Below are 72,089 nucleotides of genomic sequence, written 5' to 3'. Positions count from 1 at the left end.
AAAAAAAAAAAAGGACTTACTGAGGAAATCATTTTTTACAACAATGAACTATTTCTCTGAGTATCAAAGATAAACAAAGCTGACTCTTCCCTCAAAGGAGAATCTTAAACCAGTAAGAACGGAACATTTTATGAAAGAAAAAGATGCATTCCGCCTTTCAGTTTAAGAGTACTCTCCAGTACTGTCAACATCGGCTTGGCTGGAATGTCCCCTTCATGGGAATGAACAGGAATCTTGACCCTTTCTGTTGTCTTTGACATGATCTAATTTCACTGAATGCTACTATAACTTGCTAGCTTTAATTACCACTTAGCACCTGAAAATTGATACTTTGAAGGCCACTAAGAAGAGCTTTCTAAGGGTGCTCTAAAGCGACACTATCTTTCTTGACAGGTCCATTGTGTGAAATAGACTCATCATTTCATTACTCCTGGACATCAGATTGTTGGGAGCCGAAGCTCATTCCGCTCTCAGCGTGTCCCAGCCTGACAGCTCCTTTACAATGTTTTTGAAATTCCATTATCTCCAGTAACCTCTCTGACCTGCCCTTTGCGTGGATGGCATCTTCCCTCGGGGCGGGGGATGGTGGCTACCTTCAACCTTTCCCTTTTAGGGGCTGCTGAAAGCTATTCTTTTAGAAGTCACATGAGAGTTGGAAGCCAACAAGTCATGTATGGAGAACTTCTTTTAACTTTCCCCTAAATTATCTTAGTAGACAAACCCAGCTGCCTCAGTAAATGATTCATTGAAAAGGTAGAGATTACAACCAAAGTGTTTTCCTTGACCCGGGAAGTGATCAGAATAGGATCGTAAGTGAAAATGCCAGATTTGCAGTGGACTCAGGCACATGCCAACCTCCTGGCATTGCAACAAATGCCAGGCCTTTCTTGCCAAAGTGAAGATGGGGGTTCGCATGTCCCTAGTTCACCAATGTGGGCCACAGCCCTTGTTTGATAACATCGTCAAAAGCACCAGCCATTCCAAGGAGACGACTGAGAGCCTTGGGTGATGAGGGCGCCTTTCAATTAGCACTTTGCTCTGCCGAGCCAGCCGGCCAGCCCGCCAGCTGGCACAGAGCGGATCGTCGGCAACCTCAGCCCGGGCAGCACAGCCAACTCTGTGAAAAAGAGACTGCAATTAACACTGGCAAGTAACAAAAACAAATCAGAGACGGGAACTGGGAGACAGGTGGTGTGGGGGGCCCTGGTGGGGCCAGCCATCCCTAAAACTCCTGCCTCCAAAGACAGGGGAATGTGGCAGGAGCATATGAGAAGTTCAGGAGTTCAGACCTGACCCTTCTATACCAGTTGGAAACTCACCGTCCTGTGTCTCCATCTTCGATACGGTTGTCTCAACCTTTCCTGTAAATCTATGTCTGAAATAATCATGTTGACTTTTTTGTAGTTTGGGATAGAAGACAAAATATATTTTAGACTAAAAGTGTAGGTGAGTTGTTTTTAAAAAAGAAAAAACCTCTAACAACTCTTGACATGATTCTTAGCAATCTTCCTTTCATGTGTTGCCTGGGAGACGCCACCTTGCGCTTCGAAAGCTCCCCCTTTCTTTAGAAAACTGCCGCCTGTGTGAATGGCACTTTTGTGGCTTTTTATTAACGCACAATGGAGGAGGCAGGTCATCCTCACAATTCCATAGAGAGAAACACCAGCTTCTTGCAGGTGTGTGGGCAAGAATCACAGGTGTTTCTGGAAATCTAATCTGGGCACAGGGATTTGTCCTCGTCAGCACATGAAAGACGTCGACGCCTTCCTTGAAATCTGCCTGCAAGGAACAGTTCGGCCCTTGCTTGGCACCAGCCATGGTGAGGGCAGGGCCACAACATGAGATTCCCTTGCTATCGAGAAATTACCTTGATAGCAACTGCTGCTGTTCATAACAGCATGGAAGCCGGCCCTGGCGTTGCACACACAGAGCTGGTGAAAGCCTCCATTACCTCTCCCAGTGACTACTGCAGACACACGGCACCCGGGGAGAGGGGAGGTGATGGGGTAATAATTGGGAGTGATAAGGAGCTGCTAGGAGGCATGGCGAGGGCTTGTCCTGTGTCGACTCTGACTGCAATCAAAGCCAGGCCTTGGCTCCTCAGCCCTCCATTTTACTAACAGTCTGAAGAATACAAAGCGAAAAGCAAAAGATGGCAAGAGCAGCATTGCTTTTGAAGGCGAAGGCGTGCTCGCCAACCTGTTTCTCTCGGTGAGTGAAGAGAGGAGCAGCAGCGTCTACGAACGAATAGGGATTTCTCTTCTCTTTTGGAAACCCTGAGCACGCCAAAAATAAATTTCAGTGTGTTGGTTGGTTTGACTTCTAGTTTTGTTTTGATCATTTGAAGGGAAGAGCAGGGAGATCATAGCTGGGCCTTGGGAGATACAGGGAAATTCCGAGAAGGTTCCAGGGGGAAAATGAAGTTCAATTTTGAAAAGTGCCTTTTATACCAGGCCTCCAGAATGACTAGGTGCTTTATTCGGGTCTAAATAAAATATTTTCGACTACAACAGCAGCAATAAAAAGAAACAGAAAATCCCCATGCTGTGTTACCCCGGGTAATGTTACTTATGTTTTTAGATTATTTAATCTCATAAGCATGAGAAAGAAAAGCGCTGAAATGCAGGGGGCACCGATTTGGTTTCTTCCTTACTCCGTTTTTTCTTTGTTTGTGTTTTTGTTTTTGTTCTGAGTCAGGGTCTGACTCTCACCCAGGCTGGAGTGCAGTGGCACAATCTCGGCTCACTGCAACTTCTGCTTCCCAGGTTGGAGCAATTCTCCTACCTCAGCCTACCTAGTAGCTGGGACCACAGGCGCATGCCACAATGCCTGGCTAATTTTTGTGTTTGTAGTAGAGACAAGGTTTCACCATGTTGGTCAGGCTAGTCTCGAACTCCTGACCTCAGGCGATCCTCCCGCCTCAGCCTCCCAGAGTGTGGGGATGGTTTATTCTCTATGCTTTATGCCCAATTTTTTTATTTGAAGAAACTTAAAACACTTTTGCTTTGAATATATCAAAGCGAAAAAGAAAAGAAATAATCAGTGCATTATCTTTACCAGCATCCTAATTCTGTTTCCTAATTCTAGAGAAAATATTTTTATGGAAAAGTAAAACTTCTATTCCAGTTATGGCAGTGCCATAACTATTCCAGTTATGGCAGTGAAACTTCATTTCGCCATGTGCTCTGGCCCCAAATGTTTCACCTCTCCTGGGATTCACAGCCAAGCCAGTCCCTACAAGGTCTCTAATATTTAGTGAGGTTCCTTTCCTGCTTTCCATTCCTTCTTGACCTGTATCTCCTGTTTCCTAAGGTCTGTGCTCACCCTAACTGATGCCCCTGGTTAGGGACAGTAACGTAGAGTGTGGTTAGGTCCATTTGTGGAAACACCCACACAAAAGTTTTTGAACAGATTAGGATCCCATTGGATTTCTGTTGCTCATTCAAGCCTGTGTATGTTGCATCTAAATAACATAAAATAAAACCGTTGAGACATATGGAGTACTCAGCATGTGCCAAGCACCTCGGAGCATGGTCTCATGTGTTCCTCACGACAGCTCTGTGAGTGGTACTCTTATGATCGAAGAGAAAACTGAGGCTCATGGAAGTAAAGGAACTCAGCTCTGGTTACAGAGCGGGCAGAGGGCAGAGCTAGGATGACAGCAGTCGGCCTGACTCCAGAGCCTCTTCTCTGAACCAAAACAATGCCTCCAAGCCATTTTTAATATCACAGCTCTTTTTTTGTTTTGTTTTTTTTTTTTGTTGTTGTTGTTTGTTTGTTTGTTTGGTGGAGTCTTGCTCTGTCATCCAAGCTGGAGTGCAATCGTGCAGCGGCATAATCTTGGCTCACTGCAACCTCTGTCTCCTGGGTTCAAGCAATTCTCCTGCCTCAGCCTCCTGAGTAGCTAGGATTACAGGCGCCCGCCACCACGCCTGGCTAATTTTGTATTTTTAGTAGAGATGGGGTTTCACCATGTTGACCAGTCTGGTCTTGAACTCCTGACCTCAAGTGATTCGCCCACCTTGGCCTCCCAAAGTGCTGGGATTACAGGCGTGAGCCGCCAGGCCCAGCCAGTATCACAGCTCTGAATTTGAAAAATGGAATGTTTGACTCCCGTAAGTCAACATCAATGAATGCTGCTTTCTAGCGAAACTCCCCCTGTAATCGTCACACTATTCCACAAGATGCAGGAGCCACACTGTTCTTTCTATAAAGGTATAACATGAATGCCCCTTGGTCACCAATAGGAAATGCAAATGTCCCCACAACACATTGCAGTTGTCACAAATGCCTTAAAATGTCATTGCCATGAGTACTATGGACTTCTGAATTGTACTAGATCTTGTTACTTAAAGAGTTAATCAAGAGGCACACATAGGACTAGATCACAATTCCTTCAATATTTTGATAACTGTATTTCAAGATATTTGGTTTCCTTTGATAGCTATTTCAATATAACTGGTTTCCTTGGTGCCCGATGTATTTATGTTATGGATTTTAAAATATTATTGTTAGAAGGGGCCCACAGGCTTCACCAGATTGCCGAAGAGGTTCTGGGCACAGAGGTTGTTTAAGAACTCCTTTTATGCTGCCTCTGTCGCATGCCTCCTCAACCGTGAAGCCATTTCCTTTAAAATGGGCATTTCTCCTTCACAAAGGAGAGTTGGTTTCACAGATGAGGCATACCCTTCACGCTGGGAGGGTGCGGCCCGCAGGATCTGGAGGCCCCAGCCGCCTTTCTAATCGGTTTGGTTTCACCTAGGAGGGCAGCCCCACCCAGTCTCTGAGTCAGCTGTGCACAAAGCAGTCGGAATTGACAGGGTAAAGAACGCCTGACTCCTCTTTACAAACCCCAGGCTCCATTTAAACTCTGGATTCCGAGTGCGTTTCTCCTTATCTAACTCCGCCCAGTGGGTTCTCAGGCACTGACTCCCTCATCCTGCAGTTTCAATCCCTGCCTTGACTCACCTTCCTGGGCCTGCCTCTCTCCTCCAGAGTGCCTGTTCCTGTCTGCTCCGTGACTAAGCTCATCTCTCTAGGAATGACCTGTGTGCTGATCAAGCCGACACATCTCTTTGCTTCCCGACGTCCTGATATGGCAGCAAAGGGTGGTAGAATGAAGTCATTCCTGCAGAAGAAGCTGCGAGATGAAATAAAGATGCAGTGGCTGATAGGAAAGTGCTTATGTTCCCAGTGGAGGAAAATGTTAAATCTCAATTAGAGATGGGAAGAAATAGCGATGTGGTCTTTTTACTTTTGTTCTTGCTTTTGTGTGTAGTTTTGCTTCTTTTTTTTTAAAATCTGTCTGGGTTTGCAAATCTCTGAATTATATCCACAGAGCCAACAGGGGTTCCAGGTTCCAAACCCTGCCATGTGTGATGGTAAAAGTGGCTCACATTTCCCAGGTCCTCCTAAGCTGCGGGTAAAACTCCTAGTTACACTCATGACTGGAATTTCCCTAACCGGTCTACCTCCCTTTTAAGCACCTTTAAATTCCCCTTAATCAGTGTAAAAGTTCTCCAGGAAGGTCTTACATGTGTTCAACAAATTCCTCTTGACTACAAGGAGGTGGCCACCACTTTCCACCTCTGCTGCTCCAGCTAACTGGGTATTGTCCAGCTTCCGGTCCGCAGGAGTGACCCAGTGTCCTCTGAGGTCCCCACCCTAGGGACATGCCTACCAAGGGCCAAGCCACTGTGGCTGTGGCCTGAAGTTAGCCCCCAGCATGGAAAGCTGGGCCGAGCCATGCTTTTTGAAGGACACAGGCCCGGCTTGTGGTAGCACGCTGAAATGTTTTCTGAATTGAAATCGTGTGCTCACACCGCACAACAGAGACTGCAGTGAGACTGCTCTTCAATGTGTACGTTTCCTCCATTTCAGTACCTTGCTCAGGCCTCTGATGGCTGCATGTGAGGGCTGAGGGCCAGGCCAGAGGGCGGAGTAGCCAGCAGCATGTGTGCCCTCATTCGTCAGGTCTGCCTGCTGATCCTGGCATCTGGCTGATAAGCCTTGTCTCTGTCTGGTTTTCCCACAATCCTTTCCCAGGAAGCCTCTTAGGAAAGTCTGCATTCACAGCCTCAGGCACTGGGACACTGGTTTGGGGCGGGCTGACCACCTGGTCCTCCAGCAGCCCTGGGCTGTCATGAATCCTGCGGGGCTGGAGTTGAGGCACACGCCCAGACCCCATCTCCCCCTCAGGGCTGAGAGAAGCTGCCCCATCCTGGAGTGAGTTTCCCGCGCCTTCTGCTAGAAGACCAGTCCAACAGAACGGAGCCGGCCAGAGCCTGTGTGAAGGTCTTCATGGCAGAAATGGAACTTGCAGTTTCTCTAAAATAAGTGTTTGCCAATATTATTTTTATTGGCATTTTGTACCCATAATAAATTATTTGGAACTGTTGTCAGTTGTAACTCAGTAAAGATTATTAAGACAAACCCCATGGGAGCTGCTAATTTGCTCTTACGCGTTGGAATGGCAATTTTTTATTTTATTTTCTTTGAGACGGAGTCTGGCTCTTGTGGCCCAGGTTGGAGTGCAGTGGTGTGATCTCGGCTCACTGCAACCTCCACCTCCTGGGAACAAGCAATTCTCCTGCCTTAGTCTCCTGAGTAGCTGGGATTACAGGCACCTGCCACCGCACCCAGGTAATTTTTGTATTTTTAGTAGAGACAGGGTTTCACCATGTTGGCCAGGCTGATCTCCAACTGGTGGCCTCAGGAGATCTGTCTGCCTCAGCCTCCCAAAGTGCTGGGATTACGGTGGCTCACGCCTGGCCTGGAATTGCAATTTTGATTCGCTACCCTGAACGGAGAAGTGAGAGGAAGCAAATGCTATCATCCTTGGTTATGACTTTTTAAAATTAAATAATTGTTAAAAAAACAAAACTATGTTTACCATTCACTGAATCTGCTGTATGTAAATGCATCAACAATAACAAATGTAACAAAAGCAAACAATCTTATTTCAGACGGTGCTGTTTTAAGCACTTTACTTATATACAACCATATAACTGTCATGATGGCACGAGGAGATTGATACTGTTAGTTTCTCCATTTTGCAGATGAGGAAATTGAGGCACAGACTTAGAAACTTGAACTCCTTCTGAGGCAAGATTTTAAGAACTATAATCCTATGGATACAAGAATGTCTTCTCGCTTGTTAACTGCGTCAATGGCCTTAACACCCATAGTACACTGAACTCCTTTTGAGGATCTTAAAATTCCGCTGCCAGTGTTATTCATTCACACTACGGATTTTGACCTATGGGAACTTGAGGAAAGTAGTGAAATAAATGTAATGAGGCAGGTTGTTTTTAAAACTGGACGAGAACAAAAAAGTATACAAAACATCAGATTACATCATGTATGATAATAGTACATTTTTCATGAGACTTTTGCTTTAGTTGGTGTGTGTGGTGTGTGTGTGTGTGTGTGTGCACGTAGGTGCATGCTAGGTAACCGTGTAACGTAGCTGGGTTGCAGTCTAAAGGATTTGACAAACACTGTCCCCAGCCTGTGCATGGTCCAGGGCAGGGCTGTGAGGGTTTGAGCACTTGCTGAGTTAACTGAGCCTCTCTGCAAATGTGGAAGTGGTTGCTTATCCTTATCTGAGCTAAGGTATCATACCACTTTGCCTCGGTGGCACAACAACAGCTGTGAGTTTCTTTCATGGTGAGAGGGAAAAAATGCATATTATCTTCATGGCATGAGTTAAGCACAGATCCCGAGAAGTGGAGCCCCCTCCCTCAGCATGACTCACTTGTGATGCTAATCGCAGAGGAGCCATGGCAAGGATTCCTTGTCCTCCCTCCCTCCGACTGCCCCTCCTGAGGGGACCTGCAGTGGCATTTCTTCTAGGGTAGCGACTTTCACCAGCCTGGCAACTTGCTAGAAGCTGGTGGATGTTATCCCAGGAGTGTCAGCCCTAGTGGAGGCCCCCCTCACCCGCCCTGGGTTCTAATTATGGCTATCCTTGCCTACCTCCTCTGAGACGTGAAAACCACTTCGTGATTGACTAAGCCATCTTCATTCTTGTATTTTTCATGCTTCTGGCTTAGTAGCCAGCATAGTCACAGCTCATTGCATATTTGTTGAATTTGTGGGGTTTTGCTTTTGATGTGTGCAAGCATTTTGAGACATAATCTGAATGAACCATTAAAAAAGCAAAATTATTAGCTGAACATGGTGGCATGCTCCTGTAATCCCAGCTACTCGGGAGGCTGAAGCAGGAGTATCCTTGAGTCCAGGAGTTTGAGGCTAGCCTGGGCAACATAGTGAGACCCCCATCCCTAAAACCAATGCGTAAATAAATAAAAGTATTTAACAACTTCTTCAGAGAAACGTACAAAAAGTAAGTACTGGACATATAACATGTTTTGAGATTCGCTGCATGTATAGATCTATGCTAGGAAAGATAAAGCAATCCTCAAGAAGACAGAACTCCTGGCCTGTTAGGCTGTGTTTTTTCAGCCTGATATTGTCATCTGACCCTTGTACTCAGAAACTTCTCAGGCTGTCTGGACCCAGCAGCAGCACAGCCTGTCTCCAATCCTAAACCTTTGTGGGAATAGCTTCATGACTGTGAGTCTTTGTTACTTATTTATCATAAAATTCAGAAATCTGAATCATTGGCAGAAAATGTTCAAGGAAATTGCTGGCTGTTCTTAGGCTGAGAGATATGAAAGAGTTAGAGAGTTATACTCTCAGTCATGGTTCCACTTACTGTTTACCGTTCTCTCTAAGAATGTAATGCTGCCACAGGACAAACTTAAGGATGGAGTGACATTTTTTTCTTTGCCATTTCACATATCCTCTCAAACTTTCTACATGTCCTTATTATTGCCTTCATCATAATAACTGCTTACGTTTAATTAGTCAACACATTACCGTGCTCTGAGAATGGGCTGTGGACTGTGAAAATCTTGCAGGTTTATGGTCTTCTTTGATTCCTAGGAGCCCTTGTGATGTATGTACTCCTCTCTCCATTTTGCAGCAAGAACATTTAGGACTGCAAAGTTTATGAGATATGCTCAAGGTCACAAACAATTAAATTACAGGTCTGAAATGCAAATCAAGTATCCTCTGCTATTCTAGGTGACCGCCCAAGTCCTGGGGAGGCACCCATCAGCCCAGGACACAGAAACGGCCCCGCCATTCTAGTTTGCATTCTCAGCCTCAGGCACTGGGACTGCTGCATTTTTGTACCACAATGTAGCTAATGTTTTGTTGTTTTGTTTATTTGTTTCTTTGATTTTTGAGATGGAGTCTCGCTCTGCTGCCCATGCTGGAATGCAGTGGTGTGACATTGGTTCACTGCAACCTCTGCCTCCCAGGTTCAAGCAATTCTTCTCTCTCCACCTCCTGAGTAGCTGGGATTACAAGTGTGCACAACCGTGCCCATCTAATTTTTTGTATTTTTAGCAGAGATGGGATTTCACTATGTTGGCCAGGCTGGTCTCAAACTCCTGGCCTCAAGTGATCTGCCTGCCTTGGTCTCCCAAAGTGCTGGGATTACAGGCATGAGCCACCGCACCTGGCCACAATACAGCTAATGTTTTAATCTGCCCAGATAACATAATCCCTTGATCCAGTGTGAGAGGAAAATGTTCCAAAAATAGATAGAATCGTGACTCTTGTACAGATATAACAATGAACACATAGTAAAGATTTTGCTTAACCCATTAACGAGAAAATGGTAAGATGCAACAACCATTTTCAAGAAGAATACAAAGGACAGACGCAATTTTGCATCAGGAATAAAAAACGAATGTGCAGAGGAAGGAAACCAAATTCCTCCCTGGTTGGGGAGACTAGTCCATTGAATGCTTGCGTCTACCAGGCAGAATTTATTTTTCATGTCTTCAGACAACATTTTGCATTGCTGTTGGTTATCTATAAATTATAGTCATAGAATAGTTCAAAGGCATGGAAAGCTGGGAGCCAGATAACCCAGAAAGGCGTGTTCTCCACCAGGTGTCTGCAAATCTGGCCCCCACCTGTTTCTGTGAGTAAAATTTTATTGGAACTCTCCCATCTGTTTACTTATGGTCCATGGCTGCCTCCTGTCACCACAGCAGAACCAAGTAGTCACAGCCGAGGACCACATGGCACACACGCCTAATATCTTTACTATCTGGCCCTTTTCAGGTGAAGTTTGCCAACTCCTGCTTTATATAATGAATGGTTTTCCACTGAAGCACACAGTTTTCCTTATACCACCTAAAACACATGGCTTTGTATGCTATGCAAAGCAGGTGGCAAGGATTCTAAGAATTTCTTTAAGAGCAATCATTGATTAAGGGAGATATTTAGTGTGTTTTGTTTTGCTGGGGCTGCCATAACAGCATCATCAACTGTGTGGTTTAAACAGTGGAAAGGTATGTTTTCACAGTACATGAGGCTAGAAGTCTAAGATCAAGGTGTCGGCAGGGTTGGGTTCATCCGAAGACTGTGAGGGAAGAAACTGTTCCAGGCCTCTCTCGTTGGCCTGTAGATGGCCGCCCTCTCCCTGTGCCTTCACACCATCTTTCCTCTATACGTGCCTACGCCCTGACCTCCTGTTCTCGTAAGAACATCAGTCATATTGGATTAGGATCCTCTCCAGTGACTTCATTTTCACTGATTACCTCGGTAAAGTCCCTCTCTCCAAATAGTCATTAGAGGTACTGGGGATCGGGACTTGAACACATGAACTTTGGGTGGCAGGTGCAGCCCCTCACATTTGGTGAGAGGGTAATCTGTGTGTCCACTAAAGACATGGTGAAGATGGTCAGATTCTCTTCCACCCCTGAGAACGACGCTACTGAGGCTCTGCCAGAAGCAGACTCAGCAACACCCCATTTTAATTCTGGAACTTCCCGATGGCTACGTGTGAATGCCTCCACTCTTGCCCTCCTCTGCATTTGGAAAAGTCCTGCTCTCCAGCAGCAACTGGCACATGTAGAATCCTGACACAGGGACGGGAGCCTTCGCAGGGATACATTCTGTGTATGCTTTTAATATAGCTACCATATATTTTGTCTTATTGTATAAACCAGGTATAAACCAGGAAAAACTTGATCTCCTTTTAGGCCTGAGTCAGTAGCATTTTAGTATGAAGTATATATTGGTGCTGACTGAAATAATAAAGGCAGGAAAGTCAGGTGCAAAGAATGTTCTGTTCTTACTCTGGGAAAAAAAATGCAGATGGATTTCCTCTTCCCTTAGAGACATCCAAAGATGCTGTACAATGTGGCTTCCTCTTACCCAGGGGAATACGTTCCAAGGCTCCCTGTGGATGCCTGAAACCACAGATAACGCTAGACCCTGTATACACTATGTTTTTTCTATATGTTCACACCTATGACAAAGTTTAATGTATAAATTAGGCACAGTAAGAGATAAACAAAATAATAAAATAGAATAATTATAACCATATACTGCCGTAAAAGTTAAGTGAATGTGGTCTCTCTCTCTGAACATATCTTGTTGTATGTTACTCACCCTTCTCCTTGTGATGGTGTGAGAATGATACGATGCCCGTGTGATTAGATGAAATGAGGTGAATGATGCAGGCAATGTGACATGAATAAACAATTCCAGAAATAAGCATGCATATGTTCTAAATGGCGCCGATCTCAGCAGCATGATGGAGGCTGGTGCTGTCTGCATTCAGCCTGTATTGCCATTAGCCACTCAGTAGCTGCCTTGGTTCTCAGATCAAGCATTGAGGTGTCATGGTGCTGTGTTCAAGTAACCTTTATTTTAGGTCGTAATGGCCCCAGAGCACATGAGTTAGTGAGGTAACTGTGGTTGACTGAGGGTAACTGAAACTGAGGAAAACAATAAGGAGGGACCACTGTATACATAATGTAATGTTGACATTAATGTTTGCATGCCTGTTAAAAGAGGTGTATTCAAAAAAAAAAAAAAAAATCAGCAACGTGGGATTATTTGTGGTCAAGAATAAAATCTAGGGCCGGGCACAGTGGCTCACCCCTCTAATCCCAGCAGTTTGGGAGGCCGAGGTAGGTGGATCACCCCAGATCAGGAGTTCAAGACCAGCCTAACCAATATGATGAAACCACGTCTCCACTAAAAATACAAAAATTAGCCCGGTGTGGTGGTGCGCGACTGTAGTCTCAGCTACTAGGGAGGCTGAGGCAGGAGAATCGCTTGAACCCAGGAGGTGGAGGTTGCAGTGAGCTGAGATCCAGCCATTGCACTCCAACCTGGGTGACAGAGCAAGACTCCATCTCAAAACAAAAACAAACAAACAACAAACAATAAAACCTATCACAAAACCAAGTCTTGAGGTCAGCTATTTGAAATACAGAGACACTATTCACAGATCGTTACTGAGTGCCTATTATCTTCTAGCCCCTTTTGCGCATGTTGTTCTCACTAATCTCAGGGCAGCTTTCAAGGTGAGTGTTAGTAGACCTCTTTTCACTGATGAAAAAACTGAGGTTCCAGGAGGTCAAGTATCTTCCTCAAGAACTCGTAGCTAACAAGCAGCAGCATGGGGTTCCCATGGAGCCCATCCGCAGTGGAAATGCACCGCAGCTATCTTTTGGGAATGTGCTAGGATGAGGCTGCATGTTTGAAAGAACCCCCTTCTATATCAGATACGCCATGATTTGGACTCAGCAGGAAGGCCTCCGCTGGCCGATTTTGCGTGGTGCAGGATGAAGGAGGAGGTGCAGATGAGCATCATTGCCCTGAGTGGCATGCCACTGGATTCCTAGCACAGGGGGAGAGATCTCTGGCGGGCCCAGCCTTCTCCTCCTTGCAATATGATCTTTTACTAATGTGTTTTTACAATGCTCTGTGGGGCCTCCTGTAGCTCAGATCCACGGAGCGCAAGCCCTGTGAGCTATTTCCTTGTATGTGGAAATTGGCAAAAAGAAAGGGAAACAGCCCGAAAGAAAACAAACGGACTCCATTTTCTCTCTTCTTGGTTGTGACCGCTAGCTATTGATTGCCTGTGTTTGCTGAAGTAATTAGAAACCTCACCCAGTTTCTCAATTCCTGTAAGAAAAAAATGAGAATGTTCCTGATGTGGAAAAAGAGGAAGGAAGAAAAGAATAACAAATTATGCTTATCCTTACTGTTCTAGGGAACCACAGCCAAAGCCAGGCCTGCATCTGGACAGCAAAGGCATAGTTTGAACGTTGCAGAGAAGCTTTCATTGCCAAGAAAATATTTCTGTATTGACTTGCTCTGAGCTGACATTTTATTGGGAAAAACAAGAAAAACAGGGGCATTATCTTCAGAAGGCCTGAGTTAAATAAACCATATGTTTCCTGAGCAAGGCCTTCTAACCTTTAGAAACTGTTCATCAGATTAGACAGTTGAAATTTGGGGGTGGAGAAGCTGGGATACTAAGCAGGGAGACCAGTGGATGTGGTTCATGCCAACACAAACTCTGTAGCTGGGTGATGAGATGAGGGAGGAGGAGCCAGGAGGAACCCAAGGATCTCAGAAGGCCCCAGGACACACGGCCTGGGCAGTTGGGGAGGAAGAATGAAGCAGAGGCGCGTTCAACTCATTCAAAAAGAGCCCCGCCATTTCTCTAAGGGCTGATTCTTCTGCCTGTCTTTCTGTTCAAAGTCTCTGATTGTTGGCTTGATCTCTATTTTTGAACCATCTGTATTATGTGCAGACAAGCAAGACCCAGACAGGCACTGACGAGGCGTAGAGGGAGTAGGTGTTGTTTCGTAAAAGGATTCGCTGGAGGATCAGTCAAGTCTTACCCTAGACAGAGTGGGCAACCCCCTATGTAGTATGATCGATGGGGCTTGAGATTTCAGCTCGAGTTCTAGATCTAAGTTATTGTCCAAGAAAAAATAAAGTAGGTATGTACAAACACACACATCTCCTTATCCTCATGCTGTCTTCATATCTGATCACTAAAATTATGTTAGACGGTTTAAATCCTGTAATTGAAGAGATTGAGCCTTGTTTATTAAAAAGAAAAGAAAAGAAAGTAAGAAGAAAAGAAACCCCATGAGAGGGAACACCTGGAGCTGTTTTCCATCGTTCATACACCAGCAATCTTCTATGCTTGCCGGGAAAAAGATTCTTAGGACTCACCAGCCTTTAGAATCTGAATCTCTGGCTTCGGGTACAGGAAGTTCTATTTTAAAACAAGGCATCAAAGTTTACAGAACTTCTTTAGTAGGCTGTCATAACTCTCAAAACAATCACTTATTTCCCTAAAATTGTAATTGTAAAAATAAACAATATTTATTATTTTGAAAAGATTATGTTTCTCTTAGAAAACTAAGATTACTACAGTGGGCTGTGATTGCTATTTTCATAGCAGCTCTATCTTAGGTGCTTTTTCTGTTTCCTGCAAAGCTTCTGGCACAATTTTAGATAAATGGGGAGACACTTGGGGAGATAGTGAATATTTGGCAAAATAAATGAAGCACATGCCTTTCCATTTCTCTGTATAACTCTTAACATAGCCTCTTACTGGCTCAAAAAGGAGAAAGAAGTAACAAAGTATATCAAATTCGTGAGAGAATTACTGCCTAAATCTCATTAGGTGCAATTTCTATTTGATCCGGAATACTCGGTTTTGTTTGTGCTAGCAAGATAGCTGACTGCAATTACATGGCTTACACTTAGGCGTCTTCTCTATTAGAAGCAAAAATACAAGTCTCTCTGCATCATGTTTCCAGGTCCACAGCTCAAGATCACCTGCTCTGGTCACACTAGCAGATATCAAGTCCTGTTTTAGTAGCAAATACACAAATGAAAGAACTCTTATGTATCCACAGCTATGAAACAAAAGAAATCTAAGCTCTTACAAGGGGGTCTTCAGATTATTTGACATAAATGTATGTATTAGATTTATTTCTAATTTCCACAGCTGGCATATGTAATGTTTCAACAGTTGTTACTTAAAACAGAGATAGTACTTTAAATACAGTAATACACAAACAAATTAAAGGTTCCTTTTAGTATTAATCTGTTTCATCCTATTAGCCTCTTCTAGGTTATAAAGCATATCACAGAGTAAAAATGTAAACAAACCAGAGAAGAGAAGAAATGGAGTGGAACACAAATTATGTCTTTAAACCAGAAGTGAAAGAGGAAGGAAATTGGAAGGCGATCTGGCAGCATCTATCAAAATTTCAAAAGGGTATTTCCTTTCATACAGCAATCTCGCCACCAGGAATTTAGGTGAAGGATGTATTTGGAAAAGTACCTTGAGATGTCAGGTGTGCATGAGAATAGCCGGGCTTATGCTGTGGTAACAAACGGTTCCCCAAATCTTCCGGTTTAGCGTGTTCGTTTTATTTATTATGCAAACAGCATAGTACCCCAGGTCAGCAGGAGGCTCCACTCCACAAAGTCACTCAGGGACCTAGGCTGACCAAGCTTCTCTCATGTTTGAGCTGTGCCTTCTAGAACTTGTGGTATCTATAGTTACTGTAGCAGGAAAGCAGGAACACATGAAGATCCAGCACCTGTTCTTTTATGTCACCACATCATTTTAGCTACAGCCTATTGCCCTCAACCTATGTGCAAGTGAGGCTGGGAGAAATAGTGGAGTGCCTCAATTATCTGATGAGCCCTTCTGTCTCTCCACAAACCAAAATATGTTCATGAAGCAGTATGCAGAAGAGCTTAAAAACCATATTTTGCCTGTAGATGATGGACAAAATACACAGGCATATTATGTGGCTTTTTTAATTTTTTAAAGCAGATCTGAATGTGCTGATAAGGAATGGTCTCCCAGACATATTACTTACCAAAAATACGTGGCATAAACCAGTATTTGTGATGCGATCTCTACACTGATCCTTTAGAAACAGTATTTATATGCAAGTGTGTGCATATATCATTTTTCTGAACAGAAAGGCAAGACTGATTATGTCAGTGCTTACTTTGAGGGATGGAGGAGGGGATGGGAAAGGAAACATAATTTTTAATCAGATAAAGTCATAGTGTTATTTTTTCCCCCACGAGTCTCCTCTCGTGCGGCGACCAGCGCTGGAGTGGCAGTGGCGTGATCTTGGCTGCACTAGCAACTCCGCTCCCCGGAGTTCCCAAGCCAATTCTCGCTGCCTCAGCCTCCGAGTAAGCTGGGAACTTACAGGCGCCCGCCAGCCACACCTGGCTAATTTTTTGTATTTTTAGTAGGGGCGGAGTTTCACCATGTTAGTCAGGATGGTCTCGATCTCCTGACCTCGTGATCCACCCGCCTCGGCCTCCCAAAGTGCTGGGATTACAGGCTTGAGCCACTGCACCCAGCTTTTTATCAACATTTTTTTAAAAAGCTAAAAAGATAAATTTAATAGATTAGATAGTAGATTACATTATGAAATGCTTGTACATTTTCTCAGGAATGATAATGGCATTGTGGTTATACAAGAGGGTTTCATCTTCCGAGATGCTGAAATGTGGGAAGAAAGTATTGTGAGATCTGAAAATTCTTCAGCCAAAGAATGTGTGTACACAATGTGTCCACATCCATATACACATATACACACATACTGATGTACATAGAAACACACACACACAGCACACACGTAGATACCAAGTGCTGATTATTGACTCTATATAGAAGATAGCTGGGAGTTCATTGTTCTTTCAACTTTTCTGTGTATCTGAAAATTTCCAAAGTAAAATACTAGGAAAAATAAAAAGAACCAAAGGGAGAAAAAGCACATCACCTGCAAACAGAAAGCGCCCCGGGTCTCCAGTCTCCCTACCTCAGGGCTCTGCAGAGTTCGTAGGTAGACATATTTGAATGTCAGATATCAGATATTGATATCCAAAACCAAGAAACATGACAGAACACACGGGTGCCGATAGTCTGCAGTAGAAAAGTTTTCCGAAAGGATTTCTGTTTGCTGCTATAAAAAGCTGGGGTGACCTTATAAAGCATTGCCAGACTCTTTAAACTGCCTAACCACTGTCGTAACCGTAGTACCTGCTTGGCTGGCCATGCTGGTTGAAAAATTCTATTGCCGTATTTCAAACACTTTTCTGGAATCTGTTCTTAAAGTTAGCGTAATTGAGAATCAAAAACAATGCACGGGATGAAAAGCCATGTGGCTTTAATCCATGTTCTCGTGGTCCCTGAGGTGGTGGTGACTCAGGGAGAGAGCATGTCCCAGCAGGCCAACTTTAGCAGGTGAGGACTTGGTATGCCACCTCTCCAGTGGACAGCTACCTCTCCCCTGTAGTTAACATCCGCAGCACACAAGGCTTTAAGGGCTCCACTCGTTGTGTTCCACACAAAGGTTAATGCCTCCCACTTTTTCAGCAACTGTTTGCAGCAAAAAAATCCCAGTCCCTGCAGTGTGGCCTCAGTGGGAGGTTCAGGGACAGAACTATCAAGGTATATTTTTCACTGTTTAGCAAAGTACCTGACAGTTTCGGAAATGGAGGGTAGTGCTTCCACCATGCTTAAGGAGACATTTTTTTTTTTTTTAAATAAGTCCACGTGTGACTGCTACAAAGAATACGAACTTCTGACACAGGCACTCCTGGAAAATGTTTTTCATCTTTTCCTGACACCCAGCCAACAATGTGGAGGAATAAACTGGTGTAAGTTGAAGTGTAATTAATGCAGTCATTATTTTTATCTGAAATATTTAAGGGAGTTGGTAGGAGACCCTTATCTTTTCTCTCCCCTTTTACAAAGAGGGAAGTTAAGAGGCAGGGCCCTGGGTTTATGCAGGAGGAGCCCTGTGTCTGCTGGTCTGAAGTGCTTATGCTGCACGTAGCTTGTAGGTCGCTTTGGCAAACACCCCAGATACTCAGACTTCCTTTTTTCTCATACTGTTTTTGGGTCCAGTACTAACTACTGTTAGCAGACATAAAGTTCTCTGCAATTCTTTCCTCAGAATGAGCTACCAGAAAACTACCAATTATAGCCAAGAAACAGTCTTTCAAACACACATACACGTTGTAATGTGGGCTGGAAACCAATTGGAAACTTTTTGATTTGCCCTTTAAGGCTGGAGGCAGGCACTTGAGGCAAACTCCTAAGACGTTTTGAAGAACAGAACAGCAATTCTAAATTTAGCATCCTAACCAGCCAGTCGGCATATATGTAATGAAAGATTTAAAAGGAAAGAAATTGAACTCCCAGTAACAGAAGATACAGGTGGATGAAAAGGCAGCTACAAATAGACAAACACCTTCCTAAAACCATGCCCCAGGAATTCAGACCTAGAGCGGCTGTAAGCCTTCTTCCTTTCTCACCTGCATCCAAGATGCCTAATTGCTATTCATGAGGTTTTAAAATTGCTAACTGGACCGTGAGTTCCCTCATAGGAGGAATCCTGTCCTTTACGTTATAATCTCTAATATTTAGCACACTGCCTGGTAGATAGTAAGTGCTAAATAAATGATGTTATACGAGTGGACAAATAAATTAATGTGTGTGTGTGTATGCATGCACGTGTGTGTGTTCATTATATGAAGCTTCTAGACTCATCAATAAGCAAGAATCTGCTTAGGCAAGCTCGTTTTGAGTGTCTCAGGCCTGTCTAATAAAAAGATGCTAGCTGAGGATGACTGAAACCAGTGCTGGCTCTGCTTCACCCCCACGACTCCCTACTAACCTGTGTGTTCTCTGCTGGAAACAGAGATGAGATTTTTGGATTTGTTGTGTTTTAAGAGCTACACTTCAACATTAGATGCATGTAATTGAGCTAAGTCTTAGGAAGTCTCAGTGAGTATCCAAGGGAGTCCACATTACAGATGGTTGGCCTATGTCAAGGACCAGCTATGTGGTTTGCCTTGGTTTACATGAAGAAACAGCAGTTCCAGACAGAGGTGCCTCAGATTCCACAGGTTCTGTGCTTTCTTAGTATGTAAGGGAATCTAAGTTATACTAAGTTATTCATGTAAAACAAAAATGTTGGAGTTATGTGTATAGAAACCTCTCGCACATCTTTTTTTGTCATCTTGAACATCACGCAGGTCACTCAGTTGATGAAGAAGTAGGAGATCAAATACTTCTAGATCCACTGGGAGATACAGCAAGTTGTGAGCTCTTCCTGGAGCATTTTTTTCCCCCACTTGATGAATCCTAGAGCTAGAAATGAATTTCTACTACTTTTTTTCTTCCTTTAATGTTGTGTTAATGAAGGCACTGCACAAAAATGATATATCTGAAGAGCATTCTCGGAGTGTTCAGTGTAAGATTCTAGTTAATTTTAAGCAATTTGCTTTGAGGAAATTTATCTCCCCTACTGTTCTTGGATGTTTTAAGATAAGAGTCATCATGCCTTTTAAAATCACACACACACACACACACACACACACACACACACACACCCGTAATCTCTTTATTAAGCATGAATGGCACTTAGTTAAGAAATAATAGCTCTGTTATCAACTAAAAGATGTTTTTCAATTCTACAGTTCTCTGTCACAGACTACAGAATTAGAAGTGTAAATAATAAAGGAGGGATAAGGATGTGCTCCAGATACCAGCATGAAAAATATTCAACAGGAAGTTAAATTAATCTCGAGTCTACAAGGAAGTTAAGTTGGGCTAAGTTAACTGGTGGAAGGGGACCCCGTGACCACCCGACATGTTGCCTGGCTCGTGGTGGGTCTTTATCAGACATTCACATAGAAGAGTGTAGCAAATGTGCTCGGACCCTGCCTGCAGTGACCTGAAAATGTTTTTAAATAGAGATCAATGATTCCACTTAACAATTAGAGGGAAGGGCTGGCAACTCCAACTCAATCAGTATGAATACATTGCTGGTTCTGAAGTCTTTTTGGATTTTGATTGTAGGGGTGGGTGAAGAGCCACAGAGCCCTGGGTCCCGGGCAGCGGGTTCTTGTTGGCGGCAGTGGGTAGATGGGCATGTGCAGCTAAAAGACAAGGTGGGGCCGTCTGGGCACCACCTCCGCAGACTTCAGAGCTGTGTCTGCAGCACACTAGCACACGGAGAAGCTTGCATGGAGATACTTTTGTACAGCTGAAAATGGTGATGGCTTTTGGCTGCGAATCCTGCAGAAAGCCAAAAGCAACCTTCGGTATCTTAGAGTCCATCCCTCTCACTTTACAGGTGAGGCTGCTGAGGCACAGAACATAGAAGGATGTGCTGAAGGTCACAGCATGAGTGTGTAGCAGAAATACAGCTAGAAGCCAGGTGCCCCGTTCATCCATTTAACACATTTGTTAACAACTGGCCAGAAACTGTGCTGCTATAATTAGTATTATTCTCCTTGTGCCCTATGCCTGTGTGCCTGGTGTACACCTGGAGGCTTCCTGAGGGGGTTGGTTGTTTTTAAAAATATGGTTGACTTCATATGAAAATTGTTTTAAAGAGATTCCACTAATCAAGTTATCAAAGTATACACATCTTAAGCTGCATGTATCGTTAGCTTTTGGGACACATCTAAAAATGGATTAACCTACCTGGTTTGCTATATTTTATTACAAATAAATGCAGCATTTTAGCACCCCCCTCAAATCACTGATGAATGATTCTCTACCTGGATTAATGAATCGGAGGGGGAAATACTCTTTTCCGTGACAACATTGCAAATTTGCCTTCAAGTAAGTGTGTAGTGTAAATATCACAAACAAAATTCAACAATCCATCCAAAGTAAAAACCAAAGCAGTAGCAAATCCAGGCTAGTGTCCTTGGTACTGCAGTAGCTACTGTGTCTCCTGAGCCACCTGAGACCTATTTGCTACCCAATCAAAAAGTAGAGTAATGGTCCTTTTTTTTAACCTACATGAGGAAAGTGAGTTTTACTACTCTGGAGTTTTCTTTTCCTTTTGCTAATTCTTCTCTGGGTTGGGTTCAGAGACTGACACTAAGCTGGACAGCAGTTACCCAGGAAGGAATACTTTATTTTTTCTCATTTCCATTGCGAACCTTTATCCCAGGGTTTGAATGGTTATCTGCTTTGCCAAAAAGGGTGTTGATCACAAAGAGAGCTGGCTGCTGGCTGAGGGACACCTGCCTGTGCAGAGCAGTAATGTGCTCACAGCAGGCTGGGCGCACCTTTCAGACAGAACAAAGGGCATCTGGTTATATGCCTTCTGCAGGGAGCTTCTGCAGGGAGCTTCCGCATGTGGTTCCTTCTTCCCAGGTGAAAAGAACAAGTGGACAAATCTTGTTTCTTAGCTGAGCTTGGCTTACTCAGAAAACGTGATCTAAAAACAAGATCCAAACCATGACCTTGTGTATTTGGTAATTTATATTGTAATAGGGACCACAAAGTAAAGGTTGAAAATGCATTACTTCACTTTGGTTCTTTTCTTTTGCCCAGACTAATCAGAAATGACCTTGGTATATAGGGTCGAGGGTTCAGCTTGGCTATAAAATTGCATCCATAAACTTGGATCTGCAACCGAAGGCAGATGGGTGCAGCAGGATAAAATCCTGGAATAGATGAAACTATGACTGTAGCATCAACGAAAACGCTGGGCCTCTGGGGATATTTGTTGCTGTTGATGAAGGGAGGCATTTATTTCACAAACATTTCTCTAGTACAAGTACTATGCTAAGCTGTGTAGATCCCTGTGTCCAAACCAGCCTTTCATCATCACCTGGGGACTTTTGAAACATATGGTTTCTTCCACTGACTGGGGTGTGGTCTGGGGCCAGTCAGTCAGACCTGGGAACTCTTCTGGCTTACTTCCTGACTCCAGAGCCTTTCCCTGTCCTCCCTACCTACAATGTCTCACTCCTAGGCAGGGATTAACCTGAGATACTGTAAAGATCTTAGCACTCAGATCTCAAGGGTGGTCAAGTTCTCTGCTATGGGTGGGACTCTTGGCTGTTTAAAAAGCTACCCAGGAAGTATAATGATCAGTCTTAATATCCAAGACTACAAGAGGCCTGAAAAGTAATCACACCCCTCAGCGTAGTTACCTGCCCCAGCAAGGTGACCACTTAAAGTGTGTTTTAAACTCACAGCTGGCCTCTGGCTTACCTTCAACCAGTACCACAAAATGTGCTTTCATCCATGTTTTACAAAACATTTGACTTTTCCTTCTCCCTAGGATTATTCTGTCAAGAAAAATGAAGCGATGGACAGCTGCTTTGCTTCTATGGAAACTAGATCTATTTGGAATTAAGTGTAAGATAAGAGTACATTTCCCTCTTTTTCCTGAGACAGCTAATTTTGTAGGTAACTATTCTGACTGTGCGATTCAGGCGCCACTAGAGAGATTTTCTGTTGAGGATTATTAGGATTTTATACAATTTTATATTATTTTTGAAATGTGAGTTCGTGGTTTTATGGGGAATAATGAGCTCATGGCTCTTAGCAAAATTAGTATTTGTGTTATGTGCACATCCCGATTTGAAAAGTGGGCACACAGTGTCCATGGACAGAAGTCTCCGGATTACTGTAATTTTGGGGGAAATAGAGTAAAGGAAGGCAAATTAAAATAATAAACAAAAAAAGAAAGAAAAATGAAAAGAAAAGAAAAGAAGAGAAGTACTTTGAAGGCACTTTTTCCATAGGAAAAAAATATTTTATTTTTTTAAGAACAAATTCAGTTTGAAACAGATGTGGAATGTGACTTCACGGATTTCATTTTCGGGGGCTAACTGCAATGTGAAACTAAAGCAGATTTAAAACCTATGACAGGCTATTAAAATAAAACAAAGAAAGAAAAAAATATTTATAACTCAAGCATAATACTGTGTTACTTACAAATTGGACAACGAAATTTTAAATAAATATTCATGGTACATAATTACGGCACAAATATGCAGCAATTTGGCAACCTTTTATACCATTTTTTCCTCATTACAGTGCAAAGGGGAATGACACTGCCGTTAAACAAGCTGTAGCTAAATACATTGCAAAATTCAGATTTTATACAAAACATCTTGCTTAGACTTTATAAAAAACCAACATTGCTCTATGTACACAATCTGGGTAAGAAAAGCCATTTCTGTCTTGTTTTCATGTGTATTTTTATTAAAAAGGTGAATAAGGCTACTGTAACACCCCAAATCCATAGACAGTAAAATCTGAACCTATTTACAGCATCTTCACTTAAACATGATGGTGCAAATTCCAAAGTCGGGTGACCAGGGACGATCATACAAGCAAGGCATTTACAGTAACTTTCCAAAGCTAAACCAACTTCAAATAAAGGGACAGTTGGTAGATTGTCATATTCTGCACCAGACACAAAACAGACGCACAGAACACTTTTCAATTGGTTGCAGGGAACTCTTTTATCAATTCATCTGATTTTTCACAGTTTAGTATAGAACCAAAACGTAGCCAACTGATGATACATACATTTGATTTCATTAAAATCAGACTATTTCCCATTTTTCCCCTTCTTGCCCCTCTCCCCTATCCTAAAAGTAACTTCTGATGGCTTACAAGAAACTCTTGTACTAATGCACAGAAAGGAGAGGTTGGGGTGATGGAAAGAATTACATATGTACTGTGGCTGGTTACCACGGCAACCTTCCACAGAAATATGATATAGATATATATAATATATATTGTAGATATATATTATACATATATGTACACATGTATACCACACACCCACTCACACATACACACACACACTTTGGACCAACATCATTTCCAGGTTCAGGAAATAGGGGATCATAATTTCCGTGACAACTCATTTTTGCAGGTACTCACTGGAGGTCTGAGAACCTTCAAATGCTGTCGCTACATTTTTTTCCCTTCCAATTCAGAAAGCAAAGTGTTACCATAGTAACAGGACTATGTTAAAGATGTCTATTTTGCATAGCACATAAAAAGTAGGTTTCCTGTTTACTCTTCTTGTTTCCCAGAAGGGAGGGGTGCAGGGGAGGACAGGAGCAGGGAGCCAGAGCTAAATCGTCACCTGAAGCCCCCAATGTGACCTGCTGGATTCTAGAGAACACTTCAGCCCACAAGGCAAGGGAAAACCCAACGCAGAAAATAAATGCCGGAACATCTTGTCATTGTTAAATGTATGATGCAATCACATCGACTTCCTGGTGTGTGGGGCTTGTACTTCCTAGTCTACGGTTCCGTGAGATGCCTTTGGAGGACTTGGTTATTTTTGTATTTGCTCTCATTATTGTTCTTTTTGGAATGATGTTGTTTTTCCCAGAAAGTAACTGTCCAATTTGTTTTTTTAAGCACTGAGCATTGGGACCACTTAATTACCACAAATGAATTTCACATCTTCCGGTGTGTACTGTGTGCAACCTTAAAATATATATTAGTAAAAATCTTTCATTTTATATCCCTTGTGTTCTATAGACCTATTATAAATACGTCCTATCTTCCTTCTCCCCCTGGACATCATAATTTATTTCCGTCTTAAGGACCCTAAGAGGCTTGCCGCACGTGCTTCACCTTGACACAGAGCACCTGGCGCTGCAGCCTCCATCAGTACCGGCCCTGCAGCCCTGGCACCCAGACAGCACCGCCATAAACCAAAGTGTCGTAAGGCTCAATCCGGAGGGGAAGGGGGACCCTGGGGGGAGGGGGATCTGACCTACCTTTTATAGATGAGAATTCTTTAATAACGACAATGATGATGGAATTACAGCCTGTTTGACCTTTGGCTTTTCAACTTTTAGGTCAGATTTGGCTCTCTGCTATTCTCCTAAATGCTTTCCCTGTGTTTAATAAAATGTGATAAGTATAGCAGCTGAGTCTGCTTAAAAAATCATCCAAAGCAGACCGACTCTCCTACAGCTCGGAGCTGTGTATCTTATTGCCAGTACCACAACAGTCCTGCCCGAATATATCACCAGCGGCCTACTTTCTCCCTTCCCTCCAAGCCTGTTCCCTTCCCAACAAGACCCGTCTTTGTTCCCCGGAATGAAGAGGGGCTTTTCTTCCTGCACTTCGCTATTTGATAACAGCGAGCGCCTCCCCATACACTGGAATCCACTGTGTGTGCTGTCGTGTCTCCTACTTGCCTCTTAAATCTCAGCAAAACCAAAGTGCTGTGCTACCTAATTGCTTTTTTCTTTTCTCCTTTCCAACTTTCTGTTTCAGAGGCAGCAGCAGTGAGCTACAATTGCAGCCAGCCCTTTCCCCAGCCCCACCCGCTTCTACGAACTCCTAGCCTTCCTCGCAGACAGCCTAGCATCTGGCTAAAGGGCACCTTGTTAGCAAACACAATTTCTATGAACGGATTTACCCATGGACTGAAGCTGTTGTTGCCAACGGCTGGAGGAGGGGACTCCAGACACGAGTGTTCCATTAGTGATACAGATGTGGAGTGGAGGTCTCAGGTGAGGTGCTGCAGAGCCCTGGGTAACAGAACGAGTGAGAGACAGTGAGGACTAAACGCTAGAGATCTTTGCAAACCTTAACTAGCCCGAGGTCCGTATGACAAGTCCGGTATGCACTGCGGGGGAGATGCACCCCAGGCAGAAGCCGGCCCTTCCAGGCGTGGCGTCCTGGGGCACCTGCCAGGATGCTCACAGCCCTCTCGTCCACAAACCACTGTCTTCCCTTGGCTTCCGCAGAGGCCTGAGTGACCGCAGCACATGGCTTTGAGGAGGAGACGTGGGACGCGGCACAGCAGTCCGAATGGGCGTCTTCTACACAGTCTTCCAGCTTCCAGGGAGCGTGTGTGTTCACCAAGGCCGAATGCTACAAGACTAGGTAAGCTGTCCAGCGCGACGGGCTCTTCCGAAGAGTGTCCCTCTCCCCCGGTGCTGTGCTTCAGTCAGTTCTCCAGCACGCGGGCTCTCAAACCCTCAAGGGAGGCATCGGGACAGTAGGTGTCCTCTGGGAAAGCACAGGTACCGCCAGGGTCCCTCTCAGACCTTGTAGTATATGTTCGCCGGGCTCTGCGGGGGCATCTCCTGGACGATGTACACCGGGTAGTCCCCGCTGGACCATCTCGTAGTGAGGGCAGAAGACGCTGTTCCCGCAGTCCTTTAGCGGGATCTGATAATGTCACTGGGCTCCGAGCCGTTGTGTTGCCGCTGGCTTGCTGCGCTTGGGCGTGGCCAGCGTGCTGAGCGACAGCGTGGTCGTGTGCTGCGGCGAGTGCTTCCTGTGTCTCCTCCGGTACTTCAGCAAGAGGACCACCAGCGTGATGATGATGACGATGAAGATGATGCATCCTGAAGCAATCCCTGCGAATAAGGCCACTTCGGAACCGAGGATGTTGTTCCCCGAATGTCCGGCGCTGTTGCCGTCTGTGCTAGAACCTGCAGACGCGGAGAGAGAAAAGGTCAGAGAGGGTTACTGCTGTGCCGGTGCTGATGGACTGCTTTTATGACCCTTAAACACGTGAAAAATAAGCCAGGCTTATTACTAACTAGAAGCTGGACTTTGCCTCGCCAATACCTCGTCTAAGAGCTCAGGCAAATGGAAATGAGAGGTATCTCTCTCTAGGGGGGACTTTCCTACCCTCCCAAGCCACAGGGTTTCCTTTGTATCATTATCCAGCAAGAGCACAGACTGTCGGTGCCAGCCAGCCCTTGATCTTGCTTCATCTTCTAACCCGTGTTAGCCAGCCTGGGGCAGCCGCAGGGAAGAAAAAGGGAAGTGGCCAATTCTCCAGGTCAGCGGTGAGCGCTCATGTGGTATTGCTCTTCCGCCTCCTTTGAGAAAGCGTGTTTCATGCGAACCTTCAAAGGTCCTGCCTTCTAAAGAAGAGCCCGGCCTCCAGGCAGAACAGCTCGGGAACGCGGAAGGAGTGAGGGGGCCTGGGAAAATGTTCAGCTCGTAACTCGTCTGTATTATTTGATTTACACTTAAAATATATTTGGAAGGCAGCAGAAACTCTCACACTGAACAGACTGCCAGCCCAAATGGTAAGCACTAAAAAATTGCCTGGCATCATTATATTATCCATTTATCAGTTTGTCACAAGAATTTGACACATCTTGTCATTGAAAGTTAGAAATAACAACTTCCCTCCTTGACTCTTGGAAAGAGATGGAATACTGCTGCAGATGATAAAGTCGCACAACTACCAACCAAGCACACAGATCCCTAATACAAAACTGCTGATGTCTGCTCAACAGCTGCTCTATCAAACATGCATTAGCATGGCAACAAATACAGAGCTATTTGTTCCAAGACTGTTAAGAAAACGAAGGTCAATGACGGACAATTTTATCTGGTATTCTACGCTTTTGTCAGGGACCTGTTTAATATTTTCTTTTACATGGCAAATGTGAAACAAAATAACGATAACCACCTGAAAAAATACTATTATGCAATATTTTAAAATGTTACCATTTAAAATTTAGAAGAGGATCAATTAGGCCCTCTGTGGATTAGATATAATTAGAGGAGGGATTAGCACATTAATTACATATACATTAACATCAGCTTTAGGCTGGCGTTGACAACCAGCTTGATAAAATGTCAGCCAATGAAACCTTTGGCCTGACAGAGTAGTTCTAATAACTGGCACTTACAGCTCATGAATTCTACTCTTTTGAATGTATGACTTTCATTGGAATGAGTTATTTTGTTCTTATTAAGTGTAATTAATAATGACTCACTGACAGCAAAGATTCCTGATCACTGTAACTACTAGCTAATCCTAACTGGTTAGAAGTCCTTAGACTGCTCTACCTTTTAAGATACTACTAAGAATGTGGGACCCACAGACCTCCACATACACAGACCATGCTGTTATACCTGGATTTGGTTTTACAAAGGGACTTGTTGTCGAACTTCTTCCGTTTGTACCAGCTTCTAGTTCTGGACGTCTTGTTGGATCTTTATTCCTGGTTGATCCAGCAGAACTTGCAGCTATATGAAAAACAAATGATTAATTACCGCACAGACATCTGACAATATCTAGCTTTAGGAGCTGCATATATATTTCAACAGGCATGAATAGCAATGAACATAAGAGTGTTTATGCAAAGTACTGTGAAATACAAGAATATAATTTTTCTTTTAAAACAAAATGGTTATACTAGTTATTTCAGAGGTTTAGATCGTGAGGCCATCTGTGGAAACTATAGGGATTCTTGCATTTGGCAGGCAAAGCATTGCAGATGACATTTCAATTTAACTGAGCAAGTTGATTGACTACTATACCAATTTTTAATTAGAAGAATAATTATTTCTTTCTGCACAATAGGTTATCTACACTGGAAAAGTCACAATGAACAAAACTCTTCTGTAGTCAAGATTCAGAAATGAGCAAAACTGCACAAGCTTTTAGTTTTCATTCTGGATATTCTGATTTTGAACCAAAGTGTATTGCTTTTTAAAAAGAAATTATCTATCTATCTATCTATGGCAATAGACATTCTACCTTGCTGACCTCAACTCTTAGAGAGATCTCCAATAAAAGCTTAGTACACTGACTTGAGGAAATCTGTCAGTGGCTCAAAGTGCAGTAGGGTTTGCTTTGAAAACTAAAGAGCGAATGAAGGTGGGCGTCGGCAACATTAGCACCACACTAGCTGGGGGCTACACCAGGTCACAGTGGCGTCATGAAGCAGCAGATGGTCTTTACCTTGTCCAACTTTCATGAGGATCTTCATGGCTCTTGTCTGGCACACCCCTCCCTCCTGGTTATCCAGGCCCTCCAAAGACCCATTTGATGTAGCTGATTAAAAATAAAATGGACAAAACAAAAAAATAAAGAAAAATCAGGAAATCAATAAGCCAAGTTTACATGAACATGAAATGTCTGAAAACAATTTGAAAAATAAGAATTCACTCTTAGTCACAAGTTTTCTGAAAGTATGGGGATGCTGAAAGCCAAAAGAAAAGAAAAGAAATAAAGAGAAATGGATATCGGAAACACTGCCGCATGTATGCTATCTGACTCCAAATTTATTTAGGCACTTTCTCCTTCCTTCACAAATGACTGATTTAATGTTAGTCTATAAATAAAAGGGATGGCATCTTTCAAAAAGTCTATGGACTCTTTTGGGGCCAAACTCAGAAGAGCAAAATACTTAATGCAGCCATTTCCAAACGTGGTAATCATCCCCCCACACCTGCTTCCTCCACTGCAGATTTCCTGCTTCAAGAACAATTAGCTTGACGCTCTGTTTGTCAAGCATCCAAGTTCTGTAAACACTAGACCAGGAGCCTCCCACAACCCTTGTCTTCTTTCTTCAGCCTTATACATGCTTAAGAAGTATACCAGAATTCAGGTCTTCAAAATCTCCCTTTTCCTCTATCATTTTGTAAATCAGAAGAACACACGTGTTATTACTGCCAATGTCAACCTCAGTCAACCTCTTCAACCAAACTACGTGTTGCAGGAAAACTCTGGCTGAATAGAGGGTTCACACACATGCCCACCACTCATTCTGGGTCCGGTGCAGCCCTGGAGAGAAAGTGGGGACTTTTATCAGCCACTTGCTGGTGTTCACCAACTGAATTCCCTCTCCACCTCGGCAGTAAGGAGTGGAAGGAAGGACAGAATCATTTCACCATTTTCAGCATTTTCTTTTTCAACAGCCTATGCTCTATTTAAACACATCCATGTTCTGTCTCTTTAGACCAGCGAGGTCTCTGAATAGCTTTGTAACTCAAGCTGTACAGAGATAGGCTGCCAGGTACTTTAATGAGAAACAGGCTTTGAATTACAGTTCAAGTTCCAGGAGAGAAAAGAAGGTGGAGAGTGCTAGACGTTTTCATTCCCCTAAAGTTCAAGGGGCAAGGAGCAAAAGTGTTTCATATACATTTCTGCAATTTAAATCCATTTTCTACCTGATTATCAAAGTCTTGTAACATTGTACTTTGCAAGGGACTGAAAAAAGGATTGTTTTCTGGTAAAATAAATCCCAAAGACATTCTTCTAATGGGATTGTTTGTTTTCCAAACAGTGGGTCAGCAAACAAGTTCTATATGCATTTATAGTAGAAATAGGCATTCCATGGAAATTATATTAACTACAAAAATAAGGCACTTATTTACTTGTCTTTTGGTCTTGAATTAACTTTTACTTTCACTGTTTTCCTCAAAACAAAGGCTGCCCCTTCTGTGCATACATATCACTGTGCTTCTCTGAGTGCTTGCTTAAACTTTACAGTGTCACAATCCCATCTCATTCTTCTGTAACTATGGATAAATTTTTGCTGGGAAACTGAGCAATAATTGCCACAATAATAATGGTCTTGGAAGGGTAGTAAGAAGCAGACGGTATCTGTTTGTAGATACAAACATTGTAGACTATTAAGAAACTGCTCAGCAGACAGCTTAAAAAAAAACCTAAAAATTTCGTACACTTCTGTGAATCTAAAAAAAGTCTTTTTTCAGTTCTTTTTTTAAAAATTATTTAATGTGACTATAAAATTTTTTTTAATGTACTTTAAGTTCTAGGGTACATGTGTACAATGTGCAGGTTTGTTACATATGTATACATGTGCCATGTTGGTATGCTGCACCTGTTAATTCATGATTTACATTAGGTGTATCTCCTAATGCTATCCCTCCCTCAGCCCCCCACCCCATGACAGGCCCCAGTGTGATTTTTTTTCAGTTCTTCATTCTGCTCTTTCCCTTTTCCCTCTTCCAAATATGTGCCTAAATTTCAAAGTATCCTTTCCTCCCAAAGGCTTCAAACTATGAGTTTCTATGAGCAGACCCTATTTCTGGACCATTTCAGAGCAGTGCTATAATCTTCAATTAACTGTTGAGAATTTTCCTGTTTGATTTTTCTAACAAATTAGGATGTGTCTGCGTATAGAGAAAAGTGAAAAGCTGATGTCTCTATTTGGCTGATGGTTTAAAATGTTTGGTTTACTTAATTCAAGTGGAATCCCAATGTTTTTAAATGCACATGCACATAAATGAACCTACATGCAAAAGTGCACTCAAACTCAAAGTTAAATGACTTACTTTTTGTTGCTGAAAGTTTCAACACTAAGCTGAAAAAATGACATAATGAGATCTGAAGGGCAGTGCACAGAAAGAAAGGGGAGGAATATACATTAATTTATTTTAATCTTAAGGGGAAAAGACAGTCAAAGATTCAGATCCAAAAGAAAAACAATTAAATGAATATCAGGAAGAGAAAGACATGCACAGTAGAGCAGAGTTAATTGTAAATAGAATTGAGAACTGCATCTGCAGAGGGAGAAACTACTGATGACTTCTACTTTGTCCAACTGGAAGCACAAGAGGTGAACATTATTTGACTTTTTGTCTTTTAATTTCTAGGTCAATGCCTTTTCTGAATATCAATGCTTCTGTGTGGAGCTCCCTAGGTTTACCCAAAATGGTGTCTTGACAACCACAAATGTAAAATCTCTAGAGTATTAAAATTCAATTGGAATCTATAATTTAACATCCACAGACTATAAGACAGTAGGAGGAAGACTATGTTGCATAAGAATGAAACTGCTTTGCACCTTTAAGAGTGAAAACTTTTTTATTTCTTGGTTTAAAAAAAAAGTGTTGGGGGGAAGAGGGAAACTTTCAAGTCTTAGAGTTGGATAAGAAAAAATCTACAGATGCTGCTTTTGTAGGTTCTTCTGAAGTGCCAGGCTACTGCTTGTTTGGGGGAGGGTGCTTGCAGGGTGGTGAGCAAAAGTGGGCTGAACAGTCTGAGCGAGGACAGTTTTTCTGCTATATTCAGGATTTTGCTTCTTTTCCTTTTAAGTCAACTTGTGACCTGCAAAGGTTACTGAAAGATATTGAAAAATTCACTACTAACATTAAATTAACATCCCAAATGCTTGGTTGCTTATAAAGGGGCATTGAAAATACTGTTACACATTCCACCAGGGAAGATTTTTGCCATGAGTTAGAAATGATCTAAGTTGTCATGAATAACCCTGTTTTAACCCAGTTAGTACGCTGGTACTAACTGAAACTCCAGGAGGTAAACTTTACAAGTATAACATAATTCAAAATGACTTCAGTCTATTTTATACTTGATGTAAGTATAACTTCCCATAGTGAAAATCACCTTTCTTCTCCCCTGCTACATCCTCATCACGGAATGTAATTCTTATGCCAAGCTTCCAAACCCCCTCCTTGAACAGTGACACAGCTAAAAAAAAGTCTCCTAACCCAATTATACCTCCTTCCTGGCAGCGAACTCTGAAATAAAACCACAAGATTAATATTCTGATTTCTCCTGCAACAGTCACCAAGAAGTTTTGAAAGGCTTAGTGGCTGATTTTGAAAAATAACAAGAAATTGCTAATGCTTGGAAATAAAAAAAAATCTATTTCCATTTCAGGAGACAATTTTGCAATTATTTTCATTGTTCATTTGAATGTACTAGGAATTTTTAACTTAGAGAAAGAGTGAAAATAAATTGTTAGTTCATTATACTTAAGTTTTTCTTTGTTATCTTTCTATCAGCATGATCTAATGCAGCCACAATCATAGTATTGCTAAATAGACGAAATCACATTTAATCATTCAGAGACAGAAAAAGTAACACTGTTACAACTAAGCTTTTAGTGCCCAGATAGTCTTTTTCCCTTGGCTCAGGAAAAAAACAGACTTTATAAATTTAAAAATTACTAGAAAAGTTTCTCTATCCAGTTGGAAAATAGGCTTAATAAAGATACATGGGCATTTTACAGTCTGCTTTTAAAAGCTTTTGCTTCAGCGGTCTAATTGCATGTAGTAAGTATACAGAAGTCACTACATTGTTCCCCCCAGGGCCTCATTTCCAGTGGGCAGAGATTACTGCTCAGCAAAAACAGTTCCCTGAGTTCACATGGTCTAAAAGTTCAGGAGCACATCTGAAACCACACAGCCGCCATCTGCGGTTTGCCATCTATTTGCACCTACAGTTCTTAGTCACTGGGAAGAGTATACTGGTTATCTGAGTAGGAAAAAAAAAGAGAACCAGTGAGTAACTATAAAGCAGACTCGAAGGGCAAGAATATTTCTGGCTGTGCTTTTTAGCCCATCCCCGCGAAGAGGAAGTAGTACTCCATTTTCACATGTCTTCATCTGATGTTCACTGCTCCGCTCCCAGGAGGCTAAGCTCCAGCCCCACATCTTGGCTGTGTTTAGTCCACCACATTGCTAAGAGTGTGCTAATCAGATGGACAGTCAAACTTCTGGATTTGTGCCGATACATGGGTGTCACTGGCACAGAGATTCGAAACAGGGGAAGCACAAAAATATCCTACAGAATAATGGTATCACAGTTCTTACGGAAAGAATGAAGCACGAAGAAATAGAAATCCTACGGAGGGTATTTCAAATTATTTTAAAATGTAGCGTATTTGGACGGGGCCGGGGTGAAGCCAGAGGGCTGATGGACATTTGAAAGCAAGGACTTGTATCAACTCTGTTGAAGAAGTCCACCAGAGAGACACAATAAGCATCCAGGGTCATGAAACCACAGAGTTGTAAGAACAAAAACGATGCCCTTACATACAGCTGCACTGGACACAACTCACTCTCATGTGACCACGAAGTAAGCAGCATTTTATGAACATTCTCTGTCAACATCTATGGGAGCTATTCTTTTCCAGCATGTTCTCACATGCTAGCCTTGCTAATTTGGATTTCTTAGGCTAGTCTTCCTACACATCAGTTTCTGTAAGCTCGACACAGACTTCTGAAGATCGGAAGACTGTTATCTTGGCAAACTGAGGAACTAAAAAAAGCATAATCCAGTAACAACATGGAAAGCAAAGCCGTGACTTTAAAATAAACATAAACACAACAACATACCAAACTGTATTACTGTTTTCTTCTACCACAGGGCTATCAAATCTGAGTGTCCAAAAAAAAAAAAAAAAAAAGGTAAGTTGAAAATAAGAAGGCTTATTAAAAATAATAATAATTAATGTGAATATACAACCCAGGAAGCTAAGATTTATCTATTTAACACCGTGACATCAATTCAAACTATGTACTCTAGAAACAAGAATTCAATTTCTGAAACTCAAATTAACGTAGCTGAATGCCTTGAGCTTCACAGTTATCTTTTAAGATGCTAACTTAGAAGAAAAGTTCTAAACATGGAAATGATAATGTTCACTGAATGCCAAAAACAAATGACTGTTTCTTTAAAGGTAATTAATAAAATCTTCTGAAACAGAAACATCTATTTAATTTGCCAAAAGGAAAACCACAATTTCATTCATTTTTTTCTAACTTCTTCCTTTTATGTGTTTTTCACTGTGACTTTAAAATGAGAAAAATGAGAAATATAATCATGTCTTTCCAAGGGCCTCATTATTCTTGTTTAGCTGAATATACTGAAAAAATTCAGCATTACTTCAAATCACATAGCACTTCATCCTATAATACCAACTTTGCCTTATCTTAGAGCAAAAGTTTTATGTGGTATACTTCCCTAAATGGCCTCACTTGAAGAAAGAAAAACACAGAAGAATTTATTTTCAAAAAGAAAATCATATTTAGCAAAGTTAATTTAAACAAAACAAGCCCTCTCTCTACTTGATGAGACAGTTCTCACTGACATTTGATTAACTCTTTATTTTGCATGCAGGGAGCCACAGCTAAAACACTGTATAAACTATTAGTGATGTAGGATGTGTGAGTTTTTCACCCGTGAAAACATTGTTCAATATGATAGGAAGAATCACTTGAATTAATACCACATTGCTATGGTTGTGTTTTGAAAATTTAAAGCAGTAAATCATGCATTAAGAAGTAATAACTGGCTTAGCTTCAGCGACTTTTCTATGCAACACAATTAATTAGTTTTCTGCACTAAACAATAATTTGGAAAATGTAGATTCTAAAATTGAGTCACAATTTAGACCTCCCCTCCTGTTTGTCAGTGTTGAAATATAACTGAAGACGCTATCAAGTACAAATGGATGCTCTTAAAGAAAATGGTATAGTTTCATTTCCTTTCAAATATTCATGATGAACAATAATAGGATATTCTACCCAGAGTTCAGAAATAAGAGTGTTAAAAATGGAACAACTTTGAAGCAGTTTGGTAAGTTGTTTTTGTTTATATGTGCACTTAAAACGTTTTGATGACATATATTACTTAATTACTTCTACTTGGGAAGAGAAAGGATACCAGCATACAGAACTGAGTTTGCAGGTGCCATCATGCTATGTGAGGCTTGGACACTGAGGGAAGAGGTCAATCTACTGAGAGAACAGTCACAAAATAAAGCAATAAACACCGTATCTAGAACAGGAGCTTTCGCATAAAGCCTTTCAACCATTAAAAACCGTATGAATGTCAAGTAACAATCAGTGAAGACATTCAGGGCCACAGGTATCTTTGACAATACAGACCTGGAAAGCTACTGGCTACAGACACTCAGAGTGAAAAGACGGAGGAGCAGAAAGCAGTGATGGCTGGTGCACATGTGTATGTGTGCATGTCCACGTGTGTGCGTGCAAGCACGTGTACACATAGCGGGTATAGATCAAGAAAACATATCCTCCAGGCTCAGTGATGGACACTGACACTTTTCTGAGAAAGACCAGACAGTACTGGCAATAAACTTCACTTCCCCCAACCCCTGACTTTTTTTTTGTTTTGCTAGAGACATGTCTAACCACATAAGATTATTTATGGAGTTGTTTCCCCTCAAAATATTGCTTGGAACACCTTGGTGTCTTGGTTTTTAATAAATTCTGTTGAGGAAAAACATCACTTTCTAAGTCTAAGATCTTACTGTTAAAAGTTATGACGATTTACGCAGGTGGAATCTCTCAGTTAAAAAAAAAAAAATTTCAAAATAAAAAACGAAAAAAAAAAAGGCTTTTCTTCTAGTATAATTTAAGGGACTGTTTCTTATTGCCACAGTAATTCAGAAAAACTTAACATAGTGGGAACATGAGAGTCAATGGTAAAGAATAAATAACTTCACATAGACGAGCCAGCCTTAGACACACCTGAACATGTGTCTTGAGCTAGGGAATCCGGGGATGGCCAATGTGGAGAGTCAGTCTTTGTCTAGAAGGCACACCTGAGCCCTCGGCCCATCCTGTGGAACATGGGCCGTACAGGGACTCGAGGTCCTAAGTTCTGGATTAAATGAAGGTTGCCAGGTGGAAGTCATTAGCGGGATGGTTTTAAGTGGAAATGCTATAGATAACTACATGCTGTTTGCAAGCAGTTGCAGTTTTCCTGCCCAGCTCACTGCACAGGGCCATGCGGATATCTTGTCCAGCCCATTGCCACTGGACTCTCTCTCTCTCCTGTATATAAGCCCCCAATAAAACCCCATGTCTTGAAAGAAAAAAAAAAAAAGCCTTAATATGCTTAATATGGGCCAAAATCCACTAAGATAGAGGAATTGTGTTTTAAAAATAGGTGGCCAGATGCCCACTTCAATAGTAATGACTAAGCTCACATTTTTAAAGAAAAGAATAATGCAAGAGTTCTAAAGATAAAAACATAATTCCCTATTGTCTATATTAGCTATACTTAAGCATCAGATTTTTAACACGAAACTTCCCAGAGAAGGGACAGTGATAACATCTATTGAAAATATTCAGAACCACGAAGAAGCATGTGTTTGAGTGAATTATTTCCAGCACATAATCCAGTGCCTTACTCTCAAGATTCTGACAGTCTCGACCATTAAAATTTCCTTGCCAAAATATGAAAAGGTGGAGCTAGGAAAGGGTCCGAGTAAAAAGTTCATGGTGGGGAGGGTGCACATCCCACAACCCTCTAGCTCATTCTACTGTCACTAACTGCATGCAATGATATTAATGACCCAGTAATTGCAAGACGAGTGGCACTGAAGTGGAAAACACCCATCGGAGGCAGAGTTCATCTCTAGGCGGTGGGACTTCACCAGCGACCGAATTAATATCTGCTGACAGTTTAGAATATAACACTGCAGAGGAGAAAACGCAACACTCTCATGGCATCACAGCTTAGATGGACATGTTGTTTGCTTTGACCATTTAGAGACCAGCAGTAACCCCAATCAGGTGCCCCTGTCTAAATTTGCCCTACACATGAACCTTATTCCGTCCAGGGGACATGTTCTATACTCTAAGAATCCAGAGCAATTTCCCATGTTTGCTTCATCTCCTGTTTAACATCAGGAACAACAAAACAGGCTACTTCACCAATGCAAAAAGCCACTTGCAAAGAAGAACTGTCACCCAGCCTACCTCCTCTGTAACGAGATCAATTACCCTCCAGCTTGAGGGTCTGCCAATCCATCAGTCCGTCTATCCAGCCGGCCAGCCAGTCAACAAAACTGTTGCACTTGTACTTGGCTAAGGCAATTTGAAGTCTCATACCACCTCTACTTGTATGTTTGAGAGATTTTTATTTTTAATAACTATATTATGTAGCAATTTTCTATTGAGGGGCTCAAAGTACTTGCTAACACAAAAACACAAAACAGTATAGACTTATTGAAGAAATGGAATTAAGAGTATGTCTAAAAAGAAAAAGAAAATTTATAAGACCTAACAAATTGCCATCATAACCACCTTTTCCCCATGGCCTTCCTTTCCTAGTACCCTGTAGGATTTTTAGTTGAACTTTGGGGGCAGATGATTGCAAGCTGGTTATATGTTACACAATATATGACAAAGTGTCAGTACCAAAATGTCTGATACAAGCAGAGAGTCCATCCTTTATAGTTCGTGAGCTTCTCTGCTGTTGCTATGTATGCAACATGTGTGTACATATACTCTGCTGTCTCTGCATATGTGTTATATATGCTTGCATACTATCTTTACTATTGCTACATGTGCACTTAGATGTTTGGACCCAGGAGGCACTGTTGTAAACTAACAATGCTGGCCTAAGGGTCCAGTGGCCCTGGATTGAGTTTTGATTCTGACATTTGATGGCCAACGGAATTGTACTAAGCTACTCACACTCTCTAGGTTTCAGCTTTCTCACAGTGATAAAAATTGCCCTAAGACCTGTGTCTCTAGACTTCAAAGTGAGACAAGAGCTATGTGAAGGCCACAGCACTTCCCCAAGTGATCAAACACCCAGCCTGAGATTTTGAAACTTCAGGAACAAATGTGACTCTTAAGAACTATGTATGTGTTTGCCTGTGCGTCTTGGCTATTTTCGTGTTTTATTTTGCTTTAAAGTTTTATCTTCTGGATGAATGTTTAAAGGTTACTAAGAAAGAAGCCTGTCCTCTTTCATACTTGTACTAGGTCTCTAGTATTGTCCAATTATTTATAAATCCCAGTGAACCTTGAAAAAGCCATAAACACAGGTGCCAAAGATACCAAGATATATTTTATGAAATAATGAAGGCAGTTTTATTCTGAGCAATTCCTAAATCATTCTTGCTGTCATGATGGCTTAGGTGATGTCATGTAATGTGAACAGAGGCTCCATCCACAACAGCTTTTTCTTCTTACACACTGAGCCATATGGGACAGACATTCCCATGGTCGTGACTCCATTACACCTGAGAGCCAGAAGTTTCTCAGTGCAATCTCAAGCAGAAGCTGAGAATTTAATCCCTAAGTGTAAAGAATTTATCTTTATTCATATTAAATTCAATAAGGAGCCTCACTGATACACACTGGGAAAACCTTTAATACAGCCAGAAAAGGAGTTCACATGATGTTAAGAAATAACAGAAACAACGCTTCTAATTATCAGACTAATGGACTGATCTACTTTCCCGGCTAGTCTCAGTGATAACGCAACCCTGACACATTTTCTTCTCTGGAAGACGATTTATACCACGTTAGGATGCTGCTAAAATTATCAATAAAGACACATTCCTTTCTTTGTGTAACAGGGAACTGAGAAAAAGTCCTGGCAAGGCTGGTGACATGGAAATTGGGAAAAATGATTATATGTATCTGAAGACTCCTCCCATGTCTGTCTCTTTTGGGTCTTACAAAGGATCTGCTAACAAGCTTGGGCAATTCCATGAACAAAAAGATACATAAATGCATGTTTCTTGGTAAAGGAAGCTCAAGGACAAAAGAGCTTTTATAACACTCAAAGAAGACAGAGAGAAGATCTTATAATTAAGTTATGCAGCATGACTGAAACGTGCAAACTCTCTGGAGTTCCATTTTATGGATGGACGTCAAATCAGCCAAGCTTTTGGGGCCCATCCTCTCCAGCCTGCAGCCGAGCACAGCTCTGCCTCTAGCCTGCAGCCTCATACTTCCTCCCCTGCTCCAAAGTTAACTCTTAGTTATATGCATTTGGCGTCAAGGGTGGAAGTAATAAGCATGTTATAGATCCCACTCCATCTGGAGTCCCATCAACCCTGTGAAGCAGGTGCTGTCATTATTCCCACTTTACAGATGAAGAGACTGAGGCAGAGGGGGGTTAAGTTACTTGTCAAAGGGCACTCAGGAACTCGGGTCTTCCAGATCCCAGACTCTCAACCTAAGATGTTGATCTGCTTCTCTTGGACGCGGGGAGGGTGGTGGTGGTGCTGTATCCCTCAAGAACCCAAATGCACAGTCTCTGGCAACATTCTGATGAATATCCTATTACAAAGATGAGAGCTATAGGTTAAAAATAAAAATGTGTTTAAATGCTTGAACTCGGCCATTGTGCGCAAGGTATCAAACATAAATCCTCACCCCTCAGTCCGAGGACCCAAATGACAGGCTGATGTTGTTGTATCACCAAATGGGATTACATCTAATGATGGAAATGTGGCTTTTGCTACATTTATAGTACATAAATAATTCATCAAATAAAGCACATAATCGCTTTACACAGCCCACACACATTCTATATTCTAAAAGAAATCTATCTGTTAAGAGGACATTTGAAAGCTCCCGTAACTATCTTGCTAAAGAACAGTGCATTCAGTACATTTCAGTGCTACTTGCCAAACCTACACCCCAGAAATAAGTAAATCAAAAGCAGAGAAGAAAACAAATATATGCTCAACAACATAAGCAAGACTCTAAAGTTCCTCTGTTTTGATTCTTTTAAGAATATTGTTTCATTATATTTGTGCAAGCATTTTACTTTGTGATTTTGCTTAGTAGTGGAGTACACGTCTAAAAAAAAAGCAAAGCTGTTTGTGGAGCCTTCCAATTTTACATGCTCTTTATTAAAAAAAAAAAAAAAGCTATAGACAACTGAACCAATGAGGGCCCTAAGAAATGGCAGCTTCTCCAGACTCGTTCAGTGTTTCTTAAGGAAGACTTTGCCAAGGCATGGAGAGTGAGGGAGGCCTCCAAGAAGATGCCATGAATACCACAGGGTGGATCTCACAGAACAACCTTTAATCAAACAGTCCTTAGAAAAGATGACTTATGGACTATGCCACAAGATGTGTCTTAGCTATGGATCTGCAGCAAAATAATGCAAAAGCCACATGAAGCTACATTGGGAGGTGCTTCTTTAATACGGTTTTCTTTGTCTAACAGCTCTGCCGTAGCTACTGTCAACTTGAAAAGTATGAACACAACGGCATTCATTTTTCATCCATCTCTGACTCACACGATTTTGGTAGTGTGACGAAAACCTCTTTGTGGGTTATTTTGCAAGGTTTTATGCGAAGGTAGAACCACCAGCCCACAGAACCTTGGTAAGGACAGCTGTTGCAAAGGGCCAACACACCAAACCTGCTGACTCATTCAGCTTTGGGTGTCACCTCTGAAAAGAAACTAAACCAGGCACAGAAAGTGCTGCAAAGAAAACTCTATGGATAAAGGCTACAAACACAAGAAGGCTTTCCCAGTAACAAATGGAGCATTTAGTAAGTCTAAGACACAGCTTCCCTTGAAAATGGGCAATTTCCAAACAGTTATTTCATGAACATTAAAAAAAACTTTAAAGACAATAATAAAAATAACTATAGGTTATGTAAATTAGCTACTCTGTTTTTAAGGCAATCAAAGATCTGAACGTAATAAAGAAAAGGGCTCTTCAGACCACATGGCCATAATATCTCCATCTTTGCATCACTTGAAGATTAGGAGATCTCATTATGCAAATTAGGCCCAGGGCTAATTACTGAAATAGGTCACTTGAAAATGTCAATTCTAAACAGGAATAAAAACCCATATACAGATGCTCCTTGACTTAGGTGGGGCTATGTCTTGATACTTGATAAGCACAAGGTAAGCTGAATATCATTAAATTGAAAATACACTTAATACTCCAATAAACCCATCAGAAAGTTGAAAAATTTAAGTGGAACCATTTTAAGTTGGCGACCCTTTGTATACAATTTTGCCACAAGTTAAAAAGCAAGTAACCATCTATGAGAAGAATGAATGAGGACGCATATCAGTTTGCCACATTATATCCTGAGGGGACTTAGTGAACACTTACTGTGTTTAAAAATACAGTTCAAATGAAAAATTCATATTCATGTCTGAAACTCACAAGTGTGATGACTATATTTGAAAGCAGGTAGCACCACAAATCAAATGAAATGTTTTTAAAGAATTTACAGAGGATCCTGTCCATTTGAAGCCACACTAACAAGTGCTCCTACACTGGATTTGTATGCCCAGCCCTCAGATGGCTCGAAACCGGAGGAGACCGCCATCATGAGCCAGAACAATGACAATACTGAAAGTGCTTTTTAGAGAAATAAATTAAAGTTCAAAGAAATAAAGTGACTTTCTCATTAAGCTCAGGAAGTAGGACTAGCAAGTAGGACTCTAGGTTCCTGGTTGAATTCTTCGAAATGCTGTTCATGTAGGGTACTCCGCAGTGCAAGTCAGTCCCTCTGGACTGCTCCTCCCTGGGGGAAGAAAGTCAAGCACTCCTCCAAAGCATCAGATCTCTTTTTCCTCTCCATGGAAAGAAATCAGCACACGAAAACATGGTATTTATTGTAACACTGCTGGTTGTGAAGGCGCTTACCAACTAGACACTCAGATTTGGGGTTAAACCGATTGTAGCATTTATTAAAGCAACTCAAATGCCAATATTATGTACTGTCTCAAAGTGAACCAACGATTTGAAGTGTTAAAAATATACATGTAAATTTTAATACTTTCCGTCATGCTACCTAGCACTATTCATAAATGTACTGATATAAAAATGACTAACTTCAAACACTTTCCTTCTCAAAAAAGCCAGTACAGAGCTTGACTGTGTGTATGTGTGTGCATTTGTCTGACATGCAAAGTAGCGACTTTTTAAAATCCATTAATTGTTTCGGTGTCTTGGAACTTTCGCAGAAGCAAAACAAAGTCAATATTAATTTCTAAAACTATTTTAACATTTGTTCTCTGCATTTCCCATTTCCTTTCTAGGGAAATTTGTAGATCAATGAGCTTTGCTGTAGGGTGGGTGAGAAACTGGCTTCTATATTTTCCCAAGTATCTGAAGCGCCTTCCTCTGCCTACACTATCGTGGAAGTCTTTCAACTCTGCTGAAAGTCTCAACTGGACTTCCTGGCAAACTTCTGAGCCCTGCGCCCTGAGTCCTTCACCCAGCCCTTATGACGGTCCCCCAAAGCAACATCCAAATAGCCTCTCGTAGTTTCAGAGTTGAGACCCTCAATTCCATATTAAGAAAGATTCATTTATCCCAGGCTACTATATGCTTTTGCATGGTAAATCCTAACTCTAAGGAGAGCTCTGATGGCCACAGTAGCTCAGTAACTGCAATAAACCTGTTAGTGCGGTATGAAGAGTTTCCAAAACAAGGAAATAATAGATGCTATAATTGTGTAGATTAATATTATAATTATAAATTAAACGGTGCTTCTAAATACAAATCTCTCATGTATTAATAAAAAGCAATTACTAAATGCCCACTACATTAAGCAAAGAGATGTTGGTAAACAATTCTTTATTTGCATAGCTTGCATATTATTTCACACTAAAGGTTAAACTCTTAATGTTTACTAAAATTCCACTTGCGCCCAGTGGGAACTTAGAATTTGCAAAGCATTTTTCATGAAGTCATAAGCTAAAGGAAGGGGAGAGACTCGGGGCCTGTTGGCATACCAGTGGACTTGGGCTGCATCCACGCCTTAGGGACATGCATTCACTGCCCTAGAGCATCTCATCTTTAGTGTGTCCACTATTCCCGTACCAGTACCTTCTTCCTCCTGCCCCACCCAGGGGCATTAACCTCCTTAATAAATGCATCTGATCAGTTTCAGTTCCCTGTAAATGTTATGCTAAACAGTAGCTTTCACTGAAAAAGTCTTACTTTAAAAGTCTTTACTAAGGCCAGGTGCGGTGGCTCACGCCTGGAATCCCAGCACTTTGGGAAGCTGAGGCAGGAGGATCATGAGGTTAAGAGATCCAGACGATCCTAGCCAACATGGTGAAACCCTGTCTCCACTAAAAATACAAAAATTAGCCGGCCATGGTGGCGCATGCCTGTAGTCCCAGCTACTCGGGAGGCCAAGGCAGGAGAATCACTTGAACCTAGGAGGTGGAGGTTGCAATGAGCTGAGATCACGCCACTGCACTCCAGCCTGGCGATAGACAGAGGCTCCATCTCAAAAAAAAAAAAAAAAAAAAATTCTTCACTAATATAAACACATTGTTAGGCTTCCAAAAGCTTAAAGTTTCCATTTATTTTACCTGGTAACTATTTTACATTTTCAAAGATTTCCCTATTATTCTGCATACTTGACTACCCCATCTACCTGTTTCATTTCAGAATGCTTTTATTTTATAATAATTATTCCTTACTAAGTATATACTCTACCACTCTCTTTTGTTGTTGTTGTTACTAATTCTCAGTAAGCTACTCTATGTGTCAAGTTGGCTTTAAAAATAGGTTTTCATTCTGTGCTTTAAAGTGTAGCTCTTGAGCTGGGTGCAGTGCTACACGCCTGTAGTCCCAGCTACTTGGAGGCTGAGGTGGGAGGATCACCTGAGCCCTGGAGTTCAAGGCTACAGTGAGCTGTGATCTTGCCACCGCACTCCAGCCTCCGCAACAAAGCTAGACCCCGTGTCTAAAAAAATAAAATAACAATAAAGTGCAGCTCATAGGTCGAGACGCAAGAGTTTCAGTTCGATCACCAAGATTCTCCTACCTAAAGTTTTAGAGTCCACCTTGGGGCAAATAATAACCAATGGCAGATAGCAGTTCCCTAATAAACTGAAGTCTATGGTAACCAAGCCATTGGAAAAGTCAACCCAGTTATGAGTATAATTTTAAATCAAAGAAATTAAGAAAAAAGACTTCATTGCTTGAATGAAGCAAACAGCTGTCTGAGTCACCTAGACTTTAACAAAACCTGGGGCCCTGGGAATAACGCTGACGAGAGATCTGCACATAGTAGGCATGGGCTCGAAATGTGCTCCTCAGCTGACTTCACGTCCTCGCGAGTTAGCCTCAGATATGACCCAAAGGATACATACCATCTCTTCCTGAAACAGCGTGTCAAATTACATATATATATGCAAAAAACAGTAATTCACTGAGAAAACCAAGTTTTGTCTTTTTCTTCTGAATCTGGTTTTAATGTGACCTTTGCCTGTCATCCCCATCTTTCTAATTTATGAGCTCCACCTTCTCTAGACTGATAACTTCTTGAGGAAAGCATACTATTTTACCACCTTTCACTGCTGAATCTCTAGCCCTTAAGCACAGTCTCTGGCACAGAATAAATATGAAATGAATGAGTGAATGAGTGAATGAATGGATGGATGGGTGAAGAGAAAACGCAGTGCACAAGATTTACCTATCAAAATCCACCAATGGTCCTGAACAATGGTTTTGTCAGTAGAGATGCTGAATATATTCATATAACACATTTATTTCAATACTAATTAAGGATTCTAGTGTTTTTTTTTTTTTTTCTCTCTCTTTGGGTATGTATACTTAATGAATACTGCTAGCACAGGGTCCCAAATTCCATGAAGGTTTCTTTGAAAAAAAAAAAGGGGCACAATTTTCAGCAAAGATTCTCACCAAATTATTTGCCACAATAATTTTAAGGAAACAAAAAATTGATACAAACCTATATAGCTTATCTTAATTTCTATAAAATAAATGAATAAAATTATACTTACATATAATGTAATAATCTTTGTTCTTCTGAAATTCTAGACCCCAGAGGTTAGGGCTGAATTCTTGAAACTTGATGGTGAATTTGATATCTTGGTCTGGTTTGGCACAGTTGAGGAGAGGGGTATTTTCCTTCTTAATAGTGCATCTGTCTGCTTGGTCTTTATCAACCATATAAACTTTATAATATTCATACTGGCCAACAGTTTTAGAGTCCACTTTGGGGCAAATAATATCCAATTTGTCTCCTATCTGTGGGTATAGTACCAGTCCTTGTCCAGGTAGAAATCTAAAAGCATAAGAAAAAAATGCCAATGAGTTGATAAAAAATTAACAGTATTAATGATAGTTACAAGATAGCCAGGCAATGCTGATAATCCCATACTACATATTTTCAGATTCATGCTTTTATGTATCAAAAGTCTCTTACTTCAGATCAATATGGGATGAATGTATTTTGGAATTAAGCTTCGAAAGGAAAAGGAAAGACAGAAAGAAACCACTTTCCTTCCTCTAAGCCACAGGACCAGGCTACCTGCTGACATTCCTTTACCACCCTCTCGCTTGTAATATTTCAGTACTCCTTTGTGTAACCTGACAATAACTTTTCCTCCATGGTGAGTCAGATCATCCCACATGTTTGTTATTTTTTAACCACTGGCAGCTTTAGTTTATTGGGCATGCCACAGAGAGATCTCATCAATAGGAGGGAACAGTGGATCCACTAATACTTTGTTGTCCTGTTAGTTTCCATTTGCTGTTGATGTTAATTAACAGACAAGTTTCATCAAGAATGTTTCAAATTACTTATCATAATTAGTTAGTCACTGATCAAACAATGGGTTTTTTATTACACTGAACAAAAGAAATGTCTTACAAATGCATAAAAGATAACCAGAAATAATTAGTTGTAGTATTGATTCAGCTGCAAAATGAAGAGTCCTCCACTTGCAAGGACAACAACTACTGTCTCTGCTCTAGAAATCTTTTTTTTCTTCCCTTGAGACGCATTTGCTCCAATTAATTCTCAGAAGCAAATCTTTAGAACTAAGACTACTGATACAACATTCTCTTCATGCTTATCGCTAAAAGCCTCCCTCCTCGCCATCCTCTTTCTTGCTAGCCATGCTCCTGAATGATCTTTCTTAATGGGGAGTTTCTCTGAAAATCTGAAACAAGAACTTCCTAATGAACATCCTTCTACAAGTGCTAACACTAACAACACACTTAGAAATCCCAGCTCGTTCGTAAGCAGCCAAGCCTGCAGGCTCATTAAAATATTAAAGCCTGAGAACAAAGAATCGCCTCTGAATCCTTCCAATTCAACCTTTTTCTTTAACCAGAGATGCCCACCAGCCATGATGACCACAGGGTCATAATTCACTAAGAGAAAAAGCAAGGATGATAGAGCACCCCAATTTCAAACCCATACCAAGGGAATAGCTTATGATTTATGCTGATGAATGGTATTAATTTGCTGAAAAGTGCATGAGTGTGGTTATGAAGCAGCATAAAACATAACAGAAATTATATTATGGATTCATATGAAAACCTGCACTCCTTATTGGCAGGAAAATGTATGTGGCTGTTACCTCTTTCTTGGGAATGTGTTACTGTACAACCCCAAAAGAGAAGGATGGTCCCCTTTTATTTTAACTGAGCTCCTTTAGCAAGGACATAGGACATTTATTCATTCAAAAAAAAAAAAAATCTTTCTGTGAAACAGAACTAAAAATGAATTTTTATAACAATGATATATTTAAAACAACCATGTGAGTACTGTTGAGAATTCTCTAGAACTTTTGACAAATGCAGATCACAGGGAGCCTCTCTGTGGTATCCCCTCAACCTTGTGAATGCCAATGTGTTCTCTCTAGACAATTTAATCTTCTTTCCGGACAAAACACAATTCAGTTTCTCAAGTAATAGACTGAATCAGAATGTCTGTGGATGAGGCTAATTTCATCATCTCCCCCAGACTCTCCAACATACACACAGTAATTCTGATGGGCTGCTGAGGTTAAAAAACTCAGGCAAGATGCTGGGCAGCAGGTACAAACTAAATTCCATAAACATTAAATTGATCATCTTCCTGACACTTCCTTTTTCTCCTGTCTTATTCCTTGACCTTTTTAGGACATCTTTAAGGTTTACAAACACCAGGAGTCAATTCCTGCCTAGGGTTTCTCATACCACTCCAAACATTTTCTATCCTAGATCTGCTCCTTTTGTAGCCTGCACAGACAGCACTATATAAGGGTTAGCTACTATTAGAGGAAGTATTCCTAAATTACAAGCCCCGGGGGCTTCCCAGGCTTCAGAGATCAGGATCCTTACCAAGCCAGATGTACCCATTTCCTCAACCATTCATTCAGCTCTTTTAAGAAAAACCATTACACCCCCTTCCAAGCTGTACATCTCTGCAAGTCTTAAAACTCTCCCACGTTACACCCTATGTCTCAAGTTTGGCTCACTAAGCTCTTTCTTCATTCAAAATGCTCCCAAGATCCTGTTTCCTTCATGAGGATTTTTTTTTCCGACTTAACTAAAGATTCACAGGAGGTTTCCTCCCAGGCCATGCAAGTCACTCCTCTTGACTCTCATCACTCACCATCTCAGCAACAGCTCTTGCTGGTGCTGATGTGGTGAGGCTGAAAACACGGGATGCAGGGGTTGATGTGGCTTCGGGGATCTTCGTGTTTGAGGCCATATTTTCAGAAGGCATAAGTCACATAAAAATTGAATGAGCCTTGTAATTCATTTCACAAACACTCCAGTCCTTTCTTGATGTAAAGTTTTCGTTCAGTGTGTACCGTCCAACTTTGTGAAAAATCTCTAACGGTCAGTGAAGGCAACCCAGGGGGATGCTTATCAAAACGGAAATGTGGCAGGGAGGAAATGTGGCAGGCAGGAAATGTGGCAGGGAGAAACAGAAATGTGGCAGGGAGGCTCACATTTCAATACGCATATGTGATATGCTTGTAAAAAGAAAATCCTGACAAAACTCACTATTCCTGATGATTCCAAACGCATTAATTCACCTTTCAGAACACACTGTGGCAAAACGTGAGGCAAGAATTTGATCCTCGGCTCTTCAAAAGAATTATTTCTAGAGCTCGTTAAAACAATGATGGCTCCTTTAATTAAATCAATACAAAAGGCCCCAATACTTGAGTGCTTTAGCAGCTTTTACTTCTTAAGCATATATATAAACAGCCATAGCACACAGTCACTTTAATTGATGAGATTATGCCTTCTCAGTGGACAGAGGGCAGTTGAGCTGAGAGCTTGAACTACAGCTCTCCTGGCCATGTGTTTGATATGTGCAGTCTGCATTATTGACTCTGCCTCCCGGGAACTCTCACACTTCCTAAAGCACCATGGCAGCAAACAACAGCACTGTGAGTGTAACAACTCAAGTAACCTGTTTTGTGCCAGACGTTGTGAGTGACAGAAAAGTAGAGATCGCTGATCATTCAGAATGTATAGTCTAGCTCCCTGAGGGCAGGCCAGTCCCACATGTGACTAATTCAGTATTAAATGCCCAAGGGGCTGACACAGAGTAGATACTCAATAAAGAATGTAGTAGTTGAACAAAAAATGGGAATGAACAAATAGAAGCTAACATTTATACAAACTGAAGTCGAATTAAGTACCACTATTTGCAGGTCACAGACATGATAGGAATTCTGAACACAGAACCACTGAGTCGGGACAGGACACACTGAGGAGGAGAGACTGGATTTCTGCAGATGCCTTCCCAGGCACACTGGCGTTTCTGGAGAGCAAGGAGCCCTGCAAATGGAGTTTCTGACCCTTTCTCTCTGAAAAAAGTTGTAAGTATTGGCAGTCTTCTACAATCCCTCTCTACTTAAAATGCAAGGCAATCAGCCACCTCCAGAACCACTAATAATACAAACACAGCTGCTTTGGAGCACTTGCTTTTCGCTCAGCACCGTCCAAAGCCCCATACATCCCATGTTCTTCATTTCAGCACAACACATGGACCTAACCCACAAAACAGGTGAAGACACACTGGTGCCCAATGAGCATGACAGGAAAAGCCCCTTTCTCTGCACACTTTTTCGTTTTGACTGCAGCACATTCAATTATAACTCTGGCTTTCGGAAACACATTTTTCCCCCCCAAATCAAGCTGTTCATAGACAAGCCATGAAGTTAAGGGAAATCAAGAGAAAGCCAATACACATGCACATGTGAGCATCACATGGAGAGCCAGGGAAAGTCCAGCTGCACACCAAGCACACATCAGTGGTTCCTGAAGGGAAGAGGCTTCTTCCGAGGCAGTCATCTGAGACCATGGCTCAGATATGCAACCCTTCCCCAGGAAGCCAGGAACCAAAAGGTGAGGAAGAAACAGACCAGCTACATGACATTTGTGTTTTACATTTAATATTACATATGGACTCCAGACAATTATGCAAATAGCAGAATATATACGAAAAGCAAATGGGGTGAGTTTCCTAATACTATCATTTTTTAACGGAAAACAATTGAGTTCCATATGTTATAATCAAGTCAGTAAACAAGAGTTCCTATTTTTGAAGTGATGGGGTTTATATTTGAACTCTGTTACTTTTAGATTGCTTAGACACATTAATAAATCACACTACATAGCACATCTATCTATGCCCTAAATATTTTGGAATATTCAACAATACACTTCTCCTATGCTAACTTTGAAAGTGTTAAAAAGAATTATGATGATGACAACTGGCTAATTTTAAATTACTAAACTGACTTTCCATTATGGATGCCAAATACAGATTTCTTTCTGTGTGTTCAGACAATGTTCATTTTGTAACCAAAAACAGTAGAAGGAAACTGCCACGGTTACGACCCATACCGCATGGGGGGAGGCTGTTCTTGTTAAACTTCGCCCAGACAGAAAGTGGTGAGAGAGGGGTGTCATTTAATAAAGTCTGCTGATTTTAAGCTCAAATAAAAAGCAAAGACCACCAAGAGTGGTTCATGTCCCACATAGGAGAGAGAACTGAGTCAGACCAGTTCTGTCTCTGAGCAAAGTCAGAGCAGGCTCTCTACTGTCTTCCTGGGAGGGGAAGGCTGCCTCTTCCTTTCCATCAAGAGAACCTCCAGGTTTAGGACTGCTTTCCCAGGCCATGGCGTGTGGCTTAGTGCATTCTCACTGGAGGGCTTCCCTGGGAACCATGGGAAGCTGCTCTAAGGGTGAGGCATACTGAGTGGAAATAGGCAACTCCAACGGTTTTTCCCAGTGAATCAGTCCTAAGCAAGACAATAGATGCCCTGCCTTTGAATCAAATATAGAGACAATATAATGTGGAAAAAACTGGAAACACTCAAGTAGGGCTTCCAAACTTAACATATCTATGGTGAAATGATCTGATAGTGGAATCTATTTTTCCTCTTGGATTACCTATTGAACTTAATCCAAGCTTTTTCAAGTTTTTCAGCAATTTAGACTCTAATACTTCTACATGGATAGTTTGGCTAAGTCTAACAATCTCAATTAGACATAAATAGTTAGTAATCTAAACTGGATCTCCATAATTTAGACATTTCAACTTCACAGTCATAACTGTAAAAACTTTAAAAAATAGTCATTATGTTGCCAGGCGTGGTGGCTCATGCCTATAATCCCAGCACTTTGGGAGGCTGAGGCGGGTGGATCATGAGGTCAGGAGTTCAAGATCAGCCTGGCCAAGATGGTAAAACCCCATCTCTACCAAAAATACAAAACTTAGCTGGGCATGGTGGCAGGCGCCTGTAATCCTAGCTACTCAGAGGCTGAGACAGAGAACTGCTTGAATCCCAGAGGCGGAGGTTGCAGTGAGCTGAGATCACACTACTGTACTTCAGTCTGGGCGACAGAGCGAGACACCGTCTCCAAAAAAAAAAAAAAAAAAAGTCATTATGTAACACAATATTCTTTAATATTAATAGACTGGAACATAGCATAATTAATGAAGACAGTAGAAAGTTTTAACCTACACTATGAGCACATGCTTGTTTAAAATACGGGCCTAATACACTGAAAATATAAACCAGTCACTTAGAGTTCAGAGGTCATGTCACGTGATTTTCATTCACAGATCAGACCATGGCACACTGGGATGTCAAGTCTGGACTTTTCTGCTGACTGGTATTGCATTATCGGGTCTCACAGGGTGCCTGGGAAAAGGAGGGAGGCAGTGGTTGCCTGCTCTATTTCTGCACTTTGCCCAGTGTAATAGGAGGATCCGTGGGAAGCCAGCAGTGGAGAAGTTTATGGAGAGCTGTGTAGTGAACCTGAAATTGCACTCCCTGCTCCCCCTCCCACCCACAGCTACTCCACTTTCCTTACTTCTTTCTTCCTCTGACCATACTACATGCACCTTAGCACAAACATCTGATGCCTTCTTACAAGTTTTCTCAAGGTTGGCCAAAGAGTGTAGATCCACCGAGAAGAAAACCCGTATCGCTCGGGGGCCACTCGATGCTGGTGTAGTCTCTGAAAATACAAATGAAATGTGTGAAAATATACCTGTTGGCTCTCCTGAGGGACTCGAGAGATCCACGGAGGGAAACCATGGAAGAAGATGCCAAAGTTTCCCAACAAGGATGAGTTAATATGTTAGTAACTGACTGCAAGAATACTCAGCTGACAGAATAAAGAGATCGGAACAAAAAGATACAAACAGCAACTACCAGTTTCTATGTCCAGACAGATAACTAGGCCAGGTAAACCCTAAATCGACACAGACATGATGACAGTGCTTGGAAATGCCGTGGGAAAGCTTCTATTTAAAAAGCATCAGATTCGATCCAGAGCCACTCCTACCTAATATTACACATGTAAAAATCTATTTAAATATTTAATATTTGTGTGTAATTACGGCAGTTATCATGCACTTGAGAAACAGGGCCATGTTACTCATGTAACAGGACAAGGGAGTCCTGACATGGATGCTGGAGCACACACGTGCAAGTGGAATAAATGTGTGGGGGGAGGAGGCCCACACATAAAGCTCTTCTACCTCTGGAGCAAACTGCCAAGCAGGACGAGATTCATAAGTCAATTCGCATTACTCTCCACAAAGAATTAATTTTATTTTTCTTTTCATTTAAAAATTGTATCATTAGTGTATATGATCATTGTAAGCAGATGGCTGATTTCAGTTGAAAATATACACATCAATGATACATGGTATGTTGTTCTGTTTATTTTGCTGACTGCACGGAGACAACCATAAACAAATGGTCACACACCCCGCCTTTACCTGAGAACACTTTGGGCTACTGAATGGTGGACTTAGAATGATTATTAGCTTTCTGTGTTTTCTTCGCAATAAATAGTCAATGCTTTTGTGATAATATTAAAACATTACTTTTAATGTAGTTTCAGAAAATTGTACTATCTTTCATAACTGACTTTAAAATAAGCATTTAAAATATTTAATGCCTACAGACTTAAACTTTTGATGAAATTCCCTAGCAAGCAGATAAATAAAATTATCCTAGTTAAAGTTGTGACCTATTTCTCTGAGTCCACAGAAGCTGTAACAAACTGGTTTACTCAAATCAGTGAAAAATAGGGAATATATACAATTTATGCTTAATCATTGAACTGTACAAACATTTCAAAGATTCTAAATCCCAGCTTTACAAAGAGGCTCAGCCTAGCAGCTACAAACAAAAAGTCAGTAATATCACAGGTTTATTCCCAAGCCAGTGTTCTGTATTAAGTACACTTCAAATTTACCCCATTTTGGAAAACATGTACTTTTTCCATAAAAGGCTTTAATTTTTAATTAAACGCCAAAGCCCACAGTGAAGAAGAGAAGTCAGAGTGCAAACTGGTTCTTCTGCAATTCCGAACGCGGATGAGTAGTCTGCAGTTCTGCTGTAATTGGCTGGTGTTTCCAGTCACCTCCTGACAAAGGATGCACGCTGCTCTGGATAAGCCCAAACCCTTGACCCTTCACCCCACCATGTATTTTGGGCCTGCCACGTCTATATGGAGCTAGAAGAGCATTAACACCAAAGACCAAGGCTCCTTTCCGAAGTGCTCTGTGCACTTGGGGATATGAATACTCCCAAAGAAGGACTTTGCATCATGAGCGTGTGAATGTGACGGCACACTTCATCAACAGGCAGGATCTTCAGTCTTGCATGACTTCCATTTAATGCTAGATTGCTGCAACAGCTTCATAAGGTATTCTCTCAATGCTCCAAACATAAGAGTTTTGTTATAAAATGAATAAATAAAGGCAGGGCCTAAGAAAGACACAGGCAGTAATAAGAAATACTTGGAAAATGTTTTATTCCTTTTTTGTGGATAGCACTTTACTGCCCCCTTTTGCACTTTAACATCAGAACAAGTTTCTACACAGACTTATTCTGAAATCAGAGAAATACTGGGGTGTAGTGATAGGGTGTCAGGTTTATACGGAATTAGGTTACCAGATACCACGGCTTAGAGTAAAAAATAATTACCTTAAAACTTCCAGCGAATGCACCACTATCTTCTCAGTGGCTTTAAACCTCCAAGAAATAAGGTAGTAATTGGAGGTTTTAATTGACATTTTCTGCTTTAATTTGAATGTATATGTGTGTTGGAACAATTGCCTGTTTTCACAGGTGCCCCTTCTTTCACACTTCCCTAAAACAAATATCATCTGCAACATAAACCTGATTTATTCAAGGAAAAGAAAAGGGGTCTAAGAGCAGGCTATACAATTTGGAACCATTAAAGTGTTATAAATCTGAGAGCAAAGACTAGGTGGGTAGGGGTGGGGGCACAATTCACACCAAGGACAAGCAAAATCTTTTCAAGAAAAGGAAAGATGAGAAGCACAGAAATTCAAACACATGGTGAGGTGAGCCGATAGGCACACAAACCAGTTTAGCAACTCTTCAAGGTGAGGTGTATTTGTGCCTCTTCAGCATGCATACCTTTGAAAAAAAGTAATTAAACTACAGTCTAAAGGAAAGTTTCATTTGTCAAACTTGAATCTGCAATAACAGAGCTAGAGGGCCCCCCAGTTCCTGGCCCAAAGACCTCAACCTGCATTTGATAGAGGTGCATGTGATGCTGTGTATCCTTTTATTTAAACATCATCTATTTTCCTCTGTCAGTCTACAATTAGCATACGAGTCAAAATAATATTACATTTCATAGGCCACAGTGCTGCACAAAACTGACTCCTTTTGATGTTAATCTTGTTTTTTATTTGTGATAAAAAAAAATCCTGGTGGCTAAAGTTAATTTTATTTTAAAATGCTCCAAGACAGTATTCTCACAGTTTAAGCTTTTTTTTTTTCTTCAGGAAAATAACAGAAATATTTATTTAATTTTTATCTGCGCCATGATTTTCACTGTCACAAAGCCTCCAATTCACAGAGGGGCATACCTGTATGTAACAGGCAGAGGCTGAAATATCATCTACTTTTGTATTAATCATCTAGAAGTCTAACTTTAAGTGTGTGATCCCCAAATATCATTGTTGTCTTTTCAAAAGTTAAGAGACTAGTTAATAATCTCGGCCATGAAATTAAAGACAAAACTTAACCACCTATCTCAAAATAAAAATGCAGGTCTTTATTTACCAAACACACACACACACGCACACCAAAGAAACCAGCCCATGAATTTTGTAGCTAGATAAGAAAAAATGTGGAGATTTGAAGAGTAAGGCTGGGATGCTATGTACAGTGGGCAAGTGAGAAGGGGTGTGATCTCACAAATGCCAAATTTCATCCTATTGGCTTGACCACGCCGGCTCCATTACTAACAGGAGGATTTCATAACCCTCAGAGACAAGATGCACTGCAGGCTTCTTTCCCAACTGTAATTTGTGTGCACCTGTACGGTCTTGTTCCAAACCATGCTTTTAGCAAGAGTCTATAAAGGAAGGTGGAACTCCTGTTATTTATAGGTGAGGCACCAGAAAGAAAAATGGTTTCATAGAGAAAGAAATTCAAAGGGCATTTCCAGCTGGTTCTCTCTTGTTTTAGACATGAGTGTTCAAATCCATTTGCTCACTTACCTGAGTGGGAAAAATCGCGGAGATGAAAGGCTCACGTAAATCATATAGATATGGAATGCCTTGGCATTAAAAAAACTCGAAGAAATTGAATTAAGATACAGTGAAAAGCACAACAATACAACAATCTAGAGTTAGGGAGAGCATATCTTTTGTTTTAACCCTCTGCCCATCCCTTTCCTTCCTACCATCACATTTTTTTTTAACTACAAAGAATTTTGCCTATTGACAAAAATGATTCACCCATGTATTATTAAAGGGAAACTTCTCCCTTTTGGTGGGGCCAACAGCCCAGCAAGGGGCTGCCATTCCTGCTCCTCCAGGATTGAGTCTGTCTTGTTTACCATGGGACCCTCCCTCTGACCCCCGACCAGGTACCTTGCACAAACAGGGCGCTCAATAGGTGTCTGTGTAATTAAACAATGAACAAATTAATAAGGCATAAGATGAGATAACACTCTCCAAGTTCTCTCTTGCTATAAGAGATTCACCTTGCCACTCAAGCATAATCAGCCTAGTAACACAGTTTACAAGGCTGTGTGCAATTGCTTTACAAGCAGGCTGCCTCATAGATACCTCCTTCCTGGGCTTCAGAAGAGGGTCAGGGCTAGGTCTGCTGTGGGCGTATGACAGGAGACATTTTCCTGCACGTCTCAGGGCTTTGCCACAGCCCGTGGAGTTAGGGAAGAAAAGGAAGAAAAACAAAGCAGGCTACAAAACAGCCAGGTCTGTAGTGCTAACATCAAAAGGGAGCAAAATCAGACTCGGTTCCTGACTTCCATACGGATCATCCCCACAACTGTGCAACTTAGGAAAACAGAAACAGCGCTCCACTGTAACTTTATGAACGACCCATTTATTTCCTGCTTAGTCACCACATCCAGCCTGGAATTACCTTGACCAAAACCCAAAAACACCCCAGAAGTTAAATACTGTAAGTGTTTCAAACAAGCAGCTACTTAGAACGGCATGAAAGTAATTGGACGAGGAGGAGGAAGGAGGATGTGCTGGGGGCCCCGAGTTCTAAAAGGCATGAAGATTTGGTTGTTGGAGACCTCTGGCCGGCGGCTGCGTGGTCTCCAGGTAAGCAGATGCTAAGCATGGTGAAAGTGCAAACCAAAGGGCACCACTTGGAGTCAAGAGAACCCCAGGCCCACCAATATTCACCGCCTGGCTTCCTTAAACAAATGGCTCCAAACTTGCAGAACATCAAAAGCCAGATGGGCTGTACTGAATGAATCCACAGGCAAGAAGCCAGAATCCCAGTTTGCTGTAGAAATAAGCCTGGACTTGATTTGAGTCTTCTCAGCTCTGACAAGCTGGAAGCTGGCACAAATCCCAAAATCCAAAATAAAATGGCATTTAATTGTGACTAGACTCTAAAAAAGATGTCATACTATCTCCTTAGCCTGACACACACTCAGCATCTCACCAAATGGATCTCCCCTCAAAATCTGACCTCTTTTCTCCCAACAAGGAACAAGTGAATGTTTCAATTTTTAAAAGGAAAATATTACCAGTCAAAGGAATAATACTCAGTATATGCATGACTATTATATATTGTAATAACTCTCCAGTCATCCTTTAAATGGGCTGATCATTATTCTGTTTCCATTGGGTATAATCTTATTATACCCAAGATTTGACATAAACTTATTATATCAAAGATTCAAAGGTTCCATTTAAAACTACATGACTATCATAAGAAAGTGACTATAAATCAAAATGGATAATGACAAAATTAAAACAATTATACCACAAACTTTTTGATCCATCATGTATGCACTGTTTTAAGCAAATGCATGCTTAATTTAGTTATGTGATAAAGACTACTCCATGCACCAAAATAAGCAGGAGGCAGAGGATTAAAAGAGGGACCCTGGCCCCAGACTAGCTGAGTTTAAATCCACTTATTAGTTCAATATGACTTTGGCTAAGTTAATTAACCAATTTGGCCACAGTCTCCCCATTGGTATTATGGATACAATAAAAGTACTTCCCTCATACAGTTACCATGAAGGTTTTAGGGGTATTTGTCAGGCAGTTAGAACAGCAGCCGGCACATAGTGAGTGCGATACACAAAACGCTGTTAATAAAACAGCGTCCACCAGTTAAGCAGTTTTCTAAATATCATGTAATATCCACGCAAAAAATACAACACTGCCCATCCCTCCAGGCTGAATTAATGTATTCATTCAACAACCCAACTGTTCACAGTACTCTCTACTAGAATACACAAAATGAATTCAAAGAGCCTCCTCTCAGTCCACAGTTGCACAGCGGAATGAGAAAGTCCAGGGTTAAAAGTGCTATAAAAAAGCACCAAAAGTAGGAAAGCAGAGGAGAGAGAACTTAATTTAGCAGGACAAAAGAAATACAAAGGGTGTTTCAGGTAGCAGAAAGTCATAAGGAATGAGTAGAAGTTTGGCAGGTAAACAAAATAAATTAACATGAAGGAGTTTAAGGTGAAAGTATTATGCTATAGTCTTTATTAACAGATTATTTTAATTTTTTCCTTGTACGCAAAGGCAAATTGAATTATGGCCAGGCACACAGTACACATTCAACTGACTTTTATTAATAACAACTGGTGTTTTATTGATTGGTTCATTGTGCCAATCACGGAGCTTAGCTCTTTAAATACACTAAATGTTGACCAAAATTGTGTTACTCTTTTATTCAGCACTATTGTTATTGTCCCTATTTTAGAAATGCGACAACTGAGAGACAGTAAGGCTACTGCTCCTAAAGCTACACAGCTAATAAATGGCTAAACTGGGATTGGACTCGCATAGCCCAACTCTAAAGCATGTGCCCTTAATTAAACTACAAGGGCACTTGCCCTACTGTCTTTGCGAAACTGAATTGCCTCACCTTTCCATGATCATACTCATTTTGAAAAGCAGTAGGTACTGATAATTCTCACATGTGGACATGATAGACACACACTGCCCTTGGCTGAAATACTGTTCCTTTGGCTTGCTTACTATTTTCTTTATTTCAGCTATCTACTGTGACTTTGCTTAGAGATACCCATAGTATTTCAAGACTCAAGCTCCTCCTCCCCTGGGCTGTTTCCAGACCCCTCCAGGGGCAAATGCCATTCCCTTCTTCTGTGTCCCCACCTTGCACCAGAGGCACCTACCTCTAAATGTGCTTGCTCCCACCTGGGTTTCTCTCTACTGGACTTAGGCTTTAAATCTCGAGGGTACAGGTCACTCTGCCTTGTATTGTTAGAGCCAAGTAACAGGCCTAACACTTAATAGTTGCTTGTTGAATTAACAACAAATTCTCCACCATCAATGGTTTAGATTCCTGTTGCTTCCCCAGCAAGGCAGGGACCACAGATTTCTTCAGAGATTCCCAAACAGCGTTCATGTTGAGTTGTTTTCCCAGAAAGGGTGGTATAGGGCGAGGGTTCTCAGCATGGCCTTGAGGCAGCAGTTGGCCAGCATCACCTGGGAGCTTGTTAAACATGTCCATCTTCAAGCCCCACCCCAGACCTCAGGAATCAGGAACTCTGGGGGTTGGGCCCAGAAACCCGTGTTTTCTCAAGCCCTGCAGGGGATTCTGGTGCCCTAAAGTTCAAGAGCTAGGGACCTCTGAGCAGTCCCATTGACTCAGGTCTCATCCACGTCTCGTAGCAGAAGGATGACAGTTAAGACAGGGTAAGCTGCCATCAACACAAATCTGGGTTGTCTGTCCATTCCACTAAAGCTTATTGAATGCCAATGCTGGACAGAAGTAGGGACTGATGAAATGAAGAAGGTGTGTCCCTGACTTTTAGGACAGGTAGAGTGGTGAAGACTTGCGTATCAATCATGATGTACCGTGTAAATGGTTTTTTCTAAGTACATCACAGTACAAAGTGCTATGGATTACGAAGAAAAGACTTAAAGAGATCACTCTTGATCTATGGCAGAAAGAGACAGAACATGTCCAGGAGAAATCATGAACTTTACTGGACAGTCCATTATAATAATGATTCATTTTCCCATAGAAAGGGCGGATTCAAGGCCTATGAGAACTTGCTTTTTTAAAAAAATATAAAATGTACCTCAAATATATTTCTGGTAGATAAGTAAAAGATGACATTTCCTAACTTCTGCAGCTAGGTACATTCTCAGCTGGTCTTGAACATGATTTGCCCTGCCCCAGTCACTCATTAGACAATTCTGATTCTGGGCAAATATTTTAGGGCCCTGGTAAGTCCAGGTAAAGGTGTGGAAAGAGCAAGGATTGTAATTCACCAGCTATAACCTTAGGCTGGAAGAGATCAATTGAGAAACACTTCTTGCTCTGACGGTCGGAAATTCTTTGCCATGCACCCAGGTTAGGTGCCCTGCAGGGAGCGTGGATTGGGAACAACAGTAGAATGGGCAAACAATAAGGAGCATTACAGGCTTTCCTCACACACAAACATGTTGACTCTACTGGTTTCAAAAGTCTGGGTAGCACTCATAATTATTCTGGGGTGACAGGAGAGTGGTGTACACGGAAAACATGGATGAGGCCGCAGTGGCAATGGGTAACGTGTGTAACAAGTATGGGAAGACAGATACAAATATTGTAATTAAAATTGGATGCAACAGGATTTAAATTGAGAAAATATACTAGTGATATAAATACATAATTATAATATATAAAAACAATAAAATAATATAAATAAATTAAAAAAGTATGGCAGAACAGCAGTGGTTCATTCACAGGGCTCTCACTGAGTGCCCCCCACAGAGCAGTTTGAGCGCTTACCTACTCGGGGTTTAGAGGTCGAAAAGAGCACACTATTCATACTCCACTACTACCCACTTTTTCTTCCTATTTTGTTTAGAGAATTACTTAAGGGCAGAAACAACTTGTTTAATGGAGCTTTCGCTTGCTACGTTTTCTTATTTGAAATCAGCAAGTATGTACTTCCCAGCCACAGAATGCTTTGGACTAGAATCACATATTTGAATTTATACATGAAAGGAAAACATGTTAATCGTCTAGAGCCACTGCTGATCTCTGCTGGAATAACAGAAATAGGTTTGCCTGGCATTCGATGGGCATGGAAAGCATTTTATAACTGGTCACCTACTCTTTTCACTGGTTTGCTAGATCCTCCTTCCTTATCTCTAATACTTCTGAAATATCTTCTCACAGGTAGACTGCAAAGCTAAATGTTGGATGAAGGTTAGTAAACAAATGGCAGGGCTTTCTTGAATGACTGCTTTAATCACTTTCACCCTGTTTCTGATAGAAAGCTGGAGGCCAGGGCAATTCAGCTGTTTCTTTTGTCATTTGCCTGCCATAAATATGCACCAGTCTGCGTTTGAAAAGCTGAAGGAGGCGGCAAGCTTGCTGGACATTTATCATGCTCTGTTCCCTGTTAACAAGCAAATACTTTAGCTGAATGGGCCATTAGCAATCATTGTCAAGTGTAGAATGCAAGGTGCTTGGATGTGACCAGCTTGTAAATTAGGGGGTATCCCTTCTCTGATGAAGCTAGACACATGAAATGGATCTATTAATACAGGTTGCTGAATTAAGTTAGAAAAAGAAGGTAAAGTAACAGGCACTGGATATGGCCAGCCTATATGCAATACTTTAAAAATGTTTTTGTTCTATGAGAGCTACATAGTAGTGGCTATAGTAATTCCCATAGTAATGAGAAAAACAGGCAACAAAGGCAATATATCTACAGCCCCAAACAGGTGCTCAAGTCAGGTGAGAATCTGGAACAAAATCAGTGAAATGGGTCTAAAATATAATATTTACTATTTAATGACCATTTTCGTCAGACACTTAGAGAATCCAAGAGTCTAGAAGGGCCCTATGTTGCTGTTAAAACAAAACAAAACAAAAAAACAACAGCACTGAATTCCCCTCTGTAAAACACACCAAGATGCACTCCAACAAGAAAGACACTCAACGTGTTTGCAGCCTTTGGCATTTTCAATGTCTTGAGAGTTCAGACGCTTTCAAAGAAGTGCCAAGACTTTTCTGTGATGCCAAATAGGAGGCAATTGAGCAAGTATTTCCTTCTGGCTTGACCCAATTGAGGATGTCACTCTGCATGGAACCCAATCGTGGTTTCAATGACTTATTTTGTTTCATGGCTGAAATGGAAAGTATGGAAGGCAAAAACAAAAGTCTAGCTTATTTACAAGGTTGTTCAGGACAACAACAGCACAGAGATTTGTTTGTTTTTGACTTTAAAGCTGGGTAGCACTAATATTTTTATAATCCTGTAGTTTACACTAAGGTAGCCTACCCCATTCAACTCAAAGTTTAAGACTCACATTTATGAGTAAAATTACATCTAAGTAGAGCCCACTGCTTCTGGCATCTTGGATTACTACTCATTTGAATTAAAACTGAATTCCCCCCTCCCCTTTTAAAAATTGTATGATATCTTTTTTTCCAGGGTGGGAAAGCCAACACTCAGAGAAGAGCTCTGTGGCTGGGGGAGAGGGACAATGCGTCCTGTTTACCTTTGCTTCTCCCATGCAGCAGGAGAGGGAGCTGGGCCTGAAAAGATGGCTGAAATCAAAAGGTCTCTGTTTTCTTTTCAGATAACCCCAGCCCTACCTATCCCCTCTGGTCTCTGTTCCTTCCCAGCATGTCCCTGTCTGAAGCCCAAATAGATTAAGGCAACGACCGCGAAGTGCAGTTAATCCTACAGAACGGCTGCCGCTGTTAGGCCAGGAGTTAAAAAGGAAAATCTCCCAGGCCCTAACAACTGCAGTGATCTGAAGTTTTAATCAGCCTCTATCTCAATCTATAAAAAAGGCAGTCAATGAAATCTACCTTTGCCATATTATCCACCACCAATGAGCAAGAACTGAGCAGCTTTTCTTTACCGCCTCAGCCATCCCAGACCACAAGTAGAGCTTTCATACTTCCTAATCCCAGTTTCCAAGTCTGTGTGGTTCTCACATAATGCCCAACAGCCTGGAGGCAAGGGCCTTCGTCCCGCACCCTTTTCAGAGACGTGTCATTTCTAACATCAAGCTAATCTATATGTTGCCATGGCTTCACCCTTTATCTGCCTTTACATCTTATGAACTGCATGGATTTACCACATTATTTTTATCTGAAAGACAGAAAATGGTGGTTTTATTGCCATACAATCAGATTACTGCTGCTAGTTTCTCTATGCCTTTTTACCATACTTCAATCAAAAGGGATCAGTTTCTTTATACTCTGCCCTTGATTTACACCACATCTGTAAAGACCTAGTCTGAGTTGTAATCCCCTTATTAACTATGACCAGGGTTGATTTGCCTAAAAATAAAAGCAAATTGTGTCAGACCCTTTCACTTTGTTTTTGATTCGGAACTACAAAATGGATTACTAAAGAAATCTTCAGAGTTCACACGGCCAGTATCGTGCTGAATTTAAAATGGGAGTTAAACAAGTTAAACAGGGGAGGCATGTCAACGGCTTCCACCTTCCATCATGGGAGAAGGGCTGAATTACTTACGTCTTTGTATTCTTTGGCTTTATAGAGACAATGAAGCCCCAGGAGTTTTTCCAAGCTGTTCGGAACATGTCCCATTTGCTATCCTTCCTTCTTTGCTGTTCTTATATTCCTCCCCCAGCCTCTTTCTAATTCCCCCCTTAAAAAGAAGGGGGGAGCTCTTCCCTGAAAGAGCTAATTCCTGACTAGAAGCTTATAGTTCTATGGGTTCTGCATATTTTAATCAAAATATTTTAAACAGTTGAGCACTCCTCTTTAAGGCTCTACTCCGCTACACAAAGGGTGAGCTCATAAGCAAATCTATGTAGATGTATATTAAGTGACCTGAAAAACAGGTTCTTTATGTCAGCAGCAAAGGCAGGCAGAGATTAGGCTGATAGGAGGACCAGTTTAATCATCTTCCTTAGAAGAGCACTTCTTTTTTGTCTAATTTGCAATTAAGCATTTTAAGAATGAAGTTTTCATAAAATGTTAAAGAAATACCTTTCCTAAAAATTTTTGTATTAGGGTCTACAATCTGTATTTCCTTTTTCCCTGCCACTCCCATTCCTGTGACGCATTACTGCAGTCATGCTGGGATCTAATAGTTTCCCATTAGGTGAACGCACTCTAAAACGTCGCCCGAAGTTTGGTGTCATCCTGAAGCTCTCGGGAGCTACCTGGAAGATTTCAGTGGAAGGAAAGACAGCAAGGATTTAGTTGCTCCAGTCACATGTTCATCTGAAGGCAATTATCTCACTGATCCACCAACCGAAGGATGCACCTCAGTAAGTTTACAGACAAGAGGTTTTAATATAAATCTACCAATTGTTCTTCAGCTGACTCTATGTGGAGAAACCATTCAAACGCGTAGTTTTTAGCTGGTCTTCAGGTCAATGGCTAATTCACCTGTCTACATACTTTAGCTTAAGTCAGAAGCCTTTGGAAATGTTGGAGTCATTTGCATTTCTTTGCATCAGTAGAGCAAGCGTCAACAGCTTATGCTTTGTAAAAGATTTAGAACCAAGTGCTTAACAAATCATCTTAACCTCTAGCTCCTGTTTCTGGGGCTTGAAGCTGTAATTGTTGAGGTTAAGATGTGCAGTCCTAGACACATGATTCTCAAATAAATTCTCATCTGAAAACAAGGCTACCAAGCATGTTGTGAGGTGTCGTTTTTGCTTGGTCTTTGTGCTCTGCCTGGCTCAGTTGTCCTGTAGAACGACGACAGTCCATTACCTACAGTTTATCATCCTGACAAAATGTGAGGAATGTGGATGTGAAAGCACTAACAATTCCACCCCTGGTGCTTTGAGCTTTTTTCTCTCTATATTAAAACCGACAAGATTAACCCAAACGCAAACTGTGGAGCATAGTTCAAGGGGCTATTCAATCAGTGCTGAATGTGCATTTGTTTACCTACAAAAATAAGAATTTCAGACACAATGGAAGGCAGGCTGGCTTATATATGTTATTGAATGGACTGTTTAAACAGCACTATCCATTGTAGTTTATTTTATCAATCTCTGACAGGTCTGTATTTATTCAGAGCCTGATTGTGGTGAAGCCCATGTATTATACGTTATCTGGATATTAGCCAGCCATTCTTTTGTATCAAGTCATTCTATGTACCGGTATTACATAGGGAAAAAATTACATGGGAAAAGCAACATGCTATGTTAACTAACTAGTATGTGATGCATAGGGAATGGCAACCCCAGACATAAGGCATGAGTATTCGAAATTCTCAACAAAGTCAGTGTAATGCATTGCAAAACACCATACCAATACAGATTTGCTCACATTAAAGTTAAATTAATTTTTTTTTTTAAAAAAGAGCCTACTACTTTACTTAGGCCAAAATTTTTTCCCTCTTGGAAAAAAATGTTTCACTGAAGTGTTAGTTAAAAATGGAAGCTAGGCATTACTGTTCTCTGAATTAAAACAAAACAAAACAAAACAAAACAAAACAAAACAAAACAAAACAAAACAAAAAAAACTTTAAACAACCAAAATGGCTACAACAGACCCAACTCTACCAGAACATATCAAAGCAATGTGAATAACCTAACAGGGCAGCTACTGTTTCAGCACGCAGGACATCTTTCCATTATTACATACAGTCAGCGGCAGGCCAGCCAACAATGTGATTAAAGTAGTTACGGAGACGCTGAATTTACAAAGGGTTTTCTGGACCCTGTATCCAAACAGCTGCTGCATGCTCCCTGTGTCGACCACCTGCTAAAAAAGCTGACCTCTGAATGAAACAAATCTAATTACTGATGGCGGCTTCATTACAAATGAATTGTTCCACAGTTCCTAGGAACTGATGTGAAACTTCAATGCATTTGACTACCTTCCTGCCACATCATATTTACCAACTGAAACTTTCCCCTGGAAATAAATATAAAACTTCCCCAAGGAAAGCGACCCCTGGCATCAGGGGTTGTATGCATTCTCAAGAACTTAGAGAGGGCTCTTTCCTATGGCTCCTACAGGAAGAAATCTTTCTGATCTCTGGAGCTAGCATTCAGCTGCAAAGGAGACCTTTTCCAGGGACACATTATCCAGTCATCCAGGAAAGCCGTTATCAGGAGAATTTTAAAAGAAATGCTGCCTGTGGAGGACAAGGCAGCAGCAGCAACGTCAGCCGCGCAAACCGCAAGCTTCCCGAAACGCAGGGGCCTCGCAGGTCTGGACATAGCTGGGAAAGACAGACTCACCTTTATCATCAGAATGCGGCGGGGGGGTAAATACCTGTCACCTCCCCCCGGGACCCCCACCTCAACACATTACATAAAGAAGTTATTAATGTCGAAACCTTAGGTTGAAATAACTATTGTTCTACCTTTCTTTTTCTCCCAACTAGGTATTTCTAATCCTCTTACCGGATACATACAAATAGTTAATAATAACGCAAAGATAAAGATACACACACACCGAACTAAACGCTGAAGAGGCTAACAGAATTTCTTTCAACTAGATTTAAGCAGAAATATTAAATCCTCATAGGAAAAAAAAAAAAATCAACCCTAAAGAAAGCCGGTCAGCGAAAGTGCAGAGTGGCTGGAGCAGGCTGCCTGGGGGAGGGGCGAGGCCTGGCGCTGCGCGATTCCGCATGGAAGAGTGACCTCTGGAGGCACCGGGCGGACAGCGGCGCCGCGGGCTCCCCCCGGCCGCCTCGCCCGCCCGCCCGCCTGCCTCCCCCGGACTCCGGGGCCCGCTGCAGCACGAGGTCCTAGCCCGGCTCCTTCCGGCACCACCTGGCGCCTCCCGTGCCGGCATCGATGCAAAAATGCCGCCGCCAGTGCTTCATCAGAAAATACAATAATTTACATTAAAAATACAATCCATGCAAGAGCAGACTACATAGAAGGAGGCTGAGCTAAGTAACTTCTCCGAATGAGCGGTGTTGAAAGTGCCTTCTAGCATCATACAAACATTTGTTTAAACCGATTTGTAACCGACGTTTTTGCCCTTTTCATAAAGGGATTCTTGGTTAACATGTTAGTGAATTTGAAATTTGACACGTTTAAGAGAATGGACACACTCCTTTAATTAAGACGTGATTTCTAAATCAATCCCCCATTTCTTTTCTCCTAAAACCAGGCCCAACTTGCTCAACTTCAATTAGGTCATTGATTTTGCTTCTGATCTCAAACGTTTTCTCCAGAAACCAGCTTATGTCTGCATACTTCTTCAAGTTTCCCGAGACCACAATTCCATGATTCTGTAAAACGTGTTTCGGCTGTGATTCGAAATCAAGGGATATACAGTACTGAATGCCCAGATGACTATGAGTTATGACCACACAGATTTGGGGATAGATGGCATTTTCTAAATTCTGAATGCACTCTGGTGGCCCAAACTGAAAGTTACTCTCCACAAGGCCTGGCTCGCTCCCGGCTGTAGCGTCCGATAAGAGCAAGTCTGATCCTACACTTGATCTTAGCCAAAAGGCCGAGAAGCGATGAGCAAGTCTGATCCTAAGGATCCCATTCCTACCAGGGTCCCGAGGGAGAAGGCTTCAGGAGCAGTGTCGACTGGGCAGGACCCTAAGCTTTTACAGAAAGTGCATTACAATCAGGTCGGCTATCGAGACCGCATACTCCGCGGCTACTGGCTTATGAACCAAGCGGGAGGCCGAGGTGCGGCGGGCCCTCAGGGAGAAGCCTAAGGCCCGTCTCCCCGGCGCGGAGGAAAGGGCTCGCCGCCCGAGTTCTCCTGCGAAGCAGGCGAGCTCCCCGCGCACCCTCGGGCTGGCGGCGCGGTACCAAGGCGCCCCGGCTCCAGGGCTCTGCAGACAGCGTAGCGACCCCAGTTTCCCTCTCCAGGACGCGCTCCGCTGCCCGCGTCCTGCCACCCCGGTCGCCCGCGGGCCCCGGACCCCGCCGCCCGCGCTCCCGGTGAATGCAGCATCTCCCCGCCTGTCTCCAGAGCCCGCCAGTCCCTGCGCGCCGGCCAGCCTAGACTGTGGCCATGTCCTTCGTCCTCGAAAACAAGAGAGGATCGGGTATCGCCATCGGACACCTTCCCGGACGTGACACCCGAGCCGATAGGAGCTTTTAGCGCCCGGGAGGGCTCGGGGGAGGAAAGGTGGGGAGACCGTCCCTTCCAGCGGCGCTCGGGTTGGAAAGCCGAGCGAGGAGTCTCCACCTAATGAAATGGGGCGGGGGTTGGGGGTGGGAGACGGGGAACCGAGGTTCCATTAACAGGCTCCGAGGCCCCGCGGACTGACCCCTCCTCCTGCCCGGACGGCGCGGCGGACCCCAGGGTAAGGACCTAGAGGGATCGCGGACGCCACTTACTTGGAGTTCGAGGAATTCCAATAGATAGGCTCTAAAACTATCGATTTGGAAATCGCAGTTCTGCATAAAACCATCAAAACTCCCCAGCAGTACTTCCACACGGAGTCCCTCCTCACAGCCATGGCGAAGCCACTCCCAGCTCCACGCACTCCGGGCCAAGAAGGGACGGACGGGACGCAGGCTGGGACCCCCAATCCTCCGGGGCAGACGGGCGGGGAAGACAGCGGGCGCCCGCAGGTAGCTCCGGGGCGCGCTGCGCAGCTCCAGCGGTCGCCGGGCCAGGTGCGCTCGCCTCCCAGGGCACTCAGCGGCGCCAGGGCGGGAGCGCACGCGCGGGCCGCGCGGCGCCGGCAGACTCGGGGTTTCGGGCGGCCGCGCGACGCAGCCGGAGGGGGGGGGGGGGGGGGGGGGGGGGGGGGGGGGGGGGGGGGGGCGGACGCAGCTCGGACGGCCGACTCCCGTGTGGCTCCAGGGTGCCGGGCCGGCCGCGGCGAGCGGGTGGGCGCGGGGCGGCGGGGCGGGTGCGGGCTGGGACACAAAGACCCGGAGCAGACTACCGGCGCGGGCGGCGGGCGCTGCGCCCCGAGCGGGGTCGCCTGTGATTATAGATCCAGTGCAGTGGGCAGCGGCCCGAGTGCGCGGGCGCCGCGTCGGCGCGTTTCCATGTCCCGGAGCACGGAGCGGAGTAGGGCGCCTCCGGGCGCGCAGGAGCCTCCTCAGTCCGCGCGGCTCCCGGCCCCCAAGGCAGGCAGGAGGGAGCTGGATCCCCGCCGCGGGCTCCGGACGTGCGCGGGCCTTTGTGTGCGGGGAGGGCGCCGGGACCCGCTGCGTGCGCAGCTCCTCACTTCGGCCGGCGCCGCGGTCCCCGCCGAGGAGAGTCAGCGCGGCCGGCGCGCTGTCAGAGCGCTATAAACGCGGGGCCCCGCCCCGCCGCGCGAAGGCCATTGGCCCACGGCTCAGGAGCAGTGCACTGGTTGGGCGGCCGGTCCGTCCGTCCGCCATCTCCGCCCGACATTGGGCGCCATGAGGCGGGGCTCGGGCTGACAGGTGAGCCCCGCCCCGACGCCGCCGGCCGGGCAGGAGAAGCGCTCCGCGCGTGCACAGGGCGCCCCCGGGGCGGCAAGAGGCCTCCTGGGCGCGGTGCAGACGTGGAAACAGCGACGGCAGAGTAGCGGGCCACCTGTCCCCGCGCCCGGGTGCGCCTTCCCCCTCGGCGGAATCAGTGGGCGCGGCTTTACCTCGCGCGGTGCGGAAGGCAACGGGCTCCGCTCCGCGCCTACCCTCCGCAGATGCGGCGCTGCCCCGCATGCAGGACTTGCACTCCGCGCACACCCTTAGAGCTCCCGGCTTCTGCGCGCTTCTCCCGACGCCTCTCGGCGAGGGCTTCCCACTTGATTTTGGTACCAATCGCCTACGGCTCCTTCCTAGTCAGTGGGGCCGGGAATTGCAAGACGATTCCCGCGACGCAGCGCCGGAATTGGCAGCTCTAATCAGGGCCCGAGCGTCGTCGCCTCCCGCCTTCTCCGCGGGCGTCTCCCTTCCCTCCTGGCGCCCCTGGAGCTTTCCCCGCGTGTCGCCGGCACAGGCACGACCGCGGGGACCGTTTCACTAGCCCCTAGGAGACACGCCCGCTTCCCAAAGTGACCAGAGATTTAGAGGGTGTGAGATGGAAAAGTCAAGGCATGTGCTTCTCACACGGCGTCTGCAAGACCCCAGAGCAGAGCTGGCAGGAACAACTCACTACTTTCTCGGTCGAGCGCCGGTGCCGACGCTCGTCCGTGACTTCCACGGAGCCACAGCGCCCACTAGCGGCCAGCTTTGCTTCTCCCGCATCTCGAGAGCTCCGCGGTGCTGCGACCGGATCCAGCATCCTGCAGCATCTAATCAAGTCACAGTTCTAAGGAAAGTCTCTTTGTATGTCCAACAGTAGGAAGAACACGGTAGAAATAAGGCACGGCGCAAATGTACGATTCAATGTGAAAAATTAAAATATACTGTATGCCCACTTTTTTTTTTTTTAATTTAATGTCGTCCACCCCAGGATTTATGTTTCAAACACAAACTGGGCAGTAATTCTACAAATTACGTATTTTTAAAACAAATTATCCACTACGCTAAATTTAAAACAGAAAATGCATATGATAAAACACCTTGTTTTCTTTCACTCTTCTTTGTAACAATTTCTGAAGATTTTTATGGTACGTTGCTTTTAAGTATCCGTTTTTAAACATTAGTCTAAGTTAACGTATACATCTTAACTGGAGTGGTAAAAGCTTGTGAAGACTAGTTTAAGATCGAAAACACATTAAGGCATACGAAGTACTGAATACACTTACTCTTCCAAACAGATCTTTGAGAGCAGAAAACTTTCATAATTTATTTTAATTTTAAATAAGCCTTCAAACTGAGAAAATACGTATTTTAAAAAGGCCCCACCACGGTATGCCGATTTGAACAGCGGATTCCCAGGAAGCACCAAAAACCCAGGAAGGAGTAGGCACTATGACTCCTAACTTGACAAGGATGAGAAAGGGCTAGTTTTTAATATGCTAAAATACCATTTAAGGAACTCATTGAAATGGAACATAAAGTTAGCTTAAATGATCTTTTAAAAGAACACTGGGTACTCAGTACCTTTTGACAAACTTACATTGTGAAATTTAAATTGTGACCTCTTACCTCACTACATCCTCCTCTCCAAGTAAACTAAATACAGGAAATTTGCATTGTCTGAAAATAAGACAGCTTCCAAAAATAACATTTTCAGTAAATCAGATAGTCTCACATCCAAAGCGTTTTACCTTGGGACAAATGTAAATACACATTTTAAAATCGCTTCCTTTTCAAAACAAAGTGCATATTTGACTGAAAAGGAATCCTACACACACAAAAATCTATGATATAAAGTGTGAGAATACACAGCTTAGTTTCAGTCAACAGAGATTCAAATGCAGACGACATGAAAACCATCAGCAGTAGCAACTCACTTCCAAGATGTCGACATTCTACTATTTAATGGTAATTTTGGTAGTTAAAAGCATCACCTCAAAGCCATTTGTATTTACTACTGTATAACATGCCAGGCAAAAAGTAGGTCATACTGGCATACACAAGACAAAGTAGAATTTCCAAGGCATGCCAAACCAAGAACCAATCCCATCAGTGTCATATCTCTTGGTATTTGGACTTCATTTTACAATTAAATTGGGAAAACTTGGTAAATTTTTTTATTTACCACACTTTGAGTCATGATCATTGTATTTCGAGAAATCTATACTTTTAGCAGATGTATTTAAACTCTCATCAAATGAGATTTTATTTCAACAGAGGAACTTAACTTCACTGTTCTACAGTTAAGTTTTGAAGGCCAGGCACGGTGGCTCACGCTTGTAATCCCAGCACTTTTGGAGGCCGAGGCGGGCAGATCACGTCAGGAGATCGAGACCATCCTGGCTAACACGGTGAAACCCCTCTCTACTAAAAATACAAAAAATTAGCCGGGCGTGTGGCGGGCGCCTGTAGTCCCAGCTACAGGCTGAGACAGAATGGCGTGAACCCGGGAGGCGGAGCTTGCAATGAGCTGAGTTCGCGCCACAGAACTCCAGCCTGGGCGACAGAGTGAGACTCCGTCTCAAAAAGTAGTTTTGAAAAGTCAAATAAATAAGGATTTGGGAATTTCAAAGAATACCGTAGTGAGTTATAAAGGTTAACACAAAGCTGAATAAATGTAGAATGAGATGACAAATAATCGCAGCTTAAAAAGAGTGGAATCCCCCGCCTCCAACAAAAAATGCATCTAAGTAGTTATGTTCCTACCCCTTTGAATTTCTAGGCATGTTTTGGTCTTTAGAACTTATGGTGGTTTCTTGTATATTCCTTATACAGTATTCCATCATTTCTAGGACATATTTCAAAAGATGTAACAGAACTTCTACAAAAACAAAAGCTTATCTAAATATATCATTACACAAAAATAAATTTGATATGTGTTGACCAAGTGTTGTCCAAGCCATAAATTTTCTATGTAGCTTGTAAGCCTCTCGCAAAATCATACCCTTTGTTTCCTGGCATTGTATGCTGTTTATTTCATACAAGTCACTGACGTTTTCAGCACTCTAGCAAATCACATTTTCCCCCATTTATCCTTGAGGGAAAGATCTGACAGGAGAAAATAAAACCCTTCTTTAACATCAACTTTGCTGGCCGGGTGCGGTGGCTCACCCTTGTAATCCCAGCACTTTGGAAGGCCGAGGCGGGTGGATCACGAGGTCAGGAGATGGAGACCATCCTGGCTAACAGGGTGAAACCCCGTTTCTACTAAAAAATACAAATTAGCCGGGTGCAGTGGCGGGCGCCTGTAGTCCCAGCTAGTCGGGAGGCTGTGGCAGGACAATGGTGTGAACCCGGGAGGCGGAGCTTGCAGTGAGCTGGGTGAGACCGCGCCACTGCATTTTAGCCTGGGAGACAGAGTGAAACTGTCTCAAAAAAAAAAAAAAAAAAAAAAAAAAAAAAAAAAATCAACTTTGCTAAACACCCTTCTCCCATCTGCTTCTGAAATTCAGACTGTTAAAAGACTGAAACATTTTATATTAGAGTCTATTTGTTTGGCAGGAAAAATATTACATTAGGCTCTTGGTCAAAAGAGAATCATTCTTCTCTCTGGGAAGTTTAGAGAAAACTCGTACCTTATAGACTATCACATATTCCCTATGGAAGAAAAATACTGTACTTCTCACTAGTATCCATATTAATCTGAAGCTCAACCTCTCATTTCTTTTACAGCACTATTAATGTAAAAACAGCATACATGGAAATACGAATGGCTCCAACAAGCATGCACACGTGGCATGAAACTTCATCTCTTTATTTGCAAACCAAGTGTGGAGGACCAAACTCCACTCCTCGTTCCAAGCTGGATTAAGAGGTGTGGTGGACATAAACAAAGGCTAATGGTTAGCTAGCTGTGCACTCTCTTGATTGCATGATTAATTCTATTATTTAACCTCTCTAAACAGGATTTTTCAGACTGATTTGATACAAACATACATGAAAATTTTAAAGTTAAATACTC

The 72,089-nt window shown here is 42.4% G+C and overlaps 1 protein-coding gene across 1 annotated transcript; it reads right to left on the bottom strand.

Annotated features, from left to right (window-relative positions):
• Positions 1–22,438: 22,438 nt before the first annotated feature.
• EFNB2 (ephrin B2) lies at positions 22,439–67,347 on the bottom strand. Its single transcript, XM_017862990.1, is given in 8 exon segments — positions 22,439–25,809; positions 25,811–25,864; positions 25,867–25,908; positions 25,910–26,130; positions 27,578–27,691; positions 28,410–28,502; positions 44,747–45,030; positions 67,019–67,347. Coding segments are annotated over 8 exon segments (1,005 nt in total). The 5' UTR covers positions 67,141–67,347; the 3' UTR covers positions 22,439–25,734.
• Positions 67,348–72,089: the final 4,742 nt, after the last annotated feature.

This window comes from Rhinopithecus bieti, unplaced genomic scaffold (genome assembly GCF_001698545.2).
Source record: "Rhinopithecus bieti isolate Rb0 unplaced genomic scaffold, ASM169854v2 scaffold_64229, whole genome shotgun sequence".
Taxonomy (NCBI): Eukaryota; Metazoa; Chordata; class Mammalia; order Primates; family Cercopithecidae; genus Rhinopithecus; species Rhinopithecus bieti.
This window is presented reverse-complemented; position numbering and strand designations above follow the sequence as displayed.